We start from the raw sequence: 69,975 nt of genomic DNA, 5'->3' as shown, positions 1-69,975 counted from the left end.
TGGACAGACGCAATAGCACAGCTGGCAGCTCTGCATATGTGCCAAGAGGAATGACATTTTTCTCCGATCTTGGGAACATAGATCATGATGATATGGAAGAGGAGGATGGATTGGAGCGTATTGTAACATTCAGTGAGGAGAATAATAATATACGTCTTCATATGAGATTTGAGAGTAAGCAGCAGCTCAGCCGAGCAGTTAGGATGTGGTCCATCAATCACAATAGGGAGTTCAGAGTTATTGAGAGTAAGAGTAACACGTGGTTTGCTAAGTGCAAGTCATCAATTGATCGACATCCTTCCACTTCAACCGCGCCATCGTATCCACCATGCGAATGGTGTGTTAGAGCCGTAAAGAAAAAGACTCATGGAATGTGGCAAATTACAAAGTGGGTGAATGACCATAACTGCTTGGGCGACATGATTAGAAATAACAATACAAGCCTGACTGCTTCCGTTATTTCAAGGTACATCCTCCGTAGCATTGAAGATGACCCTGGATTAAAGGTCAAGAACATACTAAGTTCCGTTAAAGAAAACTTGAAGGTTGATGTGTCTTACAAAAAAGCCTGGTACGCGAGACGTAAAGCAATTGAGCTTGTGTTTGGATCTTGGGAAGCGAATTTTGCCGAACTACCACAGTATCTCGATGCACTGGTGCAATCCAATCCAGGCACCGTGGTGGAGTGGTCGCATCATTCGGATAGTTCGGATCGAGTTAAGACCTTTAAGTATGTATTCTGGGCTTTTGGACCGGCTATTGAAGCATTCCACATGTGCAGGCCGGTTATATGCGTTGATGGCACTCATTTGCGTGGCGAATACAAGGGCAAACTCCTTGTTGCAGTCACGCAAGATGCGAACAACCACATTCTGCCACTTGCTTATGCCATAGTTGATGAGGAGACGATTTCCAGTTGGTCGTGGTTTATGGAACAATTAAGATATAATGTGGCACTTGATCGACATCCTATATGTGTCATTTCCGATCGCCACAATGGTATCATCTATACTATGACACACTTTGACTATTGGGCGGAACCTTTAGCCTACCATAGATTTTGCCTGCGACATGTTAGGAGCAATTTGATGACACACTTCAAAGGTTTACACCTTCGTAAGTTGTGTTGGGCAATGGGAAGGGCAAGACAATTGCGCAAGTGGCGGATGTTCAGAAGAGAACTACGGAGCATGTTCCCAGATGCTTGGAATTATCTGTCAGCCATTAGTCCAGAAAAGTGGTGTCTATCTCACGACGATGGCCGTCGGTGGGGTATTCTAACTACCAACATATCCGAAAGCTATAATAATGTCTTGCGCGGGGCACGGCATTTGCCAATTCGTGCATGCATTGACATGACATTTCATCGGACAGTTGCGTTATTCAAGACGAGAAGGGAAGATGCTTCACATTGTCGCAATCCTTTTCCCCCAAGGATATGGCGGCGTTTTAAATATGCTTAGCGGAAGGCAGGCGCCCACAGAGTCATTGAGTTCGATGGCCCATCGGGCGTATATAAGGTTATCACAGGTACTTCATCTTGCTAAGATTTTATTTCAGATAGGTACTTCATCTTTTCTAGCTAGAATTTTGGTCGCCTTGGCTTTGATGGCAAAATCTTGGAGCAGTTGCTCTTCAACTGTACAGTTATGATTTTGATCAAAAGACTCCACGCATGCCTTTTGGGATTGGGATCTCCTAACTCTTTGTATTCAATTCAGACATTATTCAGATAGGAGTACCATAGAATGGTAGAATGGTATTGGTATATATGCCAAATGCAGTTTCTGAATATATATCCCTTTAGAAATGTGTTATCATTCGAGAATTTTTCTGCTCTCAATTTACGCATTTAAAAACCAGGTAAAAATTTCTGCCTGCAAAATTTTATCAAGTTGAACATGAAACTATCTCAGCATATAAAAATGCATCCATTATATGGTGTAACTTAGAACTGCGAGGTATAGTATTATTATATGAGAACCCTAATTCAATTTGTTTGTGTTTTTACTTGATGTATTCTGTTAACCAAGAGCTTCAGTAGTCTATGTACGATATTTGGTTGTGTTTTTTTGGCACATGTTGGCAGGGAGTTTAGCCCTTTTACAAGGGGAAACTCTGCAGAAATTTTGTAAAATTCTTATATAACAAGTGTGAGCAAGTTTATCCATTTTCTAATGAACATCTTTGCTTTTTGGTATAGGTATTATGGCTCGCACAAGGAGGGCTCGCATTCGTACTCCTACTCCTTCCTCAAGTGAGGAACACACACCCTCTATGCACGAGGAGTCACCTGAGCAAGAATCTTCCTCACCTGAGTCGCCACCTCGTTCTCGCCGGAAGACCGCATCTACTAGCCGTGACGAGCCACCGCCAGACTACGATACCACACGATTCACATCGCTCGAAAACCAAGAGTGGTATGAAGCCGGACTGGACAAGGAGATCATCATTGAGAAACACTTGGCACCGGAGGTGGACGCGCACTATCACATTTCTACAGCATTCAAGAGACTTGGATGGGAGAACATCCTTCGGTTGCCCAAGCACTACTACCCCAACCTAGTCCGGGAGTTCTATGCTAATGTAGAAAACAAGGAGAGCCACAGTGGCAACCTCATTGTGTCACGGGTTAGAGGCAAGAGAGTGGCTCTCAATCGAGATGCACTGAGACGCTTCGTCGAACTCAAAGACGAAGGCGACGACGTCAAATTGACCAAGGAGTTCAAAGCTAGAGATCCTTGGCAAGTGGGAGAGGCTGTGGGACGTCTAAAGGGGCAGTACCGTGAGCGAGGAAGTTCGAAAAAACTCACGGTATATGCCGACTCCTTCGATCATCGGTTCCACCTGATCTTCTATCTTTTTGCCTTTAATGTGGTGCCGAAAAAGAGTGGCAAACGGGAGATCCGAAATAGCGATCTCTATTTTTTGGATAAGATGATACATGGAGTGGGTAGGCAGTTGACCGGAATTCCTCTACCCAGCATTATCATCAGTTATATGCGGACCACAGCTCGCATGAGGCCCGGCGACACTTGTTTCGGATTTCCTCGACTGCTATCACTTGTTTTTGAGAAGCTCAAGATTCCTCTTGGAACCGAGAGAGCGGTTGTAACTAGGTCGGCCGAGGAGGTTAATGCTACGATACTCAAATCCTTGGGTATTTCTACGGATTTTGGAGCTGCTTTGGTCCGGGACACAGGAGAGGCATCGACTTCCACTCAGCCTCCGCCTCGTACTGAACCACAAGCGGAAACTCAAGGGACGGAGGCACAACAGACTCTTCATCCTCCGATTCCGCGACTACCTCCTCAACCGCGCTCCAAGTGGCAAGAGCTCCTAAATGCCATTTGTTGTATGGAGACGCGAGTTGTCGAGCGCATTGACCAGACGGAGCGGATGATGACCGAGCGACTCGACCGACATGATCGCCGTCTTCGTGCGATCGAGGATCATTTCCATATCCGCCGGTCCCCTACTCCTACACCTCATCAAGAGGAGGGCCATATTGGTACCTCACAGAGTCCTCATGGAGCCGAGCAGGCAGTAGACCCTCGTTCCCAGCAGCCATGATGCTCTTTAGCGGATTGGATCTTTTATTTCTTTATTTTTCTTTTCTTTTGTTAAGACAAACTTTGTAGATTTTATTTTTCTTTTACTTCAATCATCTTGTGCTACTTATGGTGTTTGGTTAAAGTTTAATTCTTATTTGGCTTGGAATGAATTATTATGCTATTAGGATTTTTACATTTTAGAAAGTATATTTGGTTAAATAAGAAAAATTATGCTTACAATTTTGCAAGATTAATGATATTTATCTAGTTTTACATGAGATTTTCCTATAAGTGACTGATATAGTCAAAGACAAGGCCAAATCCTTCCTTTAATTATACTTAGAATTCCCAAGCATACGTAAAATGTTGCATTTTCAGTATATTCACGTGACTTTTATTAATAACATGTTTATACATGCTCATGGACTCATTTGCTGTGCATGTAATGGTCAAAAGTGCCATTTTTGTGTAAAAATGCAAAAATGATCAAAGAATCTCACCCTTCGATTTACAATGTAGATGTGTTTGATGTGTTTTAAGAGATTGGATATTGTACTTTTGGTATATTACATGTGCGTGGGAGGTTAAATTTCATAAAACGTTTTTCCAACGCATGTTTTGGAATTGGCCGGAAAAGAGAGAAAAAGTTTGAAAAATTGCAGTTTCTGCAATTAGTGCAGAGAACTACAGATCCGAGCTCGGATCCTAATTGCCCAGACGGATCCGACGGCGTATCCTTTGATCCGAGCTCGGATCCAAAAAATCTTCATAAATATTCGACGGCTCGTCTGTGCTTCCGGTGCTGCGGATCCGAACCATGCCGGATCCGCACCCTTTCAGTTTCGAACCGAGCTCGGATCGTTTCACGGATATAGGAGAACCGAAGCCTCGTTTCTGCACTTTTCACAATTTTCTTCCCTCTTTTCACCGAACCCTAACCCTCTCTCTATAATCTTCCTTTCCATCCGTTCACTCCCTAATCTTTCTAAAATTACAATTGAAATTGTAACAGATATTAATGACTATTAACTATTAGATTCTTATAACTAATATTCACTGGTGTCAACAAATAAATACGATTCATTAATAACAAAGGAAAATTAGAATTTGATTAAAAAAATTTATTTGATAGAAAAGGGAAAAAAGTTAGTATTTTATTCATAAATTACAGTCAACACCTTACATGTTAACAATTTCATTCTATTTTTACATTGTTATATGAAATACAGAGAACTATGCATGTGTACTTTTTCTGCCATTTAAATGTATTATAATAAAATAATGTATTTCCAACCGTAAAAAATGCTCCAACTTTTTTTAAATGAAAATGGTCAAGGCATCATTTTAATTAGAGCAAATAATCACAGGAAATGAAAATAAATATGAAATTCAATCAATCAAGGCATTTAATTGAAAGTAAACAACCCATGTTTAACAAATTAAAAGAAATTGGGACCCAATGGAAAGAATTAAAGAAGTTTGAGGGGTTAAATCATTGTTATTACAAAAATTAAAGGTTTAAACAAAATTAAGGGCTTAAGATGAAACCCACCAAAACTAAATGAAAAAATTCACAAAAAAAGAATGAAAACCCATTTTCTACAATTAAACGACAAAAATTTCCATTTTTCCACTGAAGTTCATAGATCAAAATTATAAGTCTAGAAAAAGTTATTAAACCTTCAAATTCATCCTAAAACTCATTCAAAATCTATCCAAAAATACATTAAGATATATTGAAGAAAAATGGCTTGTTAAGGAGACAAAATTGATTAAGTTATACAATTAGTTGAGCCATAGTAACATTAGTAAAAAAAATAGGGGTTAAAGTGCAAATTTGGAAAAAATCCCATGCATGAGCTTCGGAGAAGCATTTCTCTCATTTTTGGTGTCCTTTCCTCTACAACATGCTGCGTTCCATTACCAACCGAGGAATAAAGATGTACTTTTGGGAGAGCTCGCATTCGCAGAATGCGAGCTCAATAAGTTGAGCTCGCATTCGTGGAATGCGAGCTCTATGACCTCCGAAAAAAAAAATAAAAAAATTCTTCTGACCTCGCATTTCAGGAATGCGAGCTTATCAGAGCTCGCATTCCTGAAATGCGAAGACCCCCCTACGGAATACATAACCAAAATCGCCCCTTTTGTAGAATTTTTTTAAATTTCATCACAAGCTTAGAAATTTCTCATGAACATGATGGCATCGCATCACATTTTATATGGAGGACCCAAAAACAGAAAGCAAAAAAAGAATAGTATAAATGTACTACCAGCTACTCGGTATATTCTTCTTTATGCTAATCAAATTAACTTTTAATCTTAACAATTTGAAACAATTATAAGAAAAGGCCAGAGAACTGTTAGAACAAGATTTCAGATGCGTGGATCCAGCTCCAATAAAAAGAAGAATAAAAATAAAGGCGAACTGTTAGAACATAAGTTAGTACTATATAATTTTGCACATATACACAGAAAGTCACAGAAATATATACATTGACGTGCGTATATGGTTGCAGGATATATCACTTGTACCCTTCCGACATTGCGAAATGCAGGCACTAAAGTAGGAGTAGTTGAACGCATGCACACAAATTTTAGAGGTGAAGAGAGGGAGAGAGAGAATAGTAAATGGAGTTAAAGTTGGAACTTACTGGGCTGTGGACTCATCAAATATGGGTTACTACAAAGGGAAAGGCCATCATAACACTGACACCCGAGACACATATATGTTGGGAACACGCAAAAAGGAGGCATCAGAGCTGTAGTCCTTGGAAAATACAAACTTCCACCCCTTTTCCCGTATGCACTATGCACACACCAAAATTCTACCTACAAGGCCACGCTACAGCCATTCATTTTGATTTTTCAAGGGAATGAGTGATATAGAAGTAGAACGTGGAGATTTATGTCTTCCTCTCCTGATCATCCTCCAGTTCTCTTCCTGCGGTCCTAGCTTTCCTGCTCTACTTCTCTACACAAACCATTTTACTTGTTTTTCGAGTGATCACATCGAGTTTTCATACAAATCATTCTATTCCTCCGCCCCCTCTGTATCTATATATATACATGTGCGATCAAATATATCCTATCCTCAACGCAGGATGCTGGTTGATCATTTTGTGTGCAAGTCTTCTAGCACTTGTTCTTCTTGCAACAAGAGAATTTAATGTTTGGACCATGGAAGCAAGGACAACTCCTCACTTGCTGTTTGTTTTTAGGTTTTATGTTGTGTAATCAATCATATGTTAAAGAATAATATTGCTGGCTTCTGATGATCATCCTTAATGCTTTCAAGTTTCATCATTACCTTTTTATGCCAAAAGAAAAAAGATACCAGTCCCGATGATGAGCCTTTTCTGGCCATCCAGCAGATGCCCGGCCGGAAGGTTTAAATTTATTTCACTGCAAATCTTATTAGAATTGAATCATTCATTAGAGATGGAGTTTCTGACATCAGAAACGGGGGAATACACTTGATCAAGTTATGCAAAGAATCGTTAGACATTACAATTATCGTTTAAATGTTAATTGAGATAATTGTGACACATTCATTACGTACCCGTTTCCAAATGTTAACAGGGAAGTGCCCCTAAAAGTTTGAGGGATGACAAAATGTTGAGGTTCTTCAAAGACATATTAATTCAAGGACTAGAGGACAACTGGGCATTTGAAATCCATTGCACTCGGAATATGGAGATGTAACAAACTATCCTTTATTAATGTCGGGTATTAGAAGTTGGATTTCCCAATTCATTTTGTGCGGCCATCCGTTATGCAGGCACTGAAATGCTTTTCTTTGCCAATTACAAATTACAAATTAAAGCTTAAAGAACGATCTATTCTTTACTTTCTTTTTATTTTCTTTTTTCAGCTGACACGACACTTTGCTTTCCCGTGGAGACTTGAAAACATATTAACTAACTGGAACAATAGCTTATACGACATTAAGAACTAGTCACTTCACCCAGAAAATTGTTTTCTGTAGCTTAGGTTCTGACTTGCATCCTCCTTGTTGATTTATTTTAGGCGTTTCTTTTCATGTTGACACGCCATAGATTGCAGGAGCAGCAACATTTACAGCAATCTAGTGGTACAATCAAAGGAGGAGAAGTTCAAGCTAACTTCTGATGCAAACATTGTTCATCACGACAGCCAGATAAAACTGAAAACGAGCACACAAGAAGATGCGTTCACTTTTCAGGACTTGAACCCTTAAATGTACCTAATGACGCCCACACATACTGCCCCTACTTGTCTGCAGACAGAAGCACAAATCTACAAGTATTAATAGGGAGGGATTTTGAAATCACTAAGGCATTGGAACTTTTTTTTGCCCTTTCATTTGAACCATTAAGTATAAAGTTGACAATGAAAGGAAGGTATTTTCATTCAATTAAAGAAGCTAAACATGAGATTTAGAAAGAGCACACACATCTAAATGCAATGATCAATGAACAATGTATGCGGCTCTCACCTAATACGACTAAATTAAGAGAGCCCGAGTCGAAGCTCCAAATCCAGATCATCCTTTGCATCCCGGAAAAAACCCATGTTTAAGTCCAATCTAACAACCTCTTTCTTTTTCCAAACCCTAGTTTCAGTTCTTTTAGCCAAAATTGGCAATTCTTTAACTTCTAGAAGAGCTCTTTTGCTGAGATTCTTTGGTACATGTCTTCTTGCCCAAGTCAAACGATGATCATCACATTCAGATTGACAGACAGCGGCAGCTTGTTCTTCACTAGCAGCATCAGCATCAGCAGCAGTAGCAGTAGCAGTAGAGGCGGAGGATATTGGTGAAGAGAAGCCTGCGAAAGACGAAAGCGTGTCTGCAGAAAGAGCTGATGAAGGTGAGCCGAAATTAGGGTTAGTGTGAGGGGTTGAGTTGAGACCATCCGATGAAGGTGACAATCTCATTCTAGCCCTATCTCTCCTGTGAATGTTCATATGGCCACCAAGAGCTTGCGCAGACCTGAACTCTTTATTGCAAAAACTACATCTGTAGTTTCTTTGTTGCCATGAGAATCCATATGCACCATGTTTCTCGTAGCTGAACTTGGCATGGTCCCAGCAGCATATCCCTTTCTTCAACTTTTCACCACTCAAGTTCACTTTCTCCATGCCGGCCTACCTTTGCTTCAAGAAGATTAAAAGTATTGGTAGCCCAACTCAGAGTTTGGAGGGGAGGGGAGAGAGAGAGCTGAATTACCAAACATATTGCTGAAGAAAAAGCAGCACTAGCAGAGACTGAGTTCTGGTGTAGGAGCGAGCAAGTGTACTGTTGTTATTGATTGCTTTATACTAAAGTCTAAAGGCAGGAGGAGGGTGCAAGTAAATGTTCTGTGTAAAAATCCACCTGCATATGTCTCTTACCAAATCTAGCTGTTACTCAGCCCGTTAGCCAATGTATACAAAAAGCTCGGTCTGCCAAATTATGCGGTTACTTTATTTTCAGATGCGGGTGCGGTCTAGCGGATATTCATTCAAGATTCTTTTGACACGACTACAATTACGAGTACCTGAATTAAGCGCAATTTGTTTTCTGTTGATGGACTGATTGAGAAGCTCCTACGACAAAACTAGCCTACCAAAGAAGATCTTTCTTTTATTCTCCGTACTACTTTCTTTCGAAAATGCATTTGCCTTTTTTTTTTTTTTTTTGGCTTTCAAGTAGAGAAAAGAAGATATGGGAGCCGAAATAAGAAAATTCGTTTCTGTTATATATATATATATATATATATATATATAGAAAATGTTCAAATTTTGCGACAAGTTTCAAAAGGTCAGTTTGATTATTTGACTTCGAAATTATCATCGTTTGCCTAGAACATCCACTGGGGTATTATGGCTCGATACAAGAGGTCGAATCCTGTAAAAGATGCATGCCAATCTTTGAAAATATGAAAGCAGAAAAAATGTATGGAAAATAGCATATTGAAAAAAAAAAAAAAAAACATATCTAAGCAAGGTAAATGTTTATGGGGGAAGTAGCTCCATATTTGGGGTTTTGTGCGTTTATCCTTCTTTCTCCCGCAAAGTGAAAGCGGATAAGCCCCGGGAAGCTTGATTACATTATTATTAATGGCATTAGATAGACTCTATTAACATTTTTGAAGAATTAACGTTGGATACAGAAAAGCCGCAATGCAGCTAGATAGCTAGTAGCTAAGAGGAACAAATGCGCGGTGAAGCCCTAAAATGAAACGCATTAACCATCAATAATGTACGCCAGCCATATGCAGAGATGAGACAAGTTTCAAAGAAACAAAACCAAAAGTGCAGAAGACATGCCATGAATCATTTGAGGATGGGAAAAGCCAATGGTTCCAATTTAATAGGCCAATAATCAAGTCAGGGATTAAACTATCTTTTTATCAAGTCTTAGCAAAGAATTGGATGGCGATCAATTAACCCATCTTTAGTCAGGACGTGGCAGGCAGTAAGAAGCTGAACCCTGAATTTTCACGAATAAGTGAGGGTGGTTCAATGTCTAAAACATCAATCTGATCCATTGACTTGGAGAGGTCATCAACAGAGAATGGAATGCTGCAGCAGGAGCAACAGAAAACACAGGACCGGACCAAAATGATTTAAGAATCTTGGACGAAAAATACCAAATCAGTGCACATAAAGGAAGTAATAAAGAAAATAATCTCATGATCAACCTTGAATCATCATCCAGCAGGAAAGAACTGCTTACAGCATTATTGGAGTCTTCCGTCATTAACACCCTCATGTTGGATATAACCTATCAATGCAAACATTAAGATACAACTTGAGCCTGGCTCGAACGAGTGATTCCTACTTTTCTTTTTAATGCACTTTTTCTCATACCATGCTATCGTGAAAGAGCAAATCAATTAGTATTTTGATATCTAGTCGGATGTTAATAACAATCTCAGAGGAGCTAGTTCAGCCATTAAAACTATGCAATCATCCCAGTTTCAAGTAAAGCTCAATATCTGAGAGAGTACTAACAGATGAATAGAGTAGCGCTAAACATTGAATTGGTAAATCAGTCAGGACTTACATCTGGGGAAAGACTATGCGTGCCATATTTGTCATCCCAGTACATTGTGCTGATCCTGTAGAGCTGTTGAATGCTAAGCACCTGTAAATCATATCAACATGTAATCAGCAAGATCTCACGTTCTATCACAAAAGCCTAAACTTAGTCTTTCATGTGCACTACTTACAGGGCATAGATCATGACTTATTTCATCTAGCGTCTTCTTGGGCTTTTGATGTATAACCTAATGCAAAAAAATCAGAGACATCATCATAACTTTCAAGTGGTGAAATGTGTGGAATTTCAATCTCACCTCACCTGCCCCCGCTTCCCCCCCACCCCCCAGCTTCCCCAAAAATACAGAATCAATGATTAAGACCTCAAACATTTTCCGAATACAGAATATGTTCACTGATTCCAATCAAAGGTGCATGCTTGAATGAAAGGATCAAATTGTCCAACGGACACTGTAACTGCCTTTTCTTCAATTAACATGATAACGAGCAGAAAGTTTTCCAGCAAGAAGAAGATGGTGGTGTACCAGAAACCCAATCGCTTGTCTTATATGCTTAAGCTCGTCCCAGGATGAACCAGCATACTGCAACAAAATTTCTTCTTTAGCAAGGAAATCAATACAAGAAAGTGTATATCAAGAAAGCAAGATTAACCTCATCAGTAGCATTATAGCACCAGTGCTCCAGCTCAGCCAACCCAGCCTTCACATATTCTCCATTACTAAACGAGCAACATTCTCGTCTCAGCAAGAGGCTATAACAATGAAAAATAGACACGGGAAGAACTGAAATAAGTTGATAAACTAGACTCCATAATATAGCAAACAGTTGGGAAACAAGCAAATGCCAATAGACAACATACCTGTTGAAGAGTTGCACATTGATGAAAGAAAAAATTTGGGTGAAAATCTTGCGCACCAGAAAGGGAGGCACCTAAAAGTAAACATAGCTCTCCATCACCAAAAATACAATAAATAGAACAAGGATTGCCAATCATAAGCGCAAGTTTTTGGCAATTCCATCATACCATCCTTGAACTACAAGATCAGACTAAGTAGCTATCCATCATTAAATAAGACATTGCCGACATTCTGTAGTGAGATGTGTACTTAGCATGATTTTAAACACAATAATCAGACTAGTTACCACAAAATATCTAGTATCAACAAGGTTGGTTATTGCCCTATACGTAGTACAATGGTTAACATTATATGTTTCCCTAAATCTTGAAGATATGCAGATATAGGTTATATAAAAACAAAGACACTTCATAGCCAAGACAGTTGACTACTAAGAAGTGATATTTCAACTGTCTTATAAGCCAGGAAAACCAATGAGGTCAATGTTTTGGGGGAGTATGTAATCAGGGTTTTCGGCCCATGGTACCAATTTGGACTGTCAAGGTTCAGGATCCATTCAGATAATCTTAGCTGCAAGACTTGAATTTGTTGAATTGAAAACAAAATTAACAACTTAAATTACTTAGCAGAAGAACGAGCAATAAATTTTATAGTAAAATAGCTGGATAATTAAAAGATTCAGAGTAACTTTTTGATGTGAAAAGAAGTGATCAAGGGTACAAGTACTGGGAATAAACCCAAACCATTGTTTTGAAAGGATCAAAAACAGTCCCAATGGTCCTATTACAGTTCAAAACTTTATTTATTCTAACTTCTCTGTTCAGTGGATGCAATGACCTAACTGGGAAAGAATACACAACAACCTTTAGAGACTATTTCCCCAGAAAATGTTGGCCACCAACACCAATTTTGGTTCCCCTAAAACAGAGATTAAAGAATGGGGAGGTCACCCTGACAGATCTAATCCAGTATAACCATGAAACTCTTGAATGGAAACAGATGATAAGGTATATGAATTGATTACAAGGAAATCTAAGATGATTGAATGTATTCAAAAACAGAAGCAATGACAGAACCCCAGAGGTACTATGTTTATTCTAATCAAAACTGTAGTAACAGAAAGTTTTATGCTGTAACCAGGGCTGGGTATTTAAACCCAAATAAAAATAAAAAAAGAACACAACATCAACTGAATAGTATAATAAAATCATGCCAACCTGAAGCTGAACAAGAAATAAGATAAAAGAAAGCACACCAAACAAAGATGCAGCAAATGCTATTCTCACGTGATTAGCTTTTAAGATATTTAAAAAGTTTCCTAGGCTCTTCACAATGCCTTGCCAATGAGCAATTAAGATCTCCTGAGCAGCAGCATTAGCAAGCATGCGTGCTGTCCCCTTAAGCAAGGTTGCTCTGGATAGTCTTGGTGCCTGGATGATTAAACTTGCATTAGTCATGCAATTTCAAATCAGATCAAATACTTTGTGCAAATATGTTATGATTTCTGAATATAGGCTAGCACCTGAATGCACAACCCAAGCACCGGAGAAATCTCTTTCTTTAAATTATCACGGATCATTCCATAAATTTTCTCCACATAAGCTGTAAGTTGCTGTTTAAAAAGCAACGCAGGGTATTTTGCTTCAACCTGGCGTAGAATATCCACTCTACGAGCCAAATCACCATCAATCAGAGAAAGGTTGACATCTTGAGGAGTTCCCCGGAAACTCTGCAGAAAGTTGTATTGTAAAACATGTATATGTTTTATGGAGTGAAATCTAGAAGTAGATCTGATATTTTACCTGTGTCATTCTCCCAAACAGAGTTGCTGATGGTGATCGCCGGTGTTGAGTAGTCACCCCGGTAGTGCCACCAGCTTTCAGTGTGCGTTGCAACAGCAGCAACAATGTTGAAGCATTGGATAGCCAATAGGCTAAGACATCATTATTGTCCTGAGTCTTCTGCTAGAAAGAAAATTCAATTATTAATACCAGTCCTCAATTGCAGGTAAACAGTGAGTTTTCCTCTTATCACCTCAATAGCATGGCCGATGGTCTGGATTATTTTGTCAAAAATACTTGTCCTCTCAGCTTCAAATGAATGCCACTGTCTAAGGCATTTGTATATGATGCAGGCAGCAACTGGTCTACCCTTAGAGAAGCCTAGATGCTGCGCAACACAGCGAAGGAGCAAGTCCTGATACTCCTGTTGCTTCTCATTAAGCGATTTCTGAGGTCTTCCCTCTGCCTCTGAAGAATCCCTTGCATTCATTGAAGCACTATGTAGGTCCTATAATTTTTGTAACAGTGAATATATGAATATAACCCTAACATATACAGAAATATTAGAATTAAACTATAAAGTCTTAAAGTTGAACTTACGACATTGGTTTTTGTACTTTCAGTCCTCTGTCAGTTTTAAAAAATAACAAAGAAACTGAAGGTGTTAGTAACTGATAATACATTGTAATCACAGATAAACAGTTCAATTTTCGAAATTTACCTGCATAATTGACCTTGAGCGGCTGGATAGCAACTTATTACTTTGTGCCATTGCAAGGGCCTGCTGGCGAAGAACTTTGTTTTCTGATTCCAAGTTGGAAAGTTTCTCTTCAAGCCTATTTTCACAAGGACAATACTTCCATCAACTGTACCTAGCATAATATCCATTTTGCAGTACAAGGACAGTACTAACATGAAAGCACAAAAGGTATAGATAAGGATAACAAAGTAATTCAAGATTGTTGCTTGTCTCTTATACAAGAATAAGATATTCAGCTGAAAACTGTTTAAAAAAAAAGTAATAATAATAATAATGCATGCACTGCTAAAGAGAATATACCAAAATCATGTACTTCCCAAATGAAAATTGTCAATGTCAAAATGCTAAACAGCATTTTATAAGCAGCCCAGCAACACAGACCTATTGATTATGCTATGAAAGCAATTTATCATTTGGTTTACTTGTGTTAACAAGGATCTTACAAATTGAGATCAAAACTAGAAATCCTCAATTTTGCAATCCAGCTGAAGCATTATGAGAGAATCAGACACTTTCTTTCCTGTTAAGGAGAATTAGAAATAGTAAAAGTTCTGATCATATTTCTTTAGTCCTAATTTCTCAATCCTGTTTACCAGAGAGAAAACTACAGCAAGCATAAGCAAGCAAAAGCTATTTTAACTGATGTTAGTGAAAACTTATCTTCCCTGTTTTTTGGTTCTAGTAGAAAGCATTTCACATTTGAAAATAGCCTAGGAACTCTCACATACCTGGACGAACATGAACATTATTTATTGCATGGCAAGAACCCTCACGAGCATGGGATCTACTTAAAAGGATAATGAAGAGCACGACAGTGGGCAAGAAATAAATTGGCAAAAGATGGTATGGCTAACACAAACATAGTCACACATGCACATATTGGCATTATATGTAGAGGAAGAGAGAGAGAGAGAGAGAGCCCACTGCCAAAAGGCAAAAAAATTCGGTATCACAAAATTCTCTAGAAGAACTGATATTTACATAAGTTCATATGCATAAGCACAACGTCCCGCAATAAAGAACTCTGAGAAATAACTGCATATTTGACATAACTTATGGATAGCAGTCAAGGATTCATAAATCAAGTTAAAAATAGCCTTAATAACCATATCAGCCCAAGGAAAAGGCTGGATTGCCTCAACAAAAACTGATAAGATTTAGAGACTTGAAATGGTTTAAGAAACTTTCCAAGATATCAACATAGTTGTCAGATTATTTGTCCATATATCAGGTGCAGCAGGCTCGTATCCTTAAACAGAAATTGTAAGAGAACAGTTTTTGCAGCTTGAAGGCAATCCAGACTAGGCATAATTAAGATTTTGGGTAGAGATTCTGCAACAAACAACTTGACCAAGTAACTGCTTTCTTCATCCTTATCCTGTATTGAGACAGGATTTTGCTTACACCACTTGTCAGCAAAACACCACTCGAGCAAACTCAACATCCGCTACTAGCTAGATTTACATCTAATACATAAATGTTTAAAATTTCTCGCTTTTTTCTCATGAAGAGCTGTACTCATTCCGTATATGAAGAAGGGTTAGAATGCGTTTTCCATCATAAATGAAAGAGTAGCAAATGATGTCCCGACAAAGGTGATATCCAACATCTTCCCCAACTCTTAATATATGCATAACGTACTTATAATTCCAAGATTTTCTATACCAGCTCTCTCCTAGCATAGACATTTAGGGTCCAAATTGGGGGATGAGCAACAAATGTGTAGAATTGGAACATAGACGCATAGGATTGAGCAGATGAAATCTGAGGACAACAAGAGGAGAGAGAAGAAATCAGAATCGTACAGAAAATGAAGAGGAGGAAGATGAAAACCTGAATAAAGGGAATCAGCTGGTGCTGCTTATGCGGGCCTTCCACTGGTACTGATGTGAGAGGGGGAATAACATCTTTCTTCCTTGCAGATTGATTATAGTGAGAAAAAGTTCTAGATAACGGGAAGAAAAAGACCTTGGACCTTTTCAAATGCTTGACAAAGATCTAGGATTTTTAGGCAAGACATAGGATGAACCCCAAAAGTTCGTATTGCAACTAAAGATCACGCTTCTAAATCTATCGGTATTTTAAAGATTTAAGCACCAACTGGAGAATGAAGGCCAGTTCATGCTATAACAGTAGGTGAATCATTCCTGAAATCATGGTTCCATTTGCAACACAAAGGAACCACTAAAAGAAGGAGAATCATTTTTAACTCATCAGTAAAGATGCTAAAGATATATTTAGATGATTATACATGCAGGGTTCTTCTTTTTACAGGTTTCCTATCTACCAAAATGATGAGCTTCCCAGGATAATCAGGCCTAACAACATGATCAAATATTTAATCACTAACCCAGTGGAGCAAATTTCATCATAAAATCTAAAAAAAAATTGGACAAAAAATTAACAGTGCCACCCCAACAACACAGAACTCTGCATCAACTAGAAACATCTCATAGACTTTAAAAGTAGATAATCCACCTTAATGGGAAACAATCTGTACATGATTGAACCAGTTTTCAGGAGTATCTAACTTTTCAATCTTGGTTTGTATAGTACAAAAGATGTTAATCAATTTTGGGTTGAATTACCTACTTAAATGCCAAAATGGCCAGATCAAGAGAGTGTCAGACTAACATCTAGCTAGCACGATTATAGATACAACAGTTTGAAAGAGCAAGTTTCCTCAGAAGAAGTCATCGAATGCCCCCTCCCGATCATTTTCCCAGTTTTCGGATCCTGCACAATGCAACCATGAAGAGAAAAAGGTGTATATAATACAGTCACTTTGAGAGGGTCTCACTTAAACAAAAGTGAACACATTTTGGGAACAAAATGCTCAGTATTTAAGGTGAAAAAGAAGTGGGAAAGACCAAAAGTGGAAGGATTGGGTCTCAGAGAAAGACGCCTACTAGCAAAAGACTGGTGGATCAAAATTTACACGAGGTATCTAAAGAGTTCAAGAGCAGACTGGAGACTCCCATAAATCTAGACTAACCTGACATCTCAGCCGCTGAAAGATCCTGAACTACGAGCTGAAAAGCACCAGGATTCAATGAAGAAAAGTTTGCTGGAGTTGAAGCAGGAGCTGGAAAGGTGAAATCAGAATCAGTAGATGTAGTGTCGGAAGAAGTGGACGAAGCATCACCCTGACTTTCTCTACCAAAAAATCGTGAAGATGAACTGAAGTTGGATGAGGACAAAGTCATTTTCAGCTCCAAAAATTGGTCCGACATGCTGTATATCATCCTGAGGCACACTAGATCATATCTAGTATTAGTCAGATGGCACAAGGGATCCTTACTCTTTTCTTCAGTTAGTAAGATATATCTCCTGCAACCAATTGGCAAAATCGAAAAGCCCGAGATAGGTTCAAAATGGTGAAGGCGCACCTACTCCTCCTCAAATTACTTTTATCTTCTTTTTAGTTTTAAATTTTCAGTTGAGCATAATTTTAGGAAGCCAAAAATTATGCTCTCCCTGTACATTGCTTACAAAACATTTGATACAAGATTTGTGCTCATTAATTGACAACCAAAAAGCAACTATTTATTTTCTTTTAGAAAAAGATTAAGAAAGAAAAGAGGCATTTTAGCAGACAAATCATGTGGGAACCAACTGAGGAGTACTGATAGGGATAGATAAATCAAAAGAAGAGTCATTTAGATGGTAGTACCAGAGCATGGAAATTTTGAGAATGAACCTTAAAAATGGGACATATACATCAGCTAGTCATATCCACAGGACCATATAATCCAGGATAAAGCGCATAGATATCAGATTTCAGTTCTTTCTCGCTCAATCAGTCCGTTAAAAAAATCAGTGATCTCTAGACATCAAGTCCACTCAATCATTTCTTGCTATACTTTTTACCCTGATATCTCTTCTATTTTGACTTGCTGAAGTAATTATAATTTAACCTCATGAACTCTTTAAGGAACATTATTTTCATTAAAGATGATACCTTCTTGCAAGTTTGTGCAATCATCTATCACTTAAGAAGGGGGTTAACATTGCTCCAAATAAGGCTTTTCTGCCTACACCACCAAGTTGCTGGTCAGGATCATGGAATTATCGCTCGAGAAATAAGAAAGCCAATACTTGTTTGTTTCAAGGATAATAGTTTTTTCTTAGGTCAGGAAGCAGCCAGACCCAGATTTAACCTGAGATTGATGGTGGCACAAGCATTAGAACAGTGGGAGAGACAAGGTTACAGCTGGCAGCGCAGTGCATCTGCTTCAGTAAAGAGGCGACAAGGGGTGCTAAATCGGCCACCTTGCAAGTGATAAATCCATATGTACTACTGTTGTTCAAATGAATTCAAGTAGTTTTATCTTATCAGAATTATCTGTCATAAGTCAGGCCATTCCCAAAGAACACATCTAATAAATGTCCCACAGTAGACTACAAAAACATCCATCTTAAGATAGATTGTTTCGAGATGCAGTGGAACAACACAAACTTTTAGATGTCATTCAGGTAAAGTAGTTAACTGGATTGATCTTGAATGGGGACTATGCAACTCCACGCTATACTGATACATCTAACAGAAGTTTAGTAATTGAAAGCCATTGTGTTAACAATTTGGGCATCCTACTTAAACATGTATATACATTTGAGTCATGCATATCTGTCCAATCCACCATATCTCAAGATTAGATCCCTTACATTGCTACTTACAAAAAATTATATGCCTCGCATTATGCAGGCATAGTGGTTTTCTGTGTTATACTCAAGATATGTGAGCAAAGCACCCCAACAAGTGCTGTAATCGAGACCTAATTTTTAACTTAGGTTTTTTCCTGCCTTCAAAAGCAAATTTCCAGTAAGGAGTCCCCACAAAAATATAGGGGAGATGAAACAACTTGAATTTAAACAGACTCATTGATGACCATGAGCTTAAGGCTACTTATGGAAGAAAATATTTTCAGCTATACGTCAGATAAGGGTATATCTGTATATTGAAAGAGAAAGGAAATCAATGCAAAACCATTTTTTAGTTGATGCTACCTGTTCAAAGATTCCTGAAGTTGATGAACTCTTTTATTGGTTTCTTCTAATTTCTGACGCTTGTCTTCACTTGACTGCAAAGCTTCCGCACATCTCCTTTCAGAATCATCGGCTCTTTGGGTTTCAGATTGTAGCAAAGTCTAAATTGTTTAAAACCACACGATTGTGAAATGTAATTGAAGGTTAAGTCCAGGGAAAATGCTGAAGAGCATGGAGACATTCTAATATCCTAGGTCACAAGCACTACCTTCAAATTTTCAACTTCTGCAGTTAAAGCATCAATCTTTTTAGTATCTTCAACAGGAACAGGTGTTTCTCTAACAATTGAAGAGGCTTCTTCAATTGCCTTCTGAGCAGCCTCACGTTCCTTGATGAGCAATGCATTAGATTCATCCACTTTGCTTTGCATATCTTGCAACGATTGCTGTAACTTTGCTATTTCCTGGCCTTTTGCCTCTTCCAAGTCAGTCTGCAAAGATAATGGTCAATAAAATACACAGTCAAGCTACAGTTGCATTGCTTAGAGCTGAAATATTTCCAGAAATGACAACACTCAACTCAACAAAAAAAATGTTGAGAATTTAAAAAACATATGAACTAAAATGGTGCCTTTAAACAACAAGATAATCAGTAATACAACAAAAGGTTCAAATCACTTACAAGGGCCCCCTACATGAAAATGCAATCCAGAGAATACAGAAAAATTACAATTGTTGTGCACGCGTGTCTAAGAGTACAGTAAGAAAAAAAAGGGATGATTTATCGCAAAACTTTTTTTAGTGGGAGTGGAGAAATCTCCTGAAAAGAGAAACAATTGCTCTAAATAAGAAAAGCATTACCCTTAAACGTTTCTCCAACTGCAATCGCCAGGTAAGGTCTTCCACCTGTTTTTCAAGCTTATCCTTTGCTTGTTGCAGAGCCCCTGTTTCTCTTGCAGCCTAAGATACGAAACATGCTTAATGTTAGAGATCTGCAAGTCAAAAGTTTTTTCAAAGGAAAACTAGATTAATATAGGTTTAGCTTTAATATTAGTATGTAGAGGCTAACAAGAAGTGCAGGCAACTTAAAATAAATTACTTAAGGCATCTACAGGGATATTCCAGGAGAAATGCATCAGTTATCAAGCCCATACTCCCATTTGAAATGATAGGAAAAGAAGCATTCCTCTAAGTGCAAGTATGAATTTGTAAAATCAATGGCCAATCACAATAACACAGCATATATATGACTTTATTCCACCTGAGAATGTGACAAAGTATTCGAACATAAACAAATGTGATATACTTGGTAATATAAGCATGCATCAGCAAATTATTAGTATCAAGCAGCAGTAATTGTGGAAACTTGCTTCCCAAACATAAACTAGTCATTACATTGTTCTTTTCACAATAGCACAATGACATACCATCTTCAATTTTCGGAGTTCTCTTCTAGCCACCCTTCCCCTCCATCTGCATTGTGTTATAATGGCTGCTCTTATAAGTTTCTTATAGTATGAGAAGGCTCTATGACCACGCCAATTGGCCTGCAAACATCTTTACCTGTTAATAGCAAAATGGACATACTATACAAAGCAACAAAAATCAGAAGCAAATTGATAACCTGCAAAAGAGTTGCTGCCGTGGTTTGCCTGCTATATCTGAATTCCTTTCGTGCAGCCATTGATCTCATTCCTGTCTGCAGTACAACTCCTGCCAGCTTTATGTTTGTGTACTTCCTCCGGGCCAGATGACGACGCAAGTTTGCCTGGATTTTAAGTGAAGCTGCCTCCTTTTTAATACCATCATATACTTTACAAGCAAGCCTTCCTGCAAGTACATAAGCAACCAAAAACTTATAAAAGAAAAGAAAAGACTAGCTCTATATACTCTCTAAGAAAAGCAGACATGAGATCTTAAGCCAAAGACTATAATGAACCAGACTGCATGGGCTATGAAACAAGAATAAAACAGCTTGAGATTTTAAAGAAAGCCCATTATAAAGTAGAATACTTAGCAAGCTAAAGATTTCAAGAGTAAATATGTTTCCAGTTGAAGAAACCTCGACAAACAGATTGTATACAAACTGCAGCCTCCTGCAAAGCAAGAAAATGCTTCCGAGCAATATGAGTTCTAGTCTTCCTTTGGATTGTCTTAGCTGCATTGTTCAGCTTTTGAGCTCTTCGTGCATCTAGTTCAGCCATTTGACCAGCTCTTAAGAAAACCTTCGTTTTTCCTATCTGTGAAGTCCAACCATGAGTACCTCTTGGAAAAAATTAATAGAACCCCATCACTGTAAAGGAGCATAAGATATAGATACCCAAATCCACATTTTAGGGTTCAAGACAGTGACAAACACAAAATGAGCATCACGAAGAGAGAGCAGTATATGCTAGATTTCACTATTTACAGACACCAACATCAAGCAAACATTGTGAGGACCACGGCATACAGAGCAGAGAAGACACCATGTACAAGATAGAATTATACACACATCAAGCATGTTATAAAGGACTCAGTTCACAATAAACAGAGACTGGAGAAAGCAGAATAACATTGATATGATCTAGTGATTCATACATGAGTGTGCTTAAGAAGCGTTGGAGAGTGCAGTGGTAGATGATTCATGAAAATGCCATTCAGAATATCTGTTTTATGACTTCATCTGATTGCAACAATATCTGTCTAGAAGAGTTTCTATCAAAAATACTAAAATTACACTGAACAGCTGCAGCCCCACCTTAAATTTTATATAAAGGAAAGGTGATTCAAAATAAACACTTTCATTACAGATTGGCATAATGAGGAAGCCGCACTCAATACTTGCTACTAATGAAAATTAAAAAGTTCTTATTTTTTAACAGGGACTATTGGCTTAAGTGAGCCTGCTATCATTAGATGCAAGAAGGCAAAAGAAGAAACACTTAAAAAAATATTTCTGGTCATAAGATATAATCCAAAAAAGCTAAAGAGTCTTTCATATCTCAATTAAAGCTTAATTCAAAATTACAAGCATTCTTCTCCATAAACTCAGTCCAAAATCCTCATACAGGGCACAGCGATTGATTGACTTTAACTTGCTCTATTTAAATGTCAAAATATAAGAACTAGTAAGGGCAGCGGAAATTCTCATCACCTGATATCCTGCCAGATTCAACTTCTCCAAAATCTTTTTGCAGGCAATCCTTTCATCAGTACTGCTTATTTGTTCAAATGAGAAAATAAGATCAGAAAATTGGAAGAGTTTCCCAAGAATTAAGCTATTGTTAAAAACAACTAAGATTTTTTTGCTAAAATTAGGAAAAATAAGAATTACTTACTTCCCTTCCAAGAACTCTGGTGCTAGAAGACCAAACCGAAGTAGAAATTCATAGAATGTCCTACGTGTAGGGTATCCAGCACAACTGATTCTGATTGCCTCTAGAACACCCTGCAGTGAAAAACATCATCATTCAATTCAAATGGCATAATCAATGTTTTGTAGCATTATTATTTACTATACTCACACCACAACGCAGTTGCTGCATGATGTTGGCATTTTCAAAAACAGCTGGTTTCAGAAGATTGTTAGGTTTAACACATCTAATGTAGTGAGGTTCAGTAGAGTTCAATGTTTCCATCAGCTGTTGAAGTTGTAACTGCACCCATTTTACAGGAAGATCAGGTTTTCTTGTACCCAAAACACCAAACTATTAACACTAAATTGCCACTGTCAGGTATACTCCAGTGACAAAACACTGAACAGCTCTGTAAGCAAGTTAGCAAAATGTACCTTAAAACGAGAACCAATGGATGAGAACTTGGAAGATTTGTTCGAAGATTTAGTAGTTTCTTCAGGAAGTGGGGGAAAAAGCCCAGCTACGAAAGAGCATTTGGAAGCAACCAACAGATCTTGATGTTCAGGGACAACATAGTCTTTGTTCTTATCCAAAAATTGCTCAGATTGATACTGGACCTGAAGCAAAACAAAAAGGAGGAAATACATGATGGACTACAAACTCAAGCAGAAGAACTCCGTTAAATTCATTAATAATCATGTTGTTCCAATCACCTCGCCAGCATAATGAGCAATTGTGAAATCCGTACGTGACAACTTTGGTTTGACGAAGCGTTTGTGGGATTTGAATGTCTGATAAAGCTTTTGAGAAAACGTTTCATGAGTTGACTTGGGAAACATACTGGAAAGAGAATGCATGTCAGTTCCAAGTTTGTGAATATATTGTATATGGTCAACTTTGTGACAGGAGTGCCCAAAATTCCACACAACACTTAGAAAGATGTGTGAAGACAATACACAAATACATACCAGGCTTCATCAAGGAGAGCAATAATACCTCCTGGTTTCTGCCAAACAGAAAAAATAAAAAGATGTCATTATTTCTTGAGCAGGTATGATTACTAACCCTTTAAGTTGAACAAATGAGCTATGATGTTATTAAGGCTCAAACTAACTTAGGTTGATTGAAACTATAATAACAGCTATACAATTGATCACAACTCAATTAGTAAAAATTGGAAATTCAAATATTTTCAGGTTCACGATATGTTACCATCACCATCACAACTAAAGCGACCTATCTATTAAGCATACAAAGGTTGAAGTTGTTATAGTAGTATTGTAGTCTACATATTCAAATGACCTTTACAATAATCCTCCTGCTTGAAGCTAATAAGGAAAAGTCAACTGATTTCATCAAAGCCTATGAGTAGATAATGCACAGAAGTATATAGTACCAGACAATAAATTTGAATTAGAAAAGCAAAAGTATCAGCTAAAAAACTATTTTTACCTAGTTCACCTAGTCTCTTTGGTAATCTTCCCAAACCTGTTCACCTAATATTCCCTCTTTTACGTATATAACAGATTCCAGAAGAACTCAACATATAGTCTCTCAAATTTATAAGCACTTAATATCCTCCAGATAAAGTTTATTGCATAAGAACCAGTTCTGTAATTAATTATCAACAGTACACTGTATCTCATACCAAAATATTTATAACAGAAAAGAAGACAACTCAGTATAAGACTAAGTTGCAGACCTTTTCAATAAGATCCAAGACATCTTGGTTATCAACAAATTCGATGTAACTCCAATCAATTTCTTCTTTTGTGTATTCTTCTTGCTCCATCTTAAACACGTGCTGGTAGAAAACACAATACTCACATTACTGTTATAAAAGTGGTGCTACTGCAAAAGTTTCACCTCTGATACCTGGTTAAAATGTTGTTGCAGCTTTTCATTTGTGAAATTAATACAGAACTGTTCAAAACTGCACATATTAAAGGACCTCTAAGTATGCAAATAAATGAGAAGAAAAACAAAATCACCTGAGTATTTGTATAAAAACCTTCAATTATGACACACTACCTACCTATTAAGTTTAAAGCTTTCAAAACCATAGATGTCAAGAACTCCAATAAGGGATTTTGAATTAGGATCTTGTCCAATAGAGACATTAATCTTGTCCACCAACCTGTAAAAGGTTTAGATATTCATAAGTGTGTCAGCATAAAACTATAATATTGAACAATAGACTTAAGTGTTGGCAAAATCAGTAATTCTAAGTACCAATCAAACAAACGGGAATATGTAGTCTTTGCTAAACCATCCCTACTAACTGTTGCACCATCTGGATCAAGACTTCTTTTGATAACTTCTTCAGGGGTTACCATCACACGCTTCAATAGTGCATCTTCCAGTGCAACAGGATCACACCTATTGAAATTTTTCTAGTCATTGACAAGGAAAAATTAGGCAAAGTGATTAGATCAAGGCACTAATCTTACATAAGTAGCTCTGCTGTTGTTTGCAGATGGAACTTAGACTTTTCATCCTTGAGGATCGATGAATCAATTTCTTTACCCTTCGCAAATTCAATATTACCAAGATGGAGAATAGCAGCCACAACTCTGAAAATTGCATCCTTAAAAAGAAAAGAAGATGAATTACTTGCAGGTTTGGTGTAGAAATTCTAAAAAAGCATACCTTCCACATGATTGATGTTAAGACTAAACCTGCTCTTTTTGGCTAATGCCAACGATATCCATGGCTCTCCTTGTTGCAAGATAATCATGAGCATCATTAACGCCAACTAATTCATAGCAATTTGATTGATTAAGATAGTGAAATGTTTTGGGATTCCCCAACTTATATTTCTCAATTTCCTGTAAAGATTCAGAACAGTCAAGCAGTTACTCATTGCTATAAAACACAAGCGTGAAGGTATAACATATAAGCAAACTACCTCCTGTGGTGCTGCACAAAGGAGGTAGAAACAGTGATAGTTGCGTTCTGGATCTGAAACTTGGCAAACACGAGATCTCTCAAGAAGATATGTTCTAATTGCAGCTCCTGATATTCTTCCATTCTTGTTAAATTGTATCTCAACAAATTTACCAAAACGGCTGCACCAAAAAAAATTGGCAGTGTATTAAATGTCCCAAGTAATTTTCAAACACAACTACAAGAAATATTTTCTTTGGAAGACTGAAATTTGCATCTCACCTGGAATTGTTGTTCCTAACAGTTTTTGCATTACCAAAAGCTTCAAGGACTGGGTTTGACTGCAATTTTTATCACAAGTCAGCTTCAGATATGTAAACGTTTTAAAAGTAAAGGTAAACAATACATCTGAACTCATTCAGTTTGATAATGAGGAAAATCAATCCACAAAATAGAGGATGATGGATAGGCTGTCCTATTATTCTATTCTCCGAAGTTTAAACAAAGTCTCTATAAAGTACAAGGCAACTTAAAATCCTAATCTTCCTAAATGGTGCTTGCCTTGTGTAGTGAGCTATTCTTCCAGAAACAATAGGGAACAGTTCCTCATAGTATTGGACAACTTTAGTATTGCATAATGAAAGCACCAGCTTACTATAGCTAAGCTTATGGAGCCCTTTATATTTTACATATCTACACAAAAGATATGAACAGAGAACTAGTGGGACTGAAAGCTCCATTTTTCCTGTGGACCTCCAATGTGCAATTTCAGCTCTACCTTGTAAACCCTTTACACATTTCCTCCTTTTATTTCTTTACCTTTCACATTTCAAAACTATCCCTAGCATCAACACCATATGCCCATCCATGCCTTGTACATTGATGTTGTTTCAGCAATATACAATTTTGATCAACCAAAGAATTAAGCATAGCAATTGCTTATATAAAGAATGTAAAAGCCAGATATGTGGGCTAAACAGTAAGACGAGTTCCAGATATGTTCTTATATTTTAATCTCAAAATCTATCATGTTGAAACAACTCTTATATCAAAGGATTAGCAGGGCACAAAAAAAATTAGAACAATTGATATTACGAGCATGGAAAGAAGTCACATTATTTATCTCACCTCTAAAACCTGTTGTTCCACAGTCCTTCCTTCAGTGCCTTTACGTCCACCCAGAAAGGCAAGATATCGCATAAGCATTTTGGTTGTTTCAGTCTTACCAGCTCCACTTTCACCACTGACCAGAATAGAATTACTCTTTCCTTCATTAATCATTGCCCTAGTTAAATTCAAACATTTCAGTCTATAGTTTACATCATGATTTGGAAGAATTATGTAGCAAAACAATAGTCAAAAGATCACCTATAGGCAACATCTGCAATTGCAAAAACATGAGGGCTTAATTCCCCAAATGGAGCTCCCTTATATTGTTCCATCATGCTGGAATCATATATATGAGGTAGTCTTTGGAATGGATTAATGGCGATAAGAATACTTCCAGTGTAAGTCTGCCATAATGTCAGAGTAGGATATAATATTATGACAGAGCCCCCCATAGCTGCAGTAATTCATTACTTTCTCTCACCAGGATGGCCATAGGTTAAGCAAAAAATATCAATGAGAAAAACAATCATCTTACATAGATTTCATTGAGTTGATATCTTGCAGCTATGTTCTGCAGTACTCCAGGCTCATGCAAATATGATAATTTCGTCATATCATCCACTCCACCAGCAGGAGCTTCTTCATCTTTGGGATAGATCTTTGACAATTTCTCAACGACCTGGTTGGATTAGACAAATATGCATGAGTGGATAATACAGTTCCAAATTACAGATTTCCCAAAAACATCTTAACAGCTTAAATTACAGTGAAATGCCAAAAGAAGAATTCCGCAAGTTTCAAATTAGCAAAAACACTGCTTAGGTTGTAGAAGAAGCAACAAGAACCCTAAATTTTTTTCAAAAGAAATATTCCATCAAGCATGTAAAATGCCCTTTGATTTCTTGTAAGCAGCCCAAAAGAAAAGATGGAGATCAAAGAAAGCCTGTCTCTTTAATCATCCCTTTTATTTTTGTGAAAAACTGGAGATATTCAGGAAAGGAAAAAAGACAAAGGAAGGAGGACGTTCATAAGGTAATAAAAAGAAAAAAGGAAATTAGCACATGTTATTGATAAAAAATAACATTCATCCAGATGAAGCACTTTACTACAAATACTTATTCACAGAGAATCAATGTAATCAACCATTCAAACAATTTTGTGTGGAAAAATTAAAAAAGATAACTTATTTTCTAGAATAAGCGGTTTTGCACAGTTAACGAATCTAGGATACTCTTCATTGCCAATTCAAGGAATTCGTGATTAGACTTTGAATGCTACTCTACATCTGATCAGGTTTAGTAGTTGCATGTAAACAATGGATTGCCTCCTATATGCCTGGAAGCAACTGCTCTTGAAAAGATCATTTTGCAGACCACAGACTCAATTGAGTTTATATTCACTACTGCAGAAGAGCTTGGCCTACCGTCCTCCCATCAGACAACTGGATCTCAACTTCATTTCCATTTATCTTAGTTACTTGTCCATCTATCCAAGCAACAGATGGGTCTTCAACCCAAACATGACTCCCAACAATGATATTTACTGGAGTACCCTGCACGTGAAAGTCAGCTTTCTTGTCATAACCTGAGATCTTGAATAAGGATGAGCTATGCAATTGAAGCAACGGAAGTGCCTAGAACTTATTAAATAGTAAATAATTGGGGGAAGAATTCAATATGCATTTCCAGAAAAGTTGTCGACAACCCGAATACTTAATAATTTGAGTCTAGAATGTACAGGTTTTCTTTTAGAATGTGAGTTTGTAAACAAAAATTTCACTGTTAATTTGGTTATAAATCCTCCTCCGTAGTTGAGTTCATCATCAAAGTAAGATACCTGGCTCATGAAGTTGAATAAGCTATAAAAGAACACTGCTATCCCCTGAGCTAAGGTGGTAGCACTACAATGTAACACTTGCTCTAAATCCACCAACAGTACTTCAGCAGAATGTTTACACAAAACTACTCTTGATTGACCGTCCAAAGCATAGGTTTTAACAAGCCAAACCATATGACCTATCCGGGTTAAACCCCATCAACCCCAGTTAAGTTGGTAATCTGCTGTAAATTAGACACCAACAACACTTGCTACTACATTTTAATAAAATATCATCCCATACCAGTTATTCAGAGAACAGCCCCAAATTCACTCCTAAGGAACTATGACAAATTACGTAGACACATAAAAGCATGTCCATACGATAAACTCAAAGATTAAGCTGAAACCAGAGAGAGACAACATTGGAATACTGTAAACAATCTTCGGATCCTTTCTCAAGATTAAAACGTTACAATAATCAGCATGAGCACAATATAGCATTAATAATTTGGAAAAGTTTAATACCATTTACAAATTTAGGAGGAAAAAAGTCAGTCCTTCACCGTCCAAACATATCCCTACGACTCTCAATCTTGAGAGAACAAACTCACGAATCCGCAAATGGTTTCGCACAAGTTGACTAATCGGAGAAGACGTCGGAATCTTGAAGAATCAGAGGAGATTGAAGGAGCGGTACGATCGGCAAATAATAAAGAGGTGATTTTTTATTTTTTTTTGCGGGTTTTCCCTTTTGGTTCTTTTTGGGGCTTGAGGACAAATCTGGCGGAATGACCGTTGATTGATGATGGATAATCTTGGTTGTCTGATCTCCTTCTGGGTATGGAACCAAGTTCCCAGACAGATACGTCGTGTAGAGCTGACATTATTTTGAGAAGCCTACGCGATCGGAGTGCAGGTTGAATTCTTCGCCGATTGATCTCAGGGTCTTGTGGTTCTCTTTCACTCTTGTGTGCGAGTCATTCCGCTGGAGTTTTTGGCGGGACGGTAGTGTATGTATATGTGTGTGTACATATATATATATATATCTTGACTGGACCTTGTTTTGTTTAATTAAGTATCATCATTGTCGTCAAACTTTCTCTTCTTTTTTTAAAAATTTTATTTTAATAAAACGACGTTGTTTTAAAAAAAAAAAAACTATAACTTATCGAAAATCTGAAACATATTAACGTTTTCAATAAAGGGAAAAATTCCTTCAAAAAAAATGAAGGAAAAAAAGTTGTATTCCATAAGTGCTTTTTCAAATAATAGTTCAATACTTTACTGTAAAAAGGTTAAAAAAATAGTTGTCTGATATTCCACTACTCATCTTCGTGATACACAATTGTAAGTGAGAAGTGGCACATGTTATGTTTTCATAACAAACAAATATTGTACTCCCTTCGTCCCACTTTGATAGTCCTGTTTTCCTTTTTAGTCTGTCCCAAATTGTAGTCTACTTTCCAATTGAAGAATGTAGTTGTATTTTAATTTTCTTAAAATGCCCTTATTCAATGTAAGTTGTTGTTACTATAAACCTACCCTATTTAATGAGAGTTGATTCTTTTTTTACCATCAATTTTTTTTTTTTTTTTTTTTTCAAAACGACAACATTCTATTGAAGTATGGAAACCAAATTACAAAAGTCTGGGCAACTGCCCTTACACTCCATCTGCACCAGATCATGCAGCCACGCTGGGAAGACCTCCTTCCATTCAGCAGAAAATTCTAAGCTAATTGCCAATTTGGCTAGCGTATGACTAACAAAGTTGTTAACTCTCCTAGTGAAAGTAAAACAACATTCATCAAAAAATTCCTGAGTACTCCTAATATCCGCAATCACCACTGACTCAATCCTCTTTGTACCTTCCCTGTTAAGTTCTTCCACAATCTGTAAACAATCTACCTCAAACACCACCTTCTTCCACCCCTGTCGCTTTGCCAACTTTATTTTTTTACCATCAATTCAAGTTCCCATAAAGTTGTACTCTATTTAATGTGAGGGTATTTTAGGAAAATATCAATCTAAATTTACTTTTCCAACAAAGTTAACTACTTTTTCTTAAACTGTGTGAAAAAATAAATAGGACTATCAAAGTGGAACGGAGGGAGTACTACGTTATTGTTATGAAAAACATAATTAATATCCCTATGGCCTTGAAATTTTACCTTAGAACCTTGAAATTTCGAGAAAGGATTAAATGTCGGCAACAAAAGACTTGAAATTTTACCTTAAGACTTGTCAATCTTGAAATTTTGAGAAAGGATTAAATGAGGTAATTAATATCCAAAGGCATAATTTCATAAACCTTCCTTGAGGTTTCTAACAATTTTGCTGAGTTCCCTTAAGATCAACAAAATTATAGGTACCTCTCTTGATTTGATAGTTTTAGCAACCAAATCTTAAAATAACATTGAGTTGGTCAAATTTTTAATGAATACCGTAAATGCCCCTGCTTAATGAATTTTGATTTAATTCCTTTTGCAATTGTAAGATTATATCTAGCACAATTATAAAGAACATGTGCCAATTTTTCTTTATGTCCATATCTATTGTTTGATAATTAACTATAATAATAAATTTGTTACTATGATAAAATACTTTTGATGGTGTTTCACTAGGGATTTATACTTATAAAATAGATAAGAAAGTGTTAAAATAATTCTTTTCAAATTTGTGAAATTTTTGAGTAGTGGAATTACCATAATTTAGTAATAATTTTAGGTCATTTCTTTTTGATTTCTTGTTAATTTTGATACAAAAAAAAAGAAAATAAAGATCAGCAAATACGTTGTATCGCATTTAAAGTTAACTCATTAGCTGGACAATTGGTTTCGATAGAAGTTAAAAGCAATAGTAGTAGTTCCATGATTTTGTTGGCATAAAAAAAATGAATAAAGAAGAGGAATAACAAAAAAATAATAATTTTAAAACTCATTCTTAGTATATGCATACAAACAAGAGAATTTCATTAAAATATTTAAGGGTAGTGTTGTCATTTTAAATGACAATTGAGGTATGTACAATTTTTAAAAGTTCAAGGGAACTCGGTGAAATTGTCAAAAACCTCAAGGAGGAATCTGATATTATCCCATATCTATATATTAAGGGAAATGAGGGAGTTTGATTTGATGTAAATATTTTATTGTCACTTTATGTACTTACATATTTATTTTCATATAAAGTAGTTTTAATTGCATTAACATCCCAAAAGCGTGTTGTCAACATAATTATCTATAAGCATTCTTAATTTACCATTTAAACATATTTTTCAATATAAACTACCCTTAAGTAGTAATTGGCAACATAACACAAACCAATTTAAAAGATTAAAGTTTGCATTAACAATAAAAAAAAATTATTTAAAATTTATTCATCATAAATATTACGCATTTCTTTATCCATCACTAATAGGAATATATGTGTTTACACGCATAATTGATTGGTACAAGTGAAATTGTTTCTTGCAATGCAAACAGGTATTGGTATTGTAGTTAGAATACAAAAAGAAATTGTGGAGGCTTTGCAACAAACAATTACACAATCCTTTTATATGTACTGTTTATTTAAGTAGCTCGTTTCAGGTGAGTTGCCCATCAGGTGCAACATAAGATGCAAATTTAGTTGCAAGTCAGGAGTTCAAAACTTTGCATTTATAATAAAATTCAACGAGTGTAAAGGTAGGAGCCACTCCCTCTAACACTTTGACCTAATTGGGTCCTCTTATAGATAGATTAGTGTAGGATTAGCCCCATTGACCATGCTAGATCCTCTACTAAATAAGTTTGAGTAGGAGTAATGTAAGAGTTAACTATTTGGGGGGAAAAAAAAACTAGGGATGGTTAATTGTACAAAGTACCCTTGAACCGTTACCAGAACATCACTTTACATTGCACGCTTATCGGATCATGACAATTGAGAGCCCTCTCGAGTCTTGTGTTTGTTAAGATGTGTGACAGCAGTAAAATTAGCAGTTATCTGAGTTTCAGGTGGTACTAATTTGCTCTCTCAGAGATTAAGATTAACCTTTTTGGCCTCAATGCCTTCTTTTAGGTAATAGTAGCCATTCTAACCCTTACCTACAAAAGCAAACGTAATTTCTATGTTTTAAGAGCAAATAATTTGAATGGCCATCAAACTTTTGGAATCGTGGAATTTTGACCATTGAATTATTAAAAGTTTGGTTTTGACTATTAAACTATCTAAAGTTTAGATTTCAAACCATTTCGTTATATTTCATCGTTAAACATGAGTCATGACAAATTTGAGTGCTCGCATAATTCACGAGACAAAAAGAAAAGAGCATAATTTAGTGGTCAAAACTCGATTAAATCTGAAGGAATAGTCTGAAATCTAAACTTTAGATAGTTCAGTGATCAAAATTCGATGATTCTAAAAGTTCAGCGGCCCTCTGAATAATTTGCTCATATTTTAAACTATCTCTGGTGTTCTATAAAGAAAGCTTTGTTCTATAGGTATTCCTAATGCATGCCGATAGGGTTCTAAAATTGCCATCAATCATTGGCGTGCACACAATTTCACAAAAAAGTTACTTTTTCACCAAATATGTAATAGGGTTTGATTAATGGGTACACTCATTAATGGAGACATTAACTAATAATTTTTTTGAAAAATAAGATCAAATTTAAAAAGTGTCAACTTACAAGGGGACAATAAATGTCAGTTTGTACATTCACACGATAAGATGAATATAATTTGAGTATATTGATGAATACCTACTCATTAGAAAAACCCTATATGACACAATACTCACTATTATTAATTTTAACGCCTCATCCACTTTTTTATCTCATAGCTCTATATATACGATATTAGTAAATGGTACAAAGGATGAGCACCCCACAAAAAGAGTGTGAGCCTGATATAATGGGGGTGTTTGGAACCCAAGTTTTTGAGCAAGTTTGTTTGCTACTAGTTTTTATACAACTTTTGCTACAGGAACCCAAAAAACTCACGGTCCCCTTGTTAAACTTTTAGCAAAACGACATCGTTTTGCCGCATCTTGTTTTGAAACTCCAAAACACTTTGCCAGACAGAAGCGGTGCCCTGTACACTTGGACTGTTCGTCGTTTTTGAGCTCACAGAAGCGTTGCCCTAGACAGCGCCGGGGAGGGGGATTTTTCCACGCACCAGATTGCAGGAAGGGGGAGGAGAGGGGAAGGCTGAAAATTGCAAAAAAAAAAAAAAAAAAAATTGACTAGCTTGTGGAGGAGGTGCGCCTTGACTGTCGGGCGAGGGAAGAGGGAGGGGGAAGGGCAAGGGGGAGGAGAAGGGGAAAGGAAGGAGAGGGGTGGCGGGAGGTGGCATTGGAGGAGGTGCTGGTGAAGGAGCCGATGGTGGTGTTGGAGTTGGAGGAGGTACAGGTAGTGGTGGTGGTGCTGGTGGTGGCGTTGGAGGAGGTGCTGGTGGAGACGTAGGTGGTGGTGCAGGGGCTGGGGCTGGTGGTGGAGTTAGAGGTGGAGCAGGCGGGAGAGTAGGAGGAGGGGCTGGTGGAGGCATTGGTGGTGGTGCCGGAGGTGGAGCAGGTGGAGGCGTGGGAGGAGGGGCTGGAGGAGGCTTTGGCGGAGGTGCTGGAGGTGGGGCCGGTGGCGGAGTAGGGGATGGAGCAGGCTGATGGGAGGTTGCGTTGCTGCATTGTTGCTGCGTCTGCGTTGCTGTTGGGATGAAGAAGAAGAAGATAGGAAAGAAAAGAAAAAGGAAAGAAAGAAAAAGAAAAAGAAAGAGAAAGAGAAAAAAAAAGGAAATTTTTTTTTTTCACCTTACAAAAACTTCTATAAAAAAGTTTTTCACCTCATAAAAATTTCTACAAAATTTTTTCAAAAACTTCTACAGTGCACTACAGTAAAGTTTTAGACAAACTCCCAAAAAACTCAGGTTCGAAACAGGCCCAATATTCTAATATTGTCCTTTTGGTTATGAAATAATGATAAGATGTGGATGTCCGTTGATATTCTCTAGATGTGGCTGTCCGTTGATATTCTCAAGAAGGATTACAAGATGAAGATGTCCGTTTGCATTCTCAAGATGATAGTCACATGTATTCTCCCTAGATTCATTGGTACATTGGATGAACTCATTTATGGATGTACTTGATGTACTAAATTCATGTATTAGTACTTAATAGGGTTCATGTATCTTCTATCTTGGATCACCTATATATAGGGGTGAATCCTACTTCATTTGTAACATTGAAACCTGGAAGTACTTTGATCAGTAAATATAATAATATTCTATCTCTCACTCTACTATTTCAATCCCTACTTTGGGAGTTTATTTTATTAGTTTCACAACACGTTATCAGCACGAGTCTCTACTTTGAGTGAAGGAAAGGCACGAAGCAAAAGTGAAGCACGAAACGTGTCAAGATTTTGCCCGAACAACTTTTGGCTACTTATCAAGGTAATATTCTTTCCTACGAATCTATTGCATAGTCTTATGGCTAATCTCACAAAACAAGAGTTCGTACCTCTTGATATTTCTGGAAAAAATTATTTATCGTGGGTATTGGATGTTGAAATTCATCTTGAGGCAATGGGCCTTGGTAATACTATTGTTGATGAGAATGATGCCTCAAACCAAGACCGTGCTAAGGCCATGATTTTCCTTCGTCGTCATTTAGATGAAGGACTAAAAGTAGAGTATCTTACTGTCAAAGATCCTCTTGTCCTTTGGCAAGATTTGAAAGAAAGATACGATCACCTGAAGTTGGTCGTTCTTCCAAAGGCCCGATATGATTGGCTCCACTTACGACTACAAGATTTCAAATCTGTCAACGAATATAATTCAGCCATGTTCAGAATTACTTCTCAATTATCATTGTGTGGCGAAAAAGTCACTGATGAAAACATGTTAGAGAAAACATTCTCTACTTTTCATGTCTCTAATATGCTCCTGCAGCAGCAATATAGAGAGAGAGGATTTAAAAAATATTCTGAACTTATTGCATGTCTTCTGTTGGCTGAACAAAATAATGAATTATTGCTGAAAAATCATAAGTCCCGACCAACTGGTGCAAGTCCATTCCCTGAAGCGAATGGGACTCAATTTCAAAATTCTGGTCGAGGTCGTGGACGTGGCCGTAGAGGTGGCCGTGGAAGAAGCCGTGGACGTGGCCGTGGCCGTGGACGTGATCATAGTAGATTTGTGCCTCGTGAAAATTATAGCCGTGGCAAGCAACAAAATATTTCTCAAGAGAGAGAAAATGACTACGATCCGAAAGAAGGAGAAAAGAAAGTTTATGAAGAAAAATGCTACCGATGTGGTATGGAAGGTCACTGGTCCCGTACCTGTCGTACGGCTGAACATCTTGTTGACCTTTATCAAGCATCATTGAAAAAGAAGGACAAAGATGTCGAGACAAATTTTATCGACCAAAAGAATGATGATGATGATGATGATACTGACATGACACATCTGGATGTTGCCGATTTCTTTGAGCATCCTGAAGATGCAAAATGATCATATATTTAATATTTGTCTAGATGTTTGATATGTTGTTAGTCTTGCAGAATTGTCAATTACTTTGGTATGTTGTTTGATATGTTGTTAGTTTTAATTTACTTTGCATATGTCTATTCTCGTATCTTTTATCAATATTTAGTTTCATTTATTTTCTTCCTGAAGAAGAAATGGATGCCAAATGTTTGGGATCAAATAATGGTGATGATAACATTTGTCTCGTTAATAGTGCTTCTGCGCACACTATATTGACAAATAAAAGATATTTTTCTTCTTTGGAAATGGGAGAGACAAATTTAATACCATCAGTGGTAGTGCAAAATTAATTGAGAGTTCTGGAAGAGTCACTCTATTTTTCCTGAAGGAACCAAAATTGTCGTAAATAATGCACTACTCTCTCCCAACACTCGAAGAAATTTATTAAAGATATCCGTCGAGATGGATATCAAATTAAGACACTGAATGAGATAATAATAAAAATCAAGTTAGATGAAAGTTGATTATATCATATTAATCATTCGAGGGTGTAATGGTTATCGATATAGTTATCTTTATTCTCATTTGATTTATAATCATCACATGCAGTAAATCAGAAGTTTACTGATCCCAATGAATATATGATTTGGCAAAAGTGAGAATATTTGAATGTCGACAAGTATTTATACATACCCCCTTTATATTATGCATGGCTCCAAAAGAAATTTATGTCGGATGAGTGATCTATCCCGACATTAGGGGGAGGAAAAGATCAACCGAAAGGAAATCATCTGAACAATTGGATTTCCTCGATCCTCATACAAAACAATGTGAACTAGAAGTTCAAGAAATTCTTCATTGAAATTCTTCATTTGAAGAAAATTATATTTATCGACTCCAGAAGAGTTATTAAATCAACTATTCCTGCAGGAAATACTCTGGTTAAAATTGATGTCCCTGAAGGACATGTACAAGTGCTACAAATAAAGGCCGGCCTACCTATATAAGGTATACATTGATTTCAAATATCTCCGGAGATTAAATAAATGTCATGACAAAATTTAACCTCCTGAAGAGGTCGCTCCCGAAGAGCCAGCTCCTGAAGAGAATGAAATTATAGAAAAGTTAATTGGAGCCTAATGAAATGTAGCACTTGATATTATAGAAGTTGATGAGGATCATGAATCTAGATCAGTTGATGAATGTCGGCATAGAAATGATTGACCAAAATGAAAAGGCCAATACAATCTGAATTAGATTCACTGGCTAAAAGAAATGTTTTTGGACCTGTAGTCCAAACGCCTGAATGTGTCAAGCCAGTTGGATATAAATGAATTTTTGTGAGAAAAAGGAATGAAAAGAATGAAATAGTGAGATATAAAACAAGACTTGTAGCCCAAGGCTTTTCACAAAGGTCTGGATTTGATTATGATGAAACGTATTCACCTGTAATGGATACGATCACATTTAGATATCTTGTGAGTATTGCAGTGCATGAAAAACTTGATATGCGTCTGATGGACGTTGTCACTGCTTATTTGTATAAGAATCTTGACAATAATATTTACATGAGAATTCCTGAAGGATTCAATATGCCTGAAGCATGTAAATCAAATCCTAGAGATATGTATCCTATTAGAATACAAAAGTCTTTGTATGGGCTCAAGCAATCTGGACGTATGTGGCATAACCGTCTCAATGAATGCTTAACTAAAGAAGGTTATACCAATGACCCAATATGTCCATGTGTTTTTATCAAGAAAAATGGGTCAAATTTTGTGATTATTGCGATATATGTTGATGATCTCAATTTGATTGGAACTCCTGAAGAGATCCAAAAGGCTGTCGAATATTTGAGATCAAAGAGTTTGGAAAGACAAAATTCTGCCTTGGTTTACAAATTGAGCATTTAGAGAGTAAAATTTTTATCCACCAACCTACTTATACCCAGAAGGTATTAAAGCGATTTCGTCTGGATAAAGCACATACATTAAGTACCCCAATGGTCATCAGATTATTGAATCCTAATAAGGATCCCCTTAGGCCACAAGAGGAACATGAAGAGATACTTGGTCCTGAAGTACCATATCTCAGTGCATTTGGTGCGCTTATTATCTTGCTAATTGTACAAGACCAGATATATCATTTGCTGTGAATTTATTAGCAAGATTTAATTCCTCGCCTACAAGACGACGTTGGAATGAAGAATGGTGAGATTGATGTGCTACAAATCCGATCGGATAATAATTTGGCAGATTTGTTTACCAAGGCTTTGCAGACTGCTACGTTTGGGAAACTGGTGAAGAATTTTGGTATGCGTCTGCCAAAAGATCTCATATAATGTTTGCATCAGGGGGAGAATTTATTACACAAGAATAGTGTACTCTTTTTCCTTCACTAGGGTTTTTATCCCACTGGGTTTTTCCCTAGTAAGGTTTTAACGAGGCATATTCTTTGTGTCATGGACATCCAAGGGGGAGTGTTATGAAATAATGATAAGATGTTGATGTCCGTTGATATTCTCTAGATGTGGCTGTCCCTTGATATTCTCAAGAAGGATTACAAGATGAAGATGTCCGTTTGCATTCTCAAGATGATAGTCACATGTATTCTCCCTAGATTCATTGGTACATTGGATGAACTCATTTATGGATGTACTTGATGTACTAAATTCATGTATTAGTACTTAATAGGGTTCATGTACCTTCTATCTTGGATCACCTATATATAGGGGTGAATCCTACTTCATTTACAACATTGAAACCTGGAAGTACTTTGATCAGTAAATATAATAATATTCTATCTCTCACTCTACTATTTCAATCCCTACTTTGGGAGTTTATTTTATTAGTTTCACAACACGTTATCAGCACGAGTCTCTAATTTGAGTGAAGGAAAGGCACGAAGCAAAAGTGAAGCACGAAACGTGTCAAGATTTTGCCCGAACAACTTTTGGCTACTTATCAAGGTAATATTCTTTCCTACGAATCTATTGCATAGTCTTATGGCTAATCTCACAAAACAAGAGTTCGTACCTCTTGATATTTCTGGAAAAAATTATTTATCGTGGGTATTGGATGTTGAAATTCATCTTGAGGCAATGGGTCTTGGTAATACTATTGTTGATGAGAATGATGCCTCAAACCAAGACCGTGCTAAGGCCATGATTTTCCTTCGTCGTCATTTAGATGAAGGACTAAAAGTAGAGTATCTTACTGTCAAAGATCCTCTTGTCCTTTGGCGAGATTTGAAAGAAAGATACGATCACCTGAAGTTGGTCGTTCTTCCAAAGGTCCGATATGATTGGCTCCACTTACGACTAAAAGATTTCAAATCTGTCAACGAATATAATTCAGCCATGTTCAGAATCACTTCTCAATTATCATTGTGTGGCGAAAAAGTCACTGATGAAAACATGTTAGAGAAAACATTCTCTACTTTTCATGTCTCTAATATGCTCCTGCAGCAGCAATATAGAGAGAGAGGATTTAAAAAATATTCTGAACTTATTGCATGTCTTCTGTTGGCTGAACAAAATAATGAATTACTGCTGAAAAATCATGAGTCCCGACCAACTGGTGCAAGTCCATTCCTTGAAGCGAATGGGACTCAATTTCAAAATTCTGGTCGAGGTCGTGGACGTGGCCGTAGAGGTGGTCGTGGAAGAAGCCGTGGCCGTGGACGTGATCGTAGTAGATTTGTGCCTCGTGAAGATTATAGCCGTGGCAAGCAACAAAATATTTCCCAAAAAGGAGAAAATAACTACGATCCGAAAGAAGGAGAAAAGAAAGTTTATGAAGAAAAATGCTACCGATGTGGTATGGAAGGTCACTGGTCCCGTACCTGTCGTACGGCTGAACATCTTGTTGACCTTTATCAAGCATCATTGAAAAAGAAGGACAAAGATGTCGAGACAAATTTTATCGACCAAAAGAATGATGATGATGATGATGGTACTGACATGACACATCTGGATGTTGCCGATTTCTTTGAGCATCCTGAAGATGCAAAATGATCATATATTTAATATTTGTCTAGATATTTGATATGTTGTTAGTCTTGTAGGATTGTCCATTACTTTGGTATGTTGTTTGATATGTTGTTAGTTTTATCAATTTACTTTGCATATGTCTATTCTCGTATCTTTTATCAATATTTAGTTTCATTTATTTTCTTCCTGAAGAAGAAATGGATGCCAAATGTTTGGGATCAAATAATGGTGATGATAACATTTGTCTCGTTAATAGTGCTTCTGCGCACACTATATTGACAAATAAAAGATATTTTTCTTCTTTGGAGATAGGAGAGACAAATTTAATACCATCAGTGGTAGTGCAAAATTAATTGAGGGCTCTGGAAGAGTCACTCTATTTTTCCTGAAGGAACCAAAATTGTATAAATCATGCACAACTCTCTCCCAACACTCGAAGAAATTTATTAAAGATATCCGTCGAGATGGATATCAAATTGAGACACTGAATGAGATAATAATAAAAATCAAGTCAGATGAAAGTTGATTATATCATATTAATCATTCGAGGGTGTAATGGTTATCGATATAGTTATCTTTATTCTCATTTGATTTATAATCATCACATGCAGTAAACCAGAAGTTTACTGATCCCAATGAATATATGATTTGGCAAAAGTGAGAATATTTGAATGTCGACAAGTATTTATACATACCCCCTTTATATTATACATGGCTCCAAAAGAAATTTATGTGAACTATTGATGAATGATCTATTGATGAGTGATCTATCCCGACATTAGGGGGAGGAAAAGATCAACCGAAAGGAAATCATCTGAACAATTGGATTTCCTCGATCCTCATACAAAACAATGTGAACTAGAAGTTCAAGAAATTCTTCATTTGAAGAAAATTATATTTATCGACTCCAGAAGAGTTATTAAATCAACTATTCCTGCAGGAAATACTCTGGTTAAAATTGATGTCCCTGAAGGACATGTACAAGTGCTACAAATAAAGGCCGGCCTACCTATATAAGGTATACATTGATTTCAAATATCTCCGGAGATTAAATAAATGTCATGACAAAATTTAACCTCCTGAAGAGGTCGCTCCTGAAGAGCCAGCTCCCGAAGAGCCAGCTCCTGAAGAGCATGAAATTATAGAAAAGTTAATTGGAGCCTAATGAAATGTAGCACTTGATATTATAGAAGTTGATGAGGATCATGAATCTAGATCGGTTGATGAATGTCGGCATAGAAATGATTGACCAAAATGAAAAGGCCAATACAATCTGAATTAGATTCACTGGCTAAAAGAAATGTTTTTGGGCCTGTAGTCCAAACGCCTGAAGGTGTCAAGCCAGTTGGATATAAATGGATTTTTGTGAGAAAAAGGAATGAAAAGAATGAAATAGTGAGATATAAAACAAGACTTGTAGCCCAAGGCTTTTCACAAAGGTCTGGATTTGATTATGATGAAACGTATTCACCTGTAATGGATACGATCACATTTAGGTATCTTGTGAGTATTGCAGTGCATGAAAAACTTGATATGCGTCTGATGGACGTTGTCACTGCTTATTTGTATAAGAATCTTGACAATAATATTTACATGAGAATCCCTGAAGGATTCAATATGCCTGAAGCATGTAAATCAAATCCTAGAGATATGTATTCTATTAGAATACAAAAGTCTTTGTATGGGCTCAAGCAATCTGGACGTATGTGGTATAACCGCCTCAATGAATGCTTAACTAAAATGACCCAATATGTCCATGTGTTTTTATCAAGAGAAATGGGTCAAATTTTGTGATTATTGCGATATATGTTGATGATCTCAATTTGATTGGAACTCCTGAAGAGATCCAAAAGGCTGTCGAATATTTGAAGAAAGAATTTGAGATCAAAGAGTTTGGAAAGACAAAATTCTGCCTTGGTTTACAAATTGAGCATTTAGAGAGTAAAATTTTTATCCACCAACCTACTTATACCCAGAAGGTATTAAAGCGATTTCGTCTGGATAAAGCACATACATTAAGTACCCCAATGGTCATCAGATTATTGAATCCTAATAAGGATCCCCTTAGGCCACAAGAGGAACATGAAGAGATACTTGGTCCTGAAGTACCATATCTCAGTGCATTTGGTGCGCTTATTATCTTGCTAATTGTACAAGACCAGATATATCATTTGCTGTGAATTTATTAGCAAGATTTAATTCCTCGCCTACAAGACGACGTTGGAATGAAGAATGGTGAGATTGATGTGCTACAAATCCGATCGGATAATAATTTGGCAGATTTGTTTACCAAGGCTTTGCTGACTGCTACGTTTGGGAAACTGGTGAAGAATATTGGTATGCGTCGGCCAAAAGATCTCATATAATGTTTGCATCAGGGGGAGAATTTATTACACAAGAATAGTGTACTCTTTTTCCTTCACTAGGGTTTTTATCCCACTGGGTTTTTCCCTAGTAAGGTTTTAACGAGGCATATTCTTTGTGTCATGGACATCCAAGGGGGAGTGTTATGAAATAATGATAAGATGTTGATGTCCGTTGATATTCTCTAGATGTGGCTGTCCCTTGATATTCTCAAGAAGGATTACAAGATGAAGATGTCCGTTTGCATTCTCAAGATGATAGTCACATGTATTCTCCCTAGATTCATTGGTACATTGGATGAACTCATTTATGGATGTACTTGATGTACTAAATTCATGTATTAGTACTTAATAGGGTTCATGTACCTTCTATCTTGGATCACCTATATATAGGGGTGAATCCTACTTCATTTACAACATTGAAACCTGGAAGTACTTTGATCAGTAAATATAATAATATTCTATCTCTCACTCTACTATTTCAATCCCTACTTTGGGAGTTTATTTTATTAGTTTCACAACACTTTTCTCCTAATTCACCTATATTTTAAAATTCAAACTTTTACATACAAAGAATAACTAGTCCTACTTTTTATCATCTTGTTCCATAATAGAAGAATCCTACTAAGGAATAAACGAGGGCATATACACCAGGTAAATCGAGTCAAGGAGGACGAGACTTTGAAAATCACTTTATATCATGTTCAAACATTAAACACATTCCCCCTGAGCTTTTAATAAAAATGTAGAATTGCTTTAAACACATACACACACATATGTATAGACACAAACACATATAAGTCCACATGTCCTACTTTTGATTTGAAATGCTATTGCAACACATTAAAAAATATTTCCCTTGCATTTCTGTTGGGGAAAATTATTCCCTTGATTTAGTTGCAAGACATTTCACTCGTAATTAATAAATTATGAGTTCAATTTATAAATGGGGCAGGTGGAATCCTATGACCGTACTCTTTAGAAGTACTTAGGTTTTTTTTTTTTTTTTACTTCTTTTTTAGTGTCTAGATGACAACTATGCCATGTGTCAAAAATCTAGAAAGTTTAGAAAGCCCTCAAATCTAACCCCAAAAAAAAACAATTGCCAACTAAATAATTGCCAACTAAATCATGAGATTTGACTATGTTACCAAAAAGTCCTTCATGATTCTATAACAATTAGACCCCTGCTGTTAGGCCCTTAACATTAATGACTTTCATATGCCTAAAGGGTTTAGCATGTATTTTTCTCTAACGTCCTGTACTAAACAAGAGACTTTCAACTTCTACTAAACAACATATTTTAGACAATAAAACATATTAAAATATTAACTATTAATTGCAAATTGTAAATTAAAACATATTTTATTTATTCTAAAATGAGTAAAGTCCAACAAATACTAAATCCAATTTAGACAATAGAAAATCCTCAACTCGGGCATTTCCTCAGGAGGGAAAAAATTGCCATCTTCCTTTTCCTTGCACCACCACCTTTTGATTATCTCTTTACTTCTCAATCCACGAGATTTGCATATAAAATATACATGCCATCTGATGTACATAATCATAAACAAAATGAATTCAATTGTATATTAACCCGTATATATTTGAAACAATTAGTGGCGACAATTCCAGCAATGGCGACGATAGTTCAAGAAAGCTTTTTATGTTGGATTTGACATAATCATATGATGGTTGGGTCTATTTGAGAAGAGTTATCAAATATGATTGCGAGCGGAGTAGGTTTTTACCAACGGGATAGTCCTTCAAATGCAAGAACGCAGTGATTATTCAAGTAAGATCGGATTTTTAATGAAGAGAACCGAGAGTGGCAGCATGGTAGGGAATGTGTTCGTCTTTTTCCATTTTTTATTTGAATTCGGTTTTTTTTAATTCATTGCATGCAAAAGGATATTTTTGTTGCTCTCCATTGTGTCTATTTTTTCTTTGAGCTTGAATGGTGGTAGTTTCGAGGGGTGATCGTAATATGACTAAACTTCAGGGAATAATTTGTAATTTTCCAAACCTAAAGGAGGTAAATGTAATTAATGAACCAACAGGAAAAAATGGAGAAATGGACATTAGATTTGCTCGATTCGGTAATTCTTGTCCAAGAAGAAACCGCCATGACTCGTAACATAATTGCAGATTCTATACTTTGATAGTACACGATTTTCACCCCTTACTGAATGATCTCACTCTCTAGATGCTGCATAACTGCCTACGCTTCACAGAGAGTTGCAGAGACTGTGAATAATCAACCAAATCAAATTCCGCAAGCGTGTGTGTACCTGATCGTATCATTTCTGTACAGATTTTGAGATTATCGACAATTTTTGTTTGTATAATTGATTCAGATTTATTTCAAGTTTTCCAAAGAAAATCGATTCGGAGCTGTTGAATTGTTGTTTTTCATTGAATCAGAAATAGGAAAGGAGAAAATGGCGCCGCCGTATTCGTGGATGTCGACTGAAGAGGTTCAGTTACAGACCCTAACTCTAACCCTAATTCCTGGTCTCCCCAACGATGTAGCATCTTTGATTCTGGCATTTATTCCTTATTCTCATCAATCCCGCCTCAAATCCGTTTCTAAGTCATGGAAATTGTTCCTCTCTTCCGGAACCCTAATTTCTCTCCGCCAATCCCTGCTTCTATCCTCCGCCCGCTCTCACCTCCTCTGTATTTTCCCTCAGGACCCTTCAATTTCCTCTCCTTACCTTTTCGACCCCAAAAATCTGGCCTGGCGTGAGCTCCCGGCCATGCCCTGTAACCCTCACGCCTATGGCCTCTGTAATTTCACTTCCGTTTCCGTCGGGCCTCACTTATACGTAATTGGCGGATCCCTCTTCGATACTCGCTCCTTCCCTCTCGACCGCCCGTGCTCTTCTTCCTCCACCTTCCGTTTTAATTTCCTGAATTGGAAGTGGGAGTCTCTCTCTTCTATGCTCTCCCCGAGGGGAAGTTTTGCCTGCGCCGTGATTCCAAATTCAAATAAGATTGTCGTGGCTGGGGGTGGGTCGAGGCATCCCATGTATGGGGCGGCTGGGAGTAGGATGAGCTCGGTAGAGATGTATGATATTGGTAAGGATGAGTGGGTGCCACTGGATGGATTGCCGAGGTTTAGAGCTGGGTGCGTTGGGTTTTTCGTTGGAAATGGAGAGGAGAAGGAGTTTTGGGTGATGGGAGGGTATGGCGAGTGTCGGACCATCTCTGGAGTGTTCCCTGTGGATGAGTATTATAAGGATGCTGTCGTGATGGAGTTGAAGAGCGGTGGCAAGTGGAGGGAGGTTGGCGACATGTGGGAAGAAGGGGAGAGGAGAATGCTGGGAAAGATCGTTGTTCTCGAGGGTGACGGTTGGCATGTTCCTGCCATTTTCATGCTTGACAGGGGTGATATCTTCAGGTACGTTGTGGTACTGAGCCACAATTTGAGGATTTAGACTATTCATCGAAGTTGGTCACTTGGCTTATCTCTGATTAATTAACCTTTTGACTGCTTGTTTGTGTGAAGTGGGAGATGCTCTTGGGTTTGTACATATTGTTGATAGATGATATTTTCTTGCCAGTTATTACAAATATTGGCAGCAATGTGATCATACTAGGAATTGTTTATTTCTTTGTGGCTCGTCTGCCTTGGACCACTCTAACGACTAACCCAAGTACTTAAATTGAACTTACATGAGATATAGTGATGGTGCTCTGTATGATGAACTTTTAGCCAAGGTATTTTAATCTAATATGCTGTTCATAGGCTTCCAGTTTTACGGAATGGTTGTACCTTATTCATGGCGTTCACCAACTTCAGCCTTAATATACTTTGATTTTTGTGGATAAACAGCCAGCAAGATACCTAATTATATCTCAGAATTGGATGAGGCCAGATAATTTTTGAGGCTACAAGTTTTAAAATCTTCAGATCCTAGCGGGAAACACTAAGCAGGATTTGTGCCCTGTGGTTTATTGTTTTCGTTTGTTGCTTGAATTGTAGTTCTTCTTGATTAAATATTTGTTATTCTTGTAATCTAACACTAGCAGCTATTGTAGGTTTTTCATGACTTTCAGTTGAATTTAGTGTTGTTAGTGTATGCCGACCATCTTTCGCTGCCCTATGATTAGCACTTTGGGTTTTTTCCTGCCATAATCGGAGGATTTTCTATTGAATATGTTCCTCCTTGCCCTGTCATCTTTGGGATTCAATTGATTCACAATGGTAATTGACCTACATATGATATATTATTGGTTTCTTTTCTGCCACGACTGATGAGGCTGGTGGATCTACCTGATGCTTCAGGACTGTGTAGGAGAGTGAAGAAATAAGACGACTTTCCGGTCACTATTGGAAAAGAATTGCTCCATGCCACTATTGTACTAATAGTAAATGTATTATGCATGTGTACTAGCCTGTTTACATGACACGATGTCTCGTGTTGCTTTGTGAGGACTTTGCTGACTATCTGAAACCGTTGTTTTTATTTGACCAACATAGGCTCTTAAGTTTTCCAAATATTTCTGGGCACTAAATTGATCTTCCAGCCTTCGAATATTGCAGATACGACATGGCTTCTAATCAGTGGTTAAAGGAGACAAGTGTCCCTAGAAAAGCATCAGATGAGTCATCAGTCGGTTTTGTTGCACTGGATGGAGAGCTGCATGTACTAACGCTTTTAGATGGAATTAAACTACCAGACACTCGGAAATTAAGACGGAACAAGAGGTCAGCAGCACTTCTGTTACAGATATATCATCCTAAGAAGGAGAGGTGGCGATCCGTGATTACGAAGCCACCATTCAATCGCCCTTTAAATTTCAGGATGGCTGTTATATGCGCCATTGGACTATAGGGTTGGGGAACTTCCTTTATACATGTATTGTGTATTCTTGCATAGATTGTTCATGTTGTCATGTAGGTGCATGCTGTTATGCTATTTGTAAAGGCCGGTTTATAGCTTGACGAGGATGCTAGCCTTCGTAGAAGAATTACTGTAATGCCATCGTGTGCGGTGCAAATAGAAAGGGAAAGGGGGAAAAAACCCATGGTCTAGCTCTCGTTCAGTTTCTGGAATTCTGTTGTTGTCTACACTGGAAGTTGGTAGACACCATTTAATCAACAGAATTTTTGGATGCAAATATGTATATGTAGTAAAATTTCTTATCATTTAAGCCTGGATTTGTGTCTACAGTGGCCGCACGCTGCAGTCCCGCCGTTTTAGGCATTCGCAAATGTACTCGGATTGATAATAACCTCTCTTAGTTGCGCTTCTAAGTTCTAAGTAACACATCTGTTTGGCTTATAAAAGTATCGGCTTATAGGGGTGTTGACCGTTGAGGTGACAGAATCTCAGTTAAAACCAACAGATGGGCGTGCAATTCGGAAATCTCATCCTGATCCAGACTAACATGGTGCCCGGGAATCTGATGAATAATTTGGTAAGTGAAGCCTTATGACCTTAATCATTGTTGGATAACTATCTAGTACGTCTTTCTGAACTCCGTCAGACTGAGAAGTGTCATTTTGTTGTATTTGAGGAAATTCAATAGCGAAGAGGACGCAAATATGGGCCGTCATAAGTCACAATTGGAATTCGTTTTAAAACAGGGAATGAGACCTTGACCTAGGCCATATTCGATTGAGAGATGCAACGATTAGAGAGTTTTTTTTTTTTTTTGGTTTGGGGAAACGTTGAGAGGTTGTTTAATGAATGCAAAGATATAGACCACTAGGTTTTTACCGTGTGTGAATAATTTAAAGGAACAATATTCACACTTCTTATTTAGTGAAGCTGGAAATGACTTCGAGATGGATGTGAAAAAATATATTAGAAAGCATTCATTCTGGTTTGGCGATTAAATGCAACAAGTACTGTTAATCCTTAATGGGTGAATTTGCCATCCTCAAGCGGCTGGAAAATTAAGCAGTGCAATAGTAAGGATGTGGTAATAAATGTTTGGTACGGTACCCGTGCAAGTTCAGAGCTTGAACCGGTTCAAGGAATTCCAATAAATCTAAATCTGAAGCACACAAAATGAGAGACCCTTCTTTGAAAGAGAAAGAAGACAGGAGTATACTGGACAGCGAAAGAAACGGTTCGGGATTGAGATGAAGCTAAAGCAGTGAGTAAGATGAAAAAAGGACTAGTTTGGTGTCATTATTGTGAAGACTAGACTGAGCTGAGTAGATATCTCGATAAACATGAACAACATGTATGTATGTGAACTGTCAAAGCACGCATGGAAAATGCTACACTACGAGCAGACAGAGAGTTACACAGGCAGTACAGGATAAGCTCTGAGTAAAGGATCCACGAGGTTGGTTGCAGGGTCCAGCTTCTTTCAATCTAAAACAGATTGGAGATAATGGTCTTCTTTATCTTATTATGGGGTGGTGGGGTTCTTTGATAACATAACTAGGATTAGTTTAGTTTAAGACATGAAGTGATTAGTTAGTAGGAGTAGAGGATGGAATGGAAAACAATGAATCAAATCTAATAATTAATGCAGGGAAAATTGACTGGAAGTTTCATCCTTCATTCTGTCCAAGACTTGTTCCCGGTTTGCTTCCAGATTCAACAGGCATGATTTGCTTACCGAGTGGAAGACAAATACCGAGAGCCCAACTTTGGTCTATCTGCCTGCGCATAAGAGAAACAAGAAAAGAGCAGAGAAGATGTTAGAGCATTGCCCTGTTTGGATTGACATTTTCTGTCAAAAAATTGCGTCGTTTTTCGTTATCACATTTTCCTATTATCTTTTTTTCTCACGTACATCAAATCGCTACAGTAATTATTTCATGAAAAATGACGGAAAATGCAATCCAAATGGAGCCGGTTGCAGAGTCATTAGGACATCCAACGTATGACGCATAGAATTTGGCTCATTGGACTTTGAGCAAAAGAGTCGTGGCCGCGGAATTGAATTCAAGCTCATATTTTAAATACCATTTCTTGTGTTGAAAGTTGAAACATTCCGTCGCGTGAAGCTCGGACAAACACAAACTCACAAAGTCCATCCTCCCACCCCCCACTAACCAAAAAACACCGGAGACCCCCGCCGGTCCGGGCGCCCCCAAATTCAAATCTTCAGTCAAACCCTAAGACCCACTAACCCCCAACATAGACGGAGGATACACCGTAGACGTGCATTAATAAACATGTCAAAAAAAAATATTGGTGAGGAAGGCGGCAATTAGGCAAAACGAATTCCCATGCCCGCGGAGCAAGTAGAGCGGCTTAGGGAGGACTCAACGCCCTCCCCCCGCGGTCAATATAATTTATGATGACATCACTTTTTACTTGGTAAATAGTAGTATCAAGGAAAAATGAGCTAATACTAGTCTTGATTTGGCAATAAAGAAACTGATAAACTCTCTCTCTCTCGATTTGGAAATGGACACGTAAAAGTTTTAAAATAGTAGTACTGCTAGTTAATGTTATCTCCTTCAAAAAAAAATTTCTTTAAAAAAAAAAAAAAAACCCCTTGTGCTTTGTACTCGCGACGCATAATCATGGACAGAATTAAACGGGTCTGTCCTCTTGACCCTGCATGTCATGGACAGAATTACTAAATGATACTACTAATATAAGCGACTGGTGATGAAGAATTGGCGATACATTTTAATGAAGGAGTTTAGTTGAGACATAAAGAGAGGTAGGAGCCAGGACTCCTTTCGTTTTTTTTGGCACTCATTTCTTCAGCATTACGCATTTAGTAATGAATGAATGAGATCCACCACGATTTTTCCCAATTCACTATGACCCGCCAACTCGGTCCTATTCTGATTGTGAATTTCAACTTTTCCATGCATTGAACAGAGGTTTTTTTCTTGAAAAGTGGTGCTCCAATAACGCTAAGCAGAACTCTCTGAGTCTTAGATAATAAATGTTGCCTCTTCTCGTGTTCACTGATATCTTCATCCGTAAGCTTTTTCTTTTCCCCCGCCCTTCTCTGATTGTAGTGTCAATTATCAAGAGTGAAATAGGGATCGTGTGAAAGTTAGACGCTTTTTCCTTGTTTTATTTATCTAGTTATTACTAATTTGATCCAGTCTCGACTCTCCATAATCCATATACTATAATGCCATCATTTGGGGAAACCGTATACTGCTTCTGGTGAAACCTCAGAAATTTCCATCTGCAGGACCCATTCAATTTCAAAATTCAAGGTGTATCGTAAAGTCAAAAGTCAGAGCTTTTGATCAAAATCAAACTAACGAATAAACATGCAAGAAGAATTCCAAGTCATACAACGTCGTTCATCATGGCTTCATGAATGAACAGAGTAGTTAGTATAAGTAGTAGCTCGTCTTGCCCCTAAACCCCCCACCAATATTATCCAATCTGCTGTAATCTGTCTTAATTTGCTTCTACGTCCGACCCAAAAAAAAAAAAAGAGAGAGAGAGATCAAGATGAAAACTCTAAACTGTATGCTCTGCATGGCCCTAATAATTCTTGCAATCAGCATCGAACCGTATGAAGCCACTAGAATCTTTGGCGCGGAAGAAGCAGAAGAAGATTGCATTATGGTTAGAAAGCTGCATCTTTTTGTACAATCTCTGCAGTCCCGGAAAGTTAACCCTCCAGCGCCAAGTGGGTGCAGTTTCATCGGCGGCAATGGTGGTACGCCATGCGCCGCTAGCACCATCAGTGAGAAGAACTTCGCGGGCCGCGTTGTTGCAGTGGCTGCACCGCCGCCGCCACCACCTAGCACCAATGCGTACCCGCAGCAGATGGTTCAGTCTGGCGTGGCCACTAATCGCAAGCTGTTATGAAGAAGCTGCTTCATCACTTTATCACGCTAATGTCCTCGACTCAAGTGACCAAGTAATTAACTACGAGAAGAAATTAAACAAGCTGATGAACATTTTTTCGTTTTTGTATTTCATTCTTTGATTCGCTACTTAATTATGCTATGTTGTAATTCTTTTTTTTTTTTTTCATGGCTATGTTGTAATTATGCTATGTTCTATGCTACTTAATTATTTTTTGTAATTCGCTACTTAATTATGCTATGTTGTAATTCAAAAGCATGTTTACCAATAACAATTAGTCCAGAAAAAAAAATTTATAATAATAGAAGTCGGCGCTGGCTGGGCGCGTGTTGCTAAATGCCGCAAAAGATATTTGACCATTGTAGAATAATATGACTCGATTGATAAATGGTATTGCGAAACTTTATAGTACTTTTCCAAAAAATTAGAAATTAAATAACCCGAAGTAGAACTTTTACCCATTGCCAAGGCAAATTCATAACGTAATCTCGCAATCCTCTCTCACCAAAAAAAATTTGAATTGGGATGATAACCTTAATGCAAAAAAAATAAAAAATAAAAATCGAGCAAACACCCATAAAACAGAATTAAAATTGTTAACAAGTAATTTTCAACTATTACACATACCATGGAGTCAAAATCAACTGCAATAGAAAATAATTTAAGTACACCTGTTCTCTTCACTGAGGACTCGTCAATCTGTAGATCATGAATCCCTCTTACTACAAAAGATTGCACGGACTCAAATCAGGTACATATTACACAAAGTACAATTGAACGGACGGATCAATTGAAAAGAGCTGTAGCCAGCTTCTCCTTCAAATGTTCAGCATCGCCGCCTTGAGTCCTGATGGAGAATGTGTGCACAACTTCACCATTTTCAGTCAAAGAAACATCGGACTCTTGAGCAACAATTTGATGTTCCCTCATCGCCTTTATAACTCTAGAAACAGGGTGGACATCCAAAGGACAGCTCACTTGTACAACTGCATCTTCATGCCTTTCCTGAAGATCAATGTCTGTCATAGCAGGCTGCTTTTGTCTGTCATTTACCATCTCTCTCCCAGCTTCCATGATCCTTATCTTTTTCTGTAGATCAGTAATATATGCAATTGCATCACCAAGCAAGGAGGCCTTGTCCATCTTTGAGATGTTTGGGACAACAGCTCTCAGTGCATAAAATCGCTGGTTCAGCTTCTCGCGTCTTTGCCTTTCTGCTTCCACGTGATTCAGTGGTTCTTCCCTGCCATTGGCGGGCTTCCTACCTCTCTTTCTAGGCCTACGATCGTCGGACAGCATCAAGGAATCGTCCTTAGCTTGCTCCAAATTAGAAAGAATGCCTTGGTTCCTCTGGGGAAAAAGCTTCACTTCACCATCATCGCTCCGGTACCCATTGGAAGGTCCATAACCAGCTAAGGCTTGCAACTCATACGAGTCAGAAACAAAAAGTGAATCATCTTCTACTTTTGGAGAAAAACTAATGCTGATTGGACCTGATTTCCCTCCTCCAAGACTAAGTTCTTGACCAAATATCTTCGGAGCCGTTTTGGGATGCACGACATTAGGTGTGATAGACGTTTTGACCATTTGAACAACATTCTGATCTTCAGAGAGTGATTTTCCAGAACCAATCTCCACAACACCGGACTTGAACGGAACAAAGACCACGGTCTCAATCCGAGCTGATTTTGCAAGATTGGCTCTTGATTGATAATTTTCAGAACAACTCCGTGGATCAGAAACCCAGATCGTTCTGCTGGTATTGAAGGCTTGAGAAGGCGTAGAAGGCTTGTCAAACGGAAATGCATAATACATGGATGTTAGATAAAACATTTCCAGCTCTGAAACTGAATCCAACTTGGCAGCAACGTTATCATCCTCTGCACCCCCAAAACAAGCATGAATCTTTTGAAGCGCCTGCTTTCTCCTATCTCCTCCCGCGAATCTTTGATCTCTATAATCATTTCCATCCATCTTCTCGGTTCCCCTGGGATCTCTGCAATGCCCATCCCCCCAAATCAAAGCTGATTTCCCAGATTTCGACGTAGAAACTTGCCAATAAATGGCATAAGTCCAATCAGACCCCTCGACAACCTTGGATAGCCCATCCTGAACTCCTACATCCCCAGCAGGTGCAGCAAATTCTGACAATATATTACTGGAAGCCAACCAAACAAAGAATTGAACGGCTTCGGCGCCCAGCACACTTTCAACCAGAGCCTTGTCCTCTTCAATTAACCAAAATTTCTCCCCCATCCTTGCACTGTTCCCGCAACAACTGGACCTAATTCACACTAAAGTTTCCGGTACTTCCCAACCAGAAAATTATCATAAACTTGTTCAAAATCTGACTATTTCGCGATGCAACCCCAGGATCCAGAATAGCTGTCGAAAAGTTAAACAAATGATACTGTGTGATATAATCCTACAACAAAAAAGCCCAAAACTCTGAAACGGGCCACGTGGGTTTCAACTTCACAAAGTTTCTAAACGTGAGCTGGCTTAATTAAAACAAGTACAAGTAGTAAGTCTCTGAAATTTTTTTGTGATGAACTTAAAAGGATAAGCAAAAGGGTCTGCTTAGCGATTTCACAACTTATTCGTTAGGAAGAAACCACAAAGATGGAGATTCATATTATTGAGTTTTATCTATGAGATTTGGGGAAGTTGTTCCTGTGCAGACAAAAAGAACCGCTGAAAAAGTAGGATATCCAAACACGAGAAATGCGTACGACGTAAGAAGGCGAACAAGTACCAGAAGAGAAGAGCAGGAATCAGAAAGTGGGAGTAGAAATCACTACTTACCTCGAAACAGAGACCAGACGAGTGAGATGCTGCTCGTGTTTCATGTGACTGATTTTGAGGACAGCAAAAAGTCCGTCCGTGATTTTGAGGACTTCGTAGATCTCCCAATCCCACTCCAGACTCCCCCTGCCTTAGTAATTATTATTATATAGGGAAAATGGCCAATTTCGTCCCTATACTTTTTTATAGTGTCAATTCAATCCTTATATAATTTTTTTGGCCAATTTGATACCTATACTTATTTTGCGGTACCAATTGAGGAACGCTGCGGCGGCGCCACCACGTAAATTCGATTAACCTACTAATTGAACAACTAAGCAGGGGTATTTCGGACACTTCACTGCTGGGTTGAACCGTTCTTCCAAGTTCCAACTTCGAAAGGCAGAAAGAAGGATAAAAAAGAAGCAAAAGACAGCAACTCTTCCATCACTCTCCCCAGTCAATTATCGTCCCCATAGCCTGCAACCATCGTCTTCTTCAATCCTTTTATTTATTTCCAAATAATCTCCGCAACCCATTAAAGAAGGGGTGGTTTGGAAGTTGCCAGAGGAAACCATAAGAGGGAGGAAGAAAGGGAAAATACAAAAAGAAGTCCCAAAAATGGCTGCACAGAAACGAACTTCAATTCCTCAAGGTGGTGAGGAGCATTCTGCCCCGCATTCCAGCCGACCGCGGCGTAAACAATCGCGTAGGATTGGAGGTGATCAAGCGGCGAAGATGGCAGCTGATCAAGAACCACAACTGCAGAAGCTGCAGCAGCAGCCAGTTCAAGAAGCCGAAGATCCGCCACCACCTCAGGCCCCTGATGATCAGGAACCAGTTCAGCCGAATCCAGATGAAGGTAGCTAAATGGGCGTCTAATTCGAAATCCATATTGTTAGCATTGATTTTTGGATTGGTTTTTGATGCTAGTTATATGCGCAGTAGTAAAGAGTTGATTTTGACTAATTTGATTGTTGAATTTGTCAAACTTTTTCAGATTCTGCTGGAAGTGGTACTGACCCGTGAGGAAGATTCGGGTCTTTTGTTACGATTTGAATGCTACTGATACTGATTCATTAGATGATGAAAGGGTGATTGAAAAGAATTATTCTCCCTATTGTGGAGTTGAAAAGGCAACCTGGTTAGCCTGTGGCTATGGCTGTTGCACAGGAAGCTAAAAATTCCTGTCAAGAGCAATAATGCGGAGAAAAACAACCCCAAGAAGAAGACTGGTTTAGCTAAACTGTAGAGTTAACCTCAATCAAGGCCTTCCTCTTCCAAATACAAAGGTCTCAGGCAGAGGAAATGGGGAAAATGGGCTGTAGAAATTCACAACCCGTTTAAGGGAAAGAGGATCTGGTCGGGTTATTATTTTATAAAGGAAGCTTCAAGAGCCTCTGAAGCGAAACGACTTGAATTTGAAGCTAGGGCCATGGTTGATCAAAATGCGTCTGAGAAGTGTTTAATGTCAATCATGAATATAATAATCAGTCTAGCTCAATGGCGGTTTCCCAGCCACATAATCAAGATGACATTCCTTCTTGTGTATTTGAGGACTCTGCTGAAAGCCTGGTCTCGCGTACGTCACCAGCATCTGTCCTCGAGTTGGAGTGAGATGGATCTGTTACTCCGGCTATGGATCTGCTACTTCGGCTATGGCTTCTGTGGATGGTGATAAGCAAGATGAAGAAGAAAAGGTGAAAAATGAAGAAGCAGTGAAGTGTCCGAAATACCCCTGCTTAGTTGTTCAATTAGTAGGTTAATCGAATTTACGTGGTGGCGCCGCCGCAGCGTTCCTCAATTGGTATCGCAAAATAAGTATAGGTATCAAATTGGCCAAAAAAATTATATAAGGACTGAATTGACACTATAAAAAAGTATAGGGACGAAATTGGCCATTTTCCCTATTATATATTACACACGGCACAACCGTCCGTCATAGACAAAGGATGGACCGCAGTCAAATCCAAATTGTGAGACTTGCACGTACTGGCTACTCTATCTATGCAGCTGGCGAAGTAGGCTGTCCAGTCCAGCTTGTAGATTTGGGCCGAGTAAAATTGGGCCGTCAAACAGTATTTTATTGTAGGGATAATTGCAGAAAACATATGATGGCCAACTCCTTTAGGCAAAGGAGTTTGGTTGTTGGTAGGGATGGCAACCGGGGGGGGGGGGGGGGGCGGGGGCGGGGGACCCCTCCCCCATCCCCGCCTCGCCCCGCTTCTCCCGCGGGGTTAATAAAATTTTATTAGAGTTAAATTTTAATAAATAATCAAGTACTAAAATATCAATACATCATCAAGTTATTATTCATTTTAATTTTACAATTGAAACTCATAAAAACAATCAAACAAAAGTTATTTGAATACAATCCAACATGATGAAATAAATACAACTAAAATAGTTAAGTTTTCACTTTTGGTACAAATACAATCACTAATTCATTATTGTGTTTGTGCTTTTTTTTTGAGAAAAAAGTGTTATTCTATTAAGTGTAATTAGAAATTTAGTATAAATGTATTAGTAAATTTAGTATAACTAATTAATAAATTCTATTAGTAGACATGTCTAATTATTCGTATAATATAATTTTATTATAATATACATTATTATATAATACTCTAACTAATAATATCATTATAAGCTTATATAACTAATTAAATTACATTATATATAATATATATATATTTTTTTTTGCGGGTGGCGGGGCGGGGGTATACTCCCCTGCCCCCCGCCCCGTTTGTAAACGGGGGGAAAAAATTCCCCCCGCCCCCGCCCCAACCCCCCTCTCCGAGAGCCCCCGCGGGCACCCGCCATATTGCCATCCCTAGTTGTTGGTTGCATCTACATCCTTTTCATTCAGGGAATTAATTGCAACGTGCACGTCTCAAGCATCATTAATATGACCTGGCCCTTAAACTGTTCATTTTAATACATTAATTAACTATATATCTTGTAGTAATTCTGGCGCGCCGTTCAAAACCAATTATTTTGTCCAGGAAGAAGGTTACTGCAACACATAACACTAACGACTTTAATAAGCTTTAACAATACCTCGTTAGTTATAGAACATGTCATATACGGCCCTTGATGAAAGCTGCTTAGCATCGCGGATGGCTTTTGATTAGGACGACATTATTTTAAAACTAGAAGCAACTCGCGTATGTTTCCATTGTTATAATTATTAAGTCTTGGCATCATTCGTTTATTTGCGCGTTAAAAAAGGTTTCAAAACTTGGACGGACTTGTACTCTTCTTGTAACTGTAAGTGGCGCTGTTTTTGTGAATTCCCACACTAACATCATCTTCGTTTTCTTTTTCTTTTTTTTGGTTGGATGGAAGAATGCGAGACGGGAGTATAATCAGAGTACAAGAATGAACAAGAATAAGATGCGTATGATTAGCAAACTCCAACACAAAAAAAAAAGAGAGAGATTGACGACAGATTATGGCGGCAGGCGGCGACAATATAGAGGTGATAAAGACAAAGGTCAGCCAACGACGGGAGTGCGGATGACAATCCTGGACTGGTTCACCCAAACCCAGACGCGATCGCATCTGAAGTCCATAGTCACCGGACTTCCGTCTTCCAACAGAATTGCCTGGACATGCGGATCCTCCTCCTCTATTATCGATGCCGCAGCGAATCCCTTTGCACCCACCAGCTCCGGCCAAGACTTCTTTGCTGTCCCATTTACGTTACACTCACTCAGTAATGCTACTATTAGCCACAAGATCCTACATCTTAATTTTGTCACTGTTTTTTTTTTTTTTTGCCTTTCTGGAAACATAACAACACAACATAAATCAGTGGTCTCGGACCAAAATTAGGGAACACGAACACAACCAGGATGAGCGATACCGACGCATAAACGCTACCGCTAGTAGTACGCAATAAAAACTTCCTGTTATCACTTCAAACTTCAAAAGGTGAATTGACATACCTCGACAGCGTGAATCTGCCATAATTGCCCACTTTCTCCCGCTTCGCTTGTATATATGTATGTATATGTATGTATGCCCTTTATGTTCTTTGATGAATGTAGTCCAGTGGAGAGGTGTATATATATAGAATAGAATATCTATATATATATACACACACACACAGTACTGTATGCTAATGAACAATATTGTGATGCATAATTTTGTGCGGGCAATAATTTGTCTTGGACGCCTATGCTCCTCATGTGATTTTTGTCGGCTAATTTTGGTCATTTGCATGCTTCCTAATATCATCCTGGCTCCAGCTTTTTAAACATTATTTAAAAATATTACTACTCCAACTCAGCTCATAGCGGCATTCTCAAACTCTACCCTTTCTCCCTTTTCTTTGATACTTACAAGATTTGGAGTCTAACTTTAGATTATTAAAAAATAAATATATAAAATATATGCAAGCTACTCCCCATACCTAGCTATATACGTCACGTAGCCAATTTGGCAAGGCTATGGCGGATGCCACGTTGAAATCCACGGGTCATGACATGACGTGTGTGTGCGTAAAAAACTTTGTCAAGCTATTCTTCGCTTAGCAGCAGGCTCCCCCGTTGTGGAGGTTTGGGGTGTCATTCCCTGAGATGTATCCCACATCGGGGTTGGGAGGGTTTGGGTTGATAGTTATAAGTCTCCTGTGGGATCTCAAAGGATACCGACTTTTGAGATTCCCTCGAAGTTTAGGTTTGTAAAAATTGACGTAAGCTTTTTGGGTTTCGAAAGAAAGAAAGCTATTCTTCGCTTCTCTGACCGACACATGATGAGGCTTTCTGAGGCTCAATTTGTGGTTCCCTTCCTTATCCTTGTGGATCTCTCACCTCTCTCTACCGACGTCTTTTCTTTTCTTTTCTTTTCTTTTTTCATTTTTTGGGTTTATATTTCTCTGGCATTGAATTTGTGTCTTGTTTTTTTTTTTTCTATCAGAATTTGCCTGCAGAGAATATTTCTCGAGTGCGACTATGCAACACATGCATAAAAAATGAATGAGAATTATGACGTGTGTTCATCGTCGTCCATAACCATTAACTATGACCATCTAAAGTAAATACAAAAAATATATATATATATAAATGTATACATGAAACATTTTATGTTCAGTGATGGCAATTATTAATTAATTAATTTATTTTGATCAAGAGATCGCAATTATTGGAATCCGCCGTAATAAACGTAATAAGGTACTAATATTCAAGACCGGTAGCGTTTTGAAGGATCGATGCTGGGTGGGAAACATAGCCGGAAAAAAAAGAATGGCCCATATTATCTTATCCATAGAGGGAAAAAACAACATCCACAATCTCCGAGACTTTGAGTTCAATTATATGGTATCATGTTTTCACTTTTTCATTCGTTCGTGTATTTTTAAAAGTTGAGTACCGACACATTTGAGATTTCTAACACTGGAGTACATATATTTTTTGAGACGAGTCCATCGTCCAGAATCGAAAGTAAAGAATTTCTGGCGGAAATAGTTAATTAATGTTTAAATCTTTTCCTTAACAATTACCTTCTTTGAGGGACTACGGCCTTTTAGGCTGCAAAAGTTTGAGGCAATAACAGGTCTGTAATATCCTTAGATGTTCTGGATCGTAGGTAGAGGACAGATTGATGTATATTCAAGAGTTGTTGGTCATCAAGAGAGTTTGAAAACTCTACTTGGATGTGGCTCAAGTGATCAAATTCCCTTGCCTACATTCTAAAATCTAGACTTTCCTGCTTCCGGTGGCCTCTTCAAGACTTTCCAGGCTCCGTTTAGATCAATGGTGATTCAGTTCTCTTCAAATTATTCTTAAATCTCTTCAGAGAGGAGCGCATCCGTCTGGACCAGTGCTAGTTCAGTTCCCTCCAGATTGTCATTCGGTCTCTAGAATATTTGGATTTGGAGGTGGTAGATGGTAGATGGTGGATGGGCCGCCGCTTAAAAGTAAGTCCATGTATGTTGTTGTTGGTATTGGTGTTGGCTTGCCGCTGGTCCCATATAAACAACAAATCTAGCAGTAGTTGAACTGTGTACATACGTAATGGACTACATCATCAAATTTAAGCCCTTCAAATATATAGTCCCTATTATTACCAAAAAAAAAATTTAAGGCCTTGTACATATACAGTACTACATCTAGCAGCATATAAACAAGTACATGTACCAGTACTACTAATTTCGCTAGCATACGTAATGGACCAACTTTTTGTAAGAAATGAGATGTCCGCTTATGAAATCGACTGTTGATCAAAACAATAAGTATTGGGTAAGAAATACTCAAATGCACAACCACTCTTTAAAATTTTAAAAAAAAATGTGCAACCAATCTTTATTTTTTAAAATCTTAAATTAATGAATCACTGGATGCTATATTATATTAAGAGTGAGTTTGGATAATAAGGTGAAAAGAATTGTAAATTAAAAAAAAAAATTATACTATATTGTCGGTTGATCAGTGAAGTCATCAACTATCACCCGAGAAGAAACACCGGTTCACAAGTTTTGAACCATCAACCAAAGTATTCAATGCCTATTTCCCTCAAAAAATAAAAATAAAAATAAAAGCAAAAGTCACCACTAAAAAGCGTAAAATTAGCCTCAAGAAACAAAAGGTTCATCAAAATTCTATACCAAAATTGGATTTGAATGTTCACAGCAATTGCATTACAATCCAATTTCTTTCAAATCCAATTTCTCAAGACTATGACTGATACAATTGTAAAACTGACGACGTAACAGTCTAATCAGTTTAGTGATCAGTTTGCCAGCAGTCAACAAACAGCAAGACTACTCCACCCTCTCCTCTATCCTCACCGGAAACCCACCCTTCATCTTGGATGTCAAGTACGATACGAACACCGGCTTCTCTCCTTCTTCCAACGCCGGGACTACCCTGAACCGTCGCAATACACCAGCCACCACCTTCTTCATTTGCAAGAACGCCATGTCCTTCCCCAGACACACTCTGGGCCCCGCCTGAAAAACCGGATACGTGTAAGGATCCCTTGCCACAAACTTCCACTTCCCCTCCCCATCCCCTGCCGCCTCCTCCTCCAACCACCTCTCCGGCCTGAAATCCGCCCAGTCCTCCCCCCACACTGCCTCCACTCTCCCCATAGCGTAGGGATGGTATATTACCTTCGTACCCTTCTTCACAGCTGTCCCGTCAGGCAAGACATCATGCTTCATAGCTACCTTGGTATCCAGCGGCACCGGCGGATAAAGCCTCATGGTTTCGCATAGCGAAGCGTGTGTGTAAGTCATATCCTTCACTTCATCATAAACTGGGGATTCGGATTTCTCTCTGATTTCCCTCAAAATTTCCTTTTCCACCCGTGGGTCGCAAAAGACTAACCAGAAGAACCATATTAACGCAGCGGATGTCGTATCCCGACCGGCTAAGATGAAGCTGATCACTACATCGGTAACAAATTCTTCGTTGTAGTAGCCAGAGGTCAAGAATCGAGATAGAATATCAACTGAACCAATTGATGACTTTTCTCTCAGTTCCTGCTTTTTCTCCCTCACGACTTCTTTGGCAAATTCACGAACTATCCGCACAGCTTCCTTGAGCTGCTTTTCAGACCCAACATTGAAAACGCGCTTGATTTTCCAGACTAGCGGTAGAGGGGAGTTGAGCCTTTCGCTAATGAGACGAGTGGCATCTTCAAAAGCCACGGGGAATTCGGCCTCAGGGAGAGATGGTAATAGATATGCAGGGTCGTAGCCAAATGCTACTTTGCAAATATTGTCAAAAGCAAATCTCTGAAGTATGTCTTGGAGATCGAGAACCGTTTTATTAGCTGCAGCCGAGGTTAAGATTGGGATGAGGCGTTCGGACAGCTCGGTTTCCGCTACTGTTTCCACGAACTTACGCAGGGATTTTGTGTTGAACTCGTGACTGGATACTTGTCTCTGGAATTTCCATTTTTCTCCGTCTATATTGAAGATACCGTCACCGAGGAAGTCTCTGTTGGTTACGTGCATGAGTTCTCCCTTTCGGTAACGTGAGAAGTTGGTTTTGAGTATGTGCTGGACGTTGGCGGGGTTGGCGGTGAAGACTTGGCTGTGGCCAAGTGGGCGGCGAAGAGTGAAGGTCAAGTTGGGTAAGGTGGTCACGATTTCGCCAGTCCATTCAGCTCGGCGGTGCATGTTTGCTTTAATGGCGAAGTATGAACCGATTAAGGGGTATGATCTTGGAAGCTTACCGGCCTTGGATGAGAAGAAGTTTGTCAGAGTAGTTTTCAGGAAGAAGCAGAGTAGCGGAATGAGGCAAAGAAGAAGTGAAGTGGAAAACTCTAGGTCAGGGACCGACATTGTTGATGGGAAGACGGTGTAGATGGATACGTTGTCTGTGCAGATTACAGAAAGTGAGAAAAGCTTTGCTCTTACGAGACTTGAGAATATGCTGATGGTGGTGCAGCTATTGGCATTGGTGGTCCTTAATTTATACGGAAAATTTTACTTGTGTCTTTCCATTTTAGAGGATAAAATGAGAGGATTTAAAAGTCAAGATAGAGCTTATATTTATCCTTACTATTAAGGATGATTTTATAAACTTCCCCAAGCCTTCTGACAATTACAGCCACTTTTCTTGACGTTCGAAAAATTATAATTACCTATGTTAGTATTATGAAAGGACTAATAATTTTGACAATTTCTAAATGAACAGTGGGTGTAAAGAAAAAAAATCACATTTTGCAAATATTTCTTTGTCCAAAAGGTCAAATCTCATCTCACTTAATACATCATATTTAATTCCTAGATCATTTAAATGGAATTCTTACTTAGTTTTATAAATAGCCAACTAGTACATTTGTTAAAAATATTTTATTTACAACTCACTTAGCAAAGAAAAAGAAGGAAATCCAAATATTATAAAATGATGCCTTGGACTACGGCTTAAGTTTTGCGGTAAAAAAACTAGCTTAAATTTTTTTTACTTAGCAAGCATTGTCAATCTTTAATCTCTTTTGTAATTTAGTTTGTTTTGTAAATCAAATGGGGGCAATATAAAATATTCGTTTTACTTTTTTTTACTTGCATCACCATTTGTTATCAAAACATACTTTTTAACAGGTGGTTTCTGTAATTTTTTTTAAACCTCAAAGCAGGTGGCTGCAATTGTCAAAAATCTTAAGGGAGATTTCTGGAATTATCCCCACTAAACTGAGTATTGAAACAAATTCAAGAGTTATTACATTCTTTGATCAAAATGGTACAGAAAATCCTACTCTAAGAATGAATTGTATAAGATATAGACGAATTAAATGATGGATCACCTTCTTAATATTAAACATTTTTATATTTATATCTATCATTTAAATATCCTCTCTTCTTTTGCTTCTTTTTAGAATTATTTTCTCCTTCTTCTTCCTAGAATCCGTTCAATCAAAATTTCCTTCATCTCTTCTAGTCAAAATTTCATTCATCGTTGAGAGAGATCAAATCTGGTATTTCACCGTAGAAGGGAGAGCACTTTCTCCAAATTCTTTTGTTTCTCTTGTCTGAATAAATTCTCTCATAGGTTTTATAGTGCAAGTTTCTTCTCTTTTAGATTGGTTTTTTTTTATTTTCCTTGTGAGAGTTTTTTTAGCTTTTATTTTTTATTTTGTGAAATTTGAGATTGTGTAGATCGAATATCTAGTTTCTCAAATTTGCAATTTCTCCGTTATTGTCAGATTTGAATTTCTCATTGGATTTGAACTAGCTTTAATCCGATTTGTCCGTTAAAAGACATGCACAAATGTATTGGGTTACAATAATTCATGCGATTGGAAGATATGTGGGAGCATCAATGTTATATTTATTTGTATTGATTTTTTAGATATTTATTTGTATTGATATTTATTTGTATCCATTAATTTTGGATTTACACGTATCTGTATCATATTTGTTTAATGTATTTTTTGTCATTAGTGTAAATTTATTGAATGAAATGATTTTTTCTATCAAAAACATCTATCTTCCTAGAAATATGTTGTACTTTTTTGTCATTTTTTATAAATGATCTCAGTGATATAACACATATGATATATTTACAAAGCGTCTATGAAAATCTATCTTACTTTATGGTGTCGCATCTGTGATATATGATATGAGTTGCCTTAGAAGAAGAAAATTGTATTAAATTAATGATGGATCTCTCAGGCAAAACTCTTTCCTCTGTTTGTTAGTTGTTTTAGTATTTAAGAAACTATATATATATATATATATATATATATATATATTTTTTTTTTTTTTTAAGGAAACCTAGAAAGCCTTTCACGTTGCTAATATTAGGTTTTGAGATATGGTGAGGAGGGATGAGAATGCTCTTTTGTTGGAAAGCACCCAATGAGAAAGAGAAAACAAATTTCTTTATCTGTTAAATAACTTTTGTTACCGAAGATACAAATTTTGGAATTTCACATCTAGATAATACGAAATATTTGTCATAACTCGTTAAAAAAAAAAAGGAATATTGGGATTTCGAATTTTAGAACAACTTGCCTTGTTTGGATTGCGGTTTTCCGTCGGAAAATTACATCGTTTTCCGTAATCACATTTCCCAATTACCTTTTTTTCTCGCATACATCAAATTGCTACAGTAATTTTTTCCATGAAAAATGCAATCCAAACACAATTGGTTTGTAGTTTGTACATTTTGCCAACTCTATTAACAGTGAGAGAATTTTATTACCCAGTATTGGTACCTGTCACAACGAGTTGAGATTTGGAGAAATTGAACTTACAAATTCAAGCCATCTAGATTGAAGACCGTTTAGCAGGACTGGGGCATTAACTAAAATCAATTGTATACTAGTAGTAATATATTAATGGTAGAATTACCTTAAACACAATAATGTATGCACATCTTTTATTAAGTATTAAATTCACCTGCTCATACGCATCTGTACATGCTTTGATCCAAAGGTTTATGCGATTCATCCAGCACCAAATTCCACTAACGATATATACTTCTATTTCACGATCAACATTACCGGACCAGTTTGCAGAATTGAGCCGTGCGCCGAAATACTTGCTCCCGTTTGACTTTAGAAAGCCACATTTAAAACGTGCAAATGCAGTCTCGCTTTTGATTTTCGTCCATCACTGAATGAGTTGTAAGTTATTTGAGATATTTTTATTATAAATTATTTGAATTGCAGGTTTCAGGATCCGACTGGTAAATAATATAATATTTTTAATAATAATAATAATCGAGTAAGCTTTTCATATGTTATCGTTGTATAATTTTTTGAGTAAATCTTATATACATTGACAATGTATACACAATCACCGTTTGATTCATGCTATGTGTGCAAAAGTTAAATTCAACTTTTGTATAGTTGTCATTCATCCAACGTTGACAGTGTATATACTGTCAGTGTAGGAAATATTAATCCTAATTTTTTTTACACTAATAAATTTAAATTATATCACATGACGTAAATTTAATAATTTAAATTATGCACGTGTAACGTACATATGTTATTATTAATATAAAAACTTATTACATTATTAATGTATAAAAAATTAATCTATAATATAATAGTTGACGATGTCGGCACTTCGCCGAATGGAATAGTATTAATTCAAGCAAAAGTTTCAAATGACTATAATTCTTCGCCAATAAAAAAAAAAAAAAAAGTACTAAAAGAAAGAAAAGAAAAGAGTTTAAGGCATGTCGCGTGAACTATGGAAAGCTCCCAAGCGTAAGCCAGATCGTCACACGGGCAAGGAGATTGTGACATTTGACCGCTACGCACGCACTTGAATAATTCAGTAATTAGATATTTTGGGTTTGGACTTTGGACAGAGGTTCTCTCACCTGACTTCACTAAACATTTTATAAATGTTAAAGTTACTTTTAATTTTTTTTTTCTAATGTTATCCCCAATTTGATTTGATGTATATGTCGTGCTAAATACAAATTTTAAATTTTAAGGGTAATTTTAAAATTAAATCCACTAACATCATTCAAGAGAAACTGGCTTAAAGCAATACAACTAAGAGCTCGTCAATCAATAAGGGAACCGGAAGATTTCTTTCAATTCACCTAATGTGACTTGTAACATCACCGTCGAGCCATTACTTTTAAAAGGTTGAAATCTCAAATACGATAAATAATTAATTTGAAAGGAAGAAAATACATTCAAAACATTAATGCGGGCGCCTCCGTAATCGCAATCGCAATCGCAATCACCTAATACATGGATCCATCGTCAACATACATGGATAATCTCAAATTGGTTTCTTATGTTTAAAAATAAAGTAGTGTAGTTCAAATTCGTCACTTTCCATTCAGCTGATCTTGAAAACTTAACGCCGTGAAAGGTTTGACAAGTTTGTTTAGTAAGGTGTAGCATTTTCTTTCTTCTTCTTCTTCTTCTTTTTTTTTTTTTTTGAAGTATGAATTTTTAATTCATAAAAGCAGCAGATGTAGCATTTTCTTAAAACTAAAAGTTTTCATCAAATGAAAATTATTTTTTAAACAAAAATTTAAAAGTTCAGTAAAAAATTCTGCAAAGTTTTTGCTTCATATCAAACACTTATATAATATCGTGAAGCTTAAAATTGGAGTCAAAATTACACATGCACAGCTAAAACTAGAAACCAATTCTTTGAATAAGTCACAAAAGAAGACCAAGCCCGAGTGGCCCAAGTAGCCAATGGGCAAAACACGACTTACGAAAAGTGAGAACTTTCTAGACGGCTAAGCTAAATCCCGTCTTGATCCGCTTATCCGTGGGTTCATTTTTAAAACCTGATACGGGCCCAGATTAAAGAACATCCAAAATTCCAAAGGCCGTCTAATGGCAATTCCCCTCATCACTGTTTTCGAGTTTACTTGCTGTTGTTTTTCAGCCTAAGCTCCAAGCAGTTATTAGATTTTGAGGAAATAAAAAAAGAATTAAAATGAAATGTTTTGTGACGAAAAATGATTATATTTAATAAAAGATGGAATAGGAGTGAGACAGGGGATATACGATCGGTCGCGTTGCTTGAATCAAACAACATGAAGGAAATATGCACTTATATTTTTGTAAATGTAATTAGTATTATTAAATGTAAGTTGTACAAGAGTTGATATAAAATTAGAGAGTATTTTCTCAATCAGAACTTAATTCATCGTATCGTGTTCTTGACATTCCTTTATTTTTTTTTTTACACACGTCTTTTTTGTCATTTCAATAAGATAATTCTCCAAAGGTAAGCAAATACACTATCAATCAAACAAAAGCCACATTCTTGATCATTTTGTACAACTTTTCCCCACACGCTGGTGGTGTTGTCTAAATTACAGATTGGATGAGGGCGAAGGAAGAAATGAAGGGAAGTGGAAATAAATTGAGTTTTTTCTCTCTTTTTTTTTCCTTTGTGGGGAATTTTAGGTGGAGAAAAAAAAAATGATGAATGAAGACAAATGAGAGGATGAAAGTTTTAGAAACCTTTTTCACCAAACCCCACGTAATTGTCACATTTTAACTGCCGATCGCTACAATGCACATACTAATGATCTTTTCTTTCTTCCCCCCCCACAAAACCCGAGCAACGTAAAAATTCTTTTCCCTTCTTTTATTCCTACTTAAATTCTTTTACTTTCTCACCGAACCACACAAGATCTATTAAGAAAGATTTATATTTCAATACTGCTTTCGTAAAACAATAGAATAACCAAATAAATTAGACGTCAAGCAGAAAAAGTAAAATTACTCTAGTGACAATAAGTGTTGTTCCGCTAGGAAAAAATTACAAATCCTAAACAAAAAGTAATTATAATAAAATATTTATGCATCATAATAATATAATAATATACAAATGCAGAGGGTTAAGATGTATATATATAAAATCAACTTCAATGCAGTAAGATCACTAATTTGTCACCTTCGTAATATCACGTTTCAAACACATTTGTTGTTACTCTTACTAGTTTGCACAATTAAATTGTATAACTCTGCTAACATTGATTTTTTTCTTACTTTTCTATGAGTTAGAAAAACAAAGAAGAAAATTGCTTATGTGTTATAATTCTCAAAAGGTTAGTAGCAATAGTAGTTGTCATCCTTTTCCATTTCAAGTTACGTACACACACACACATATATATATATAGTAAATTTTACATGTACTGACAGTATATGCATCATCACTGTTGAATGTATTACACACGTTCAAATTTTGAATTTCAAGTTCAAATTTATATTAGTTGTCAGTCATCCAAATCTAACAGTGTATAATAGATTAATATATATATATATATATATATGGAGTACGGTAAGAAGCATAACTTACACAAGTGACAACTCACAAAATTAATTTTAGGAATTATTAGTTATTCAAATTAGAATTATAGGTTACAAACTTTTGTGATTGGAAAAAATTTTATTTTATAGTTAAGGCTAATAGTCTTTTGAAAAAGAAAAGAAGGCTAATAGTCAAATACTAATAACTCTAAAAAAAAAAAAGAAGAACAAAAAACGTTGAAAGCCATTAATTAAAGTACTCCAAAAGTAAGTAAGTTACACTATACAATACAGAAATAAGTAATCTGATAGGTTCACCCAATTGAAAAGTCTAATGACTATGACCGTAACAACATGTTCAACAGGACTCGGCCCTCTCAAAAATTCTCACCGGGAAACCACCCTTCATCTTGGAGGTCAAGTACGCCATGAACACCGGCTCCACTCCTTCCTCTATTGCCGGCACCACTTTAAATCGCCGCAGGACACCAGCAATCACCCTTTTCATCTGTAGGAAAGCCATCTCTTTGCCAAGACAAATCCTTGGGCCAGCCTGAAATACAGGGTAAGTGTACGAGTCCTTACCTACAAAGTTCCACTTTCCGCTCAGTCCATCCCTCTCCAACCATCTCTCTGGCTTGAATTCCGCCCAATTCGAACCCCACACCTCCTCTATCCTACCCATTGCATAGGGATGATAAGTCACTCTGGTGCCCTTCCTAACAACTGTCCCATCGGGCAATACATCATCCTCCGTTGCTTCTTTGGTATCTGTAGGAACCGGTGGGTAAAGTCTCATGGATTCGCAAAGCGAAGCATGCGTGTAAACCATGTCCTTCACTTCATCGTATACCGGAGATTCAGACTTTTCTTTGATTTCTTCTACGATTTTCTTCTCAACATTTGGGTTGCCAAAGACTAACCAGAAGAACCATGTTAATGCGGCAGAGGTTGTGTCTCGGCCTGCCAAGATAAAGCTGATAACAATGTCGGTGACGAAATCTTCATCGGAATGGCCTGAGCTTAAGAATCGTGACAAGAGATCAACTGAATCAATTGATGATTTCTCTTCCAGTTCTGCCTTCTTTTCTTTGATGATCTGCTTAGCAAATTCCCGAATTTGATCAACAGCTTCTTTAAGTTTCCTCTCTGATCCAACATTCAAGGCCCGTTTAACCTTCCAAATCAAGGGAACAGGGGTATTGAATCTTTCACTACTGATTCGCGTGGCATCGTCAAAAGCAACAGCAAATTCGGCCTCCGGCAGGGATGGCAGCAAGTACGCAGGATCATACCCGAATGCTATCTTGCAGATGTTATCAAAAGCAAATCTTTGAAGAATGTCTTGAAAATCAAGAACAGTTTTATTATCGGCGGCGGCGGCCAGAATTGGAACGAGACGTTCGGAGAGCTCCGTGTCCACCACGGTCTCAACAAATTTACGGAGCGACTTGGTGTTAAATTCGTGACTGGAGACTTGCCTTTGAAACTTCCAGTTGTCACCATCCGTATTGAAAATGCCTTCGCCAAGGAAATCCGACAGAGTTCTGCGGAAAACATCGCCCTTTCCATAAACATGGAAATGGGACTTGAGAATGTGTTGCACTGTGGAGGGGTTTGCCGTCAAGACCAAGCGGTGGCCCAGAGGACGGTGAAGGGTAAAGGTTAAATTGGGGGAGCTTCTCACAATGTCGGATGTCCATTGAACTCGCCTCTCGTTATTTGCCAATATTGAAAAGTATGAGCCGATCAACGGATATGAGCTTGGGATTTTACTGGACTTAGATGCAAAGAGGTTTCTCACGAAAGTTTTGAAGTACACGAAGAAAAAGCAGAACAGAGGAATGAGGCATAAGAGAAGAGATGCTGAGAGCTCAAAGGTCGACATTCTAAAGATGCAGTAGAAAATCAATCTTGAAATCGTTGGATTATGCAATTGGAGTTGGGAATGAGGAGCTGCCACCCAGTGGGGGTACAATTTATAGTGGTTGCGTCGTCCGCTTGCTGCTCGGGGCTTACCTTTCTGGATCGTTTATTTTCCCCCGTCCTTTCGTCAATACTTCGAAAATTCTTTTGTAACCAGACTAATAAGACAGTGCGATTCGATCCTTCCTCACAGGATTCTCAAAGTCGATTACACGTCATTGTAGTTTTAAGCCTATGTTTTTTTTTAATATTTAAAAAAAGTGGTTTGTGCCCTTAGCATAAAAACATGAGTGTCGAGGTATAACTTTATAGTATCGTTTTGTTATAGAGAAATTATTTGGTGGAGTAACAAACATAATTTTTTAGAAGTTAGAAA

The 69,975-nt window shown here is 37.5% G+C and overlaps 10 protein-coding genes across 14 annotated transcripts; 4 read left to right on the top strand and 6 right to left on the bottom strand.

Moving 5' to 3' along the window:
• Window positions 1-8,042: 8,042 nt before the first annotated feature.
• LOC113773972 (transcriptional regulator SUPERMAN-like) lies at window positions 8,043-8,672 on the bottom strand. Its single transcript, XM_027318563.1, has one exon. The coding sequence runs from the start codon at window positions 8,670-8,672 to the stop codon at window positions 8,043-8,045; it is 630 nt and encodes a 209-aa protein (XP_027174364.1).
• Window positions 8,673-9,812: 1,140 nt separating this feature from the next.
• On the bottom strand, window positions 9,813-28,939 carry LOC113749842 (myosin-11-like). Its single transcript, XM_027293714.1, has 38 exons — window positions 28,638-28,939; window positions 27,718-27,846; window positions 26,830-26,973; window positions 26,553-26,698; window positions 26,313-26,469; window positions 25,467-25,525; window positions 25,207-25,366; window positions 24,977-25,126; window positions 24,749-24,885; window positions 24,531-24,677; window positions 24,334-24,435; window positions 24,174-24,231; window positions 24,001-24,102; window positions 23,267-23,304; window positions 23,012-23,138; window positions 22,733-22,915; window positions 22,467-22,598; window positions 22,281-22,390; window positions 22,097-22,157; window positions 21,023-21,200; window positions 20,585-20,790; window positions 20,388-20,507; window positions 19,822-19,920; window positions 19,230-19,451; window positions 18,983-19,122; window positions 13,937-14,051; window positions 13,816-13,842; window positions 13,469-13,723; window positions 13,237-13,395; window positions 12,957-13,163; window positions 12,721-12,864; window positions 11,437-11,507; window positions 11,229-11,328; window positions 11,102-11,158; window positions 10,748-10,804; window positions 10,582-10,662; window positions 10,217-10,299; window positions 9,813-10,097 (listed from the first exon to the last, which is right to left on the bottom strand). The coding sequence occupies exons 1-38, from the start codon at window positions 28,638-28,640 to the stop codon at window positions 9,974-9,976; spliced, it is 4,590 nt and encodes a 1,529-aa protein (XP_027149515.1). The 5' UTR covers window positions 28,641-28,939; the 3' UTR covers window positions 9,813-9,973.
• A 4,013-nt stretch (window positions 28,940-32,952) lies between these two features.
• Window positions 32,953-33,748, top strand: LOC113773964 (glycine-rich cell wall structural protein-like). Its single transcript, XM_027318552.1, has 2 exons — window positions 32,953-33,033; window positions 33,371-33,748. Exons 1-2 carry the CDS (start codon window positions 32,953-32,955, stop codon window positions 33,746-33,748), a joined length of 459 nt encoding a protein of 152 aa, XP_027174353.1.
• A 917-nt stretch (window positions 33,749-34,665) lies between these two features.
• LOC113773956 lies at window positions 34,666-35,592 on the top strand. Its single transcript, XM_027318546.1, has one exon. The coding sequence runs from the start codon at window positions 34,666-34,668 to the stop codon at window positions 35,590-35,592; it is 927 nt and encodes a 308-aa protein (XP_027174347.1).
• Window positions 35,593-38,668: 3,076 nt separating this feature from the next.
• Window positions 38,669-39,583, top strand: LOC113773947. The gene has a single exon (XM_027318540.1). It carries the CDS (start codon window positions 38,669-38,671, stop codon window positions 39,581-39,583), a length of 915 nt encoding a protein of 304 aa, XP_027174341.1.
• Window positions 39,584-44,042: 4,459 nt separating this feature from the next.
• Window positions 44,043-47,099, top strand: LOC113751533 (F-box/kelch-repeat protein OR23). 2 transcript variants are annotated; one of them, XM_027295582.1, is made up of 3 exons: window positions 44,043-44,205; window positions 44,347-45,325; window positions 46,472-47,099. In XM_027295582.1, the coding sequence occupies exons 2-3, from the start codon at window positions 44,364-44,366 to the stop codon at window positions 46,761-46,763; spliced, it is 1,254 nt and encodes a 417-aa protein (XP_027151383.1). In that variant the 5' UTR covers window positions 44,043-44,205; window positions 44,347-44,363; the 3' UTR covers window positions 46,764-47,099. The 2 variants fall into 2 exon arrangements, with proteins under 2 accessions (XP_027151383.1, XP_027151376.1); XM_027295575.1 differs by having other exon boundaries at window positions 44,043-45,325.
• A 3,561-nt stretch (window positions 47,100-50,660) lies between these two features.
• On the bottom strand, window positions 50,661-53,593 carry LOC113761417 (transcription factor bHLH3). 3 transcript variants are annotated; one of them, XR_003467141.1, is made up of 3 exons: window positions 53,493-53,593; window positions 51,359-53,072; window positions 50,661-50,747 (listed from the first exon to the last, which is right to left on the bottom strand). XR_003467141.1 is itself a non-coding variant. In XM_027304406.1 (2 exons), exon 2 carries the CDS (start codon window positions 52,941-52,943, stop codon window positions 51,474-51,476), a length of 1,470 nt encoding a protein of 489 aa, XP_027160207.1. In that variant the 5' UTR covers window positions 52,944-53,112; window positions 53,493-53,593; the 3' UTR covers window positions 51,265-51,473. The 3 variants fall into 3 exon arrangements, 2 of the variants coding, with proteins under 2 accessions (XP_027160207.1, XP_027160198.1); XM_027304406.1 differs by lacking the exon at window positions 50,661-50,747 and having other exon boundaries at window positions 51,265-53,112; XM_027304397.1 differs by lacking the exon at window positions 50,661-50,747 and having other exon boundaries at window positions 51,265-53,072.
• A 3,257-nt stretch (window positions 53,594-56,850) lies between these two features.
• On the bottom strand, window positions 56,851-57,717 carry LOC113781634 (glu S.griseus protease inhibitor-like). Of its 2 annotated transcripts, none has more exons than XM_027327597.1 (2): window positions 57,419-57,668; window positions 56,851-57,255 (listed from the first exon to the last, which is right to left on the bottom strand). In XM_027327597.1, exons 1-2 carry the CDS (start codon window positions 57,438-57,440, stop codon window positions 56,966-56,968), a joined length of 312 nt encoding a protein of 103 aa, XP_027183398.1. In that variant the 5' UTR covers window positions 57,441-57,668; the 3' UTR covers window positions 56,851-56,965. The 2 variants fall into 2 exon arrangements, 1 of the variants encoding a protein (XP_027183398.1); XR_003469650.1 differs by having other exon boundaries at window positions 57,068-57,159; window positions 57,419-57,717.
• Window positions 57,718-59,918: 2,201 nt separating this feature from the next.
• On the bottom strand, window positions 59,919-61,937 carry LOC113780031 (cytochrome P450 94A2-like). The gene has a single exon (XM_027325856.1). It carries the CDS (start codon window positions 61,762-61,764, stop codon window positions 60,235-60,237), a length of 1,530 nt encoding a protein of 509 aa, XP_027181657.1. The 5' UTR covers window positions 61,765-61,937; the 3' UTR covers window positions 59,919-60,234.
• Window positions 61,938-67,922: 5,985 nt separating this feature from the next.
• On the bottom strand, window positions 67,923-69,708 carry LOC113769822 (cytochrome P450 94A1-like). Its single transcript, XM_027314158.1, has one exon. The coding sequence runs from the start codon at window positions 69,559-69,561 to the stop codon at window positions 68,032-68,034; it is 1,530 nt and encodes a 509-aa protein (XP_027169959.1). The 5' UTR covers window positions 69,562-69,708; the 3' UTR covers window positions 67,923-68,031.
• Window positions 69,709-69,975: the final 267 nt, after the last annotated feature.

The sequence above is a fragment of the Coffea eugenioides genome, chromosome 1, assembly GCF_003713205.1.
Source record: "Coffea eugenioides isolate CCC68of chromosome 1, Ceug_1.0, whole genome shotgun sequence".
Taxonomy (NCBI): domain Eukaryota; kingdom Viridiplantae; phylum Streptophyta; class Magnoliopsida; order Gentianales; family Rubiaceae; genus Coffea; species Coffea eugenioides.
The sequence above is the reverse complement of the archived record's forward strand: the minus strand, read 5'-3'. Positions and strand labels throughout refer to the sequence as shown.

What these genes read in the sequence shown, in the direction of transcription:
- LOC113773972 (XM_027318563.1), bottom strand. Translation starts at nt 8,672, where the DNA reads ATGGAGAAAGTGAACTTGAGTGGTGAAAAGTTGAAGAAAGGGATATGC.
- LOC113749842 (XM_027293714.1), bottom strand. An exon ending in TATACAATCTGTTTGTCGAG is followed by an intron (nt 20,791 to 21,022) that starts GTTTCTTCAACT and finishes ATGTACTTGCAG; the next exon opens with GAAGGCTTGCTTGTAAAGTA. An exon ending in CAGAAGTTGAAAATTTGAAG is followed by an intron (nt 19,123 to 19,229) that starts GTAGTGCTTGTG and finishes TAAACAATTTAG; the next exon opens with ACTTTGCTACAATCTGAAAC.
- LOC113773964 (XM_027318552.1), top strand. Translation starts at nt 32,953, where the DNA reads ATGGTACAAAGGATGAGCACCCCACAAAAAGAGTGTGAGCCTGATATA. An exon ending in GAACCCAAGTTTTTGAGCAA is followed by an intron (nt 33,034 to 33,370) that starts GTTTGTTTGCTA and finishes CTGTCGGGCGAG; the next exon opens with GGAAGAGGGAGGGGGAAGGG.
- LOC113773956 (XM_027318546.1), top strand. Translation starts at nt 34,666, where the DNA reads ATGGGCCTTGGTAATACTATTGTTGATGAGAATGATGCCTCAAACCAA.
- LOC113773947 (XM_027318540.1), top strand. Translation starts at nt 38,669, where the DNA reads ATGGGTCTTGGTAATACTATTGTTGATGAGAATGATGCCTCAAACCAA.
- LOC113751533 (XM_027295582.1), top strand. Translation starts at nt 44,364, where the DNA reads ATGGCGCCGCCGTATTCGTGGATGTCGACTGAAGAGGTTCAGTTACAG. An exon ending in GACAGGGGTGATATCTTCAG is followed by an intron (nt 45,326 to 46,471) that starts GTACGTTGTGGT and finishes CGAATATTGCAG; the next exon opens with ATACGACATGGCTTCTAATC.
- LOC113761417 (XM_027304406.1), bottom strand. Translation starts at nt 52,943, where the DNA reads ATGGGGGAGAAATTTTGGTTAATTGAAGAGGACAAGGCTCTGGTTGAA.
- LOC113781634 (XM_027327597.1), bottom strand. Translation starts at nt 57,440, where the DNA reads ATGGCAGATTCACGCTGTCGAG. An exon ending in GGCAGATTCACGCTGTCGAG is followed by an intron (nt 57,256 to 57,418) that starts GTATGTCAATTC and finishes TTATGTTTCCAG; the next exon opens with AAAGGCAAAAAAAAAAAAAA.
- LOC113780031 (XM_027325856.1), bottom strand. Translation starts at nt 61,764, where the DNA reads ATGTCGGTCCCTGACCTAGAGTTTTCCACTTCACTTCTTCTTTGCCTC.
- LOC113769822 (XM_027314158.1), bottom strand. Translation starts at nt 69,561, where the DNA reads ATGTCGACCTTTGAGCTCTCAGCATCTCTTCTCTTATGCCTCATTCCT.